Source organism: Magnolia sinica, chromosome 19, assembly GCF_029962835.1.
Source record: "Magnolia sinica isolate HGM2019 chromosome 19, MsV1, whole genome shotgun sequence".
Lineage (NCBI taxonomy): Eukaryota > Viridiplantae > Streptophyta > Magnoliopsida > Magnoliales > Magnoliaceae > Magnolia > Magnolia sinica.
The window spans coordinates 2,328,995-2,400,715 of NC_080591.1; the positions used below are offsets into that span (position 1 = coordinate 2,328,995).

The 71,721-nt window shown below is 39.0% G+C and overlaps 4 protein-coding genes across 7 annotated transcripts in view; 2 read left to right on the forward strand and 2 right to left on the reverse strand.

Moving 5' to 3' along the window:
- The first annotated feature begins 8,462 nt into the window (after positions 1-8,462).
- Positions 8,463-44,982, forward strand: LOC131235505 (alpha-glucan water dikinase, chloroplastic). Of its 2 annotated transcripts, none has more exons than XM_058232691.1 (34): positions 8,463-8,624; positions 10,241-10,555; positions 12,456-12,497; positions 12,585-12,694; positions 12,781-12,859; positions 12,972-13,063; positions 13,155-13,323; positions 15,692-15,907; positions 16,059-16,400; positions 16,489-16,596; positions 16,736-16,834; positions 17,010-17,150; positions 17,279-17,367; positions 26,917-27,051; positions 30,553-30,715; positions 30,935-31,024; positions 31,111-31,296; positions 32,888-32,950; positions 33,031-33,093; positions 33,196-33,255; positions 33,362-33,514; positions 33,789-33,872; positions 34,015-34,191; positions 34,288-34,394; positions 35,146-35,359; positions 35,518-35,621; positions 35,834-35,972; positions 36,150-36,275; positions 36,927-37,037; positions 40,584-40,682; positions 42,390-42,563; positions 42,938-43,030; positions 43,543-43,658; positions 44,611-44,982. In XM_058232691.1, the coding sequence occupies exons 2-34, from the start codon at positions 10,271-10,273 to the stop codon at positions 44,813-44,815; spliced, it is 4,434 nt and encodes a 1,477-aa protein (XP_058088674.1). In that variant the 5' UTR covers positions 8,463-8,624; positions 10,241-10,270; the 3' UTR covers positions 44,816-44,982. The 2 variants fall into 2 exon arrangements, with proteins under 2 accessions (XP_058088674.1, XP_058088675.1); XM_058232692.1 differs by lacking the exon at positions 8,463-8,624 and adding an exon at positions 8,851-9,120.
- Positions 44,983-46,401: 1,419 nt separating this feature from the next.
- LOC131235507 (sirohydrochlorin ferrochelatase, chloroplastic) lies at positions 46,402-53,884 on the reverse strand. 2 transcript variants are annotated; one of them, XM_058232695.1, is made up of 6 exons: positions 53,745-53,884; positions 53,264-53,484; positions 52,548-52,609; positions 50,534-50,644; positions 50,020-50,112; positions 46,402-46,665 (listed from the first exon to the last, which is right to left on the reverse strand). In XM_058232695.1, the coding sequence occupies exons 1-6, from the start codon at positions 53,813-53,815 to the stop codon at positions 46,564-46,566; spliced, it is 660 nt and encodes a 219-aa protein (XP_058088678.1). In that variant the 5' UTR covers positions 53,816-53,884; the 3' UTR covers positions 46,402-46,563. The 2 variants fall into 2 exon arrangements, with proteins under 2 accessions (XP_058088678.1, XP_058088679.1); XM_058232696.1 differs by lacking the exon at positions 53,264-53,484 and having other exon boundaries at positions 52,548-52,617; positions 53,745-53,872.
- A 230-nt stretch (positions 53,885-54,114) lies between these two features.
- LOC131235506 (pentatricopeptide repeat-containing protein At2g13600-like) lies at positions 54,115-57,467 on the forward strand. 2 transcript variants are annotated; one of them, XM_058232694.1, is made up of 2 exons: positions 54,115-57,066; positions 57,170-57,467. In XM_058232694.1, the coding sequence occupies exon 1, from the start codon at positions 54,320-54,322 to the stop codon at positions 56,504-56,506; it is 2,187 nt and encodes a 728-aa protein (XP_058088677.1). In that variant the 5' UTR covers positions 54,115-54,319; the 3' UTR covers positions 56,507-57,066; positions 57,170-57,467. The 2 variants fall into 2 exon arrangements, with proteins under 2 accessions (XP_058088677.1, XP_058088676.1); XM_058232693.1 differs by having other exon boundaries at positions 54,115-57,056.
- Positions 57,468-66,281: 8,814 nt separating this feature from the next.
- Positions 66,282-71,721, reverse strand: part of LOC131235192 (polygalacturonase At1g48100) — a 5,577-nt gene continuing 137 nt past the window's right edge. The window contains exons 1-8 of the mRNA XM_058232334.1: positions 71,511-71,721; positions 70,524-70,652; positions 70,162-70,329; positions 69,481-69,516; positions 69,161-69,368; positions 68,529-68,610; positions 67,953-68,061; positions 66,282-66,774 (exon numbers count right to left, since the gene is read on the reverse strand). The exon at positions 71,511-71,721 is cut by the window's right edge and continues 137 nt beyond it. Of these exons, the coding sequence (XP_058088317.1) occupies positions 66,379-66,774; positions 67,953-68,061; positions 68,529-68,610; positions 69,161-69,368; positions 69,481-69,516; positions 70,162-70,329; positions 70,524-70,652; positions 71,511-71,721 (1,339 nt within the window). The 3' untranslated portion in view covers positions 66,282-66,378. The remainder of the gene's footprint in view (positions 66,775-67,952; positions 68,062-68,528; positions 68,611-69,160; positions 69,369-69,480; positions 69,517-70,161; positions 70,330-70,523; positions 70,653-71,510) is intronic.

A 71,721-nucleotide genomic window follows, 5' to 3' on the forward strand; every position in this document is an offset into this window, starting at 1 on the left:
GGCCCACCTAATGAACAGATCAGATCTTGCACATAAGTGGTTGGCCCATCTTGGACCCGCCATGAATTATTATTTTCCGGGCTCGGACCTGTTTTTTTTGAAAATCGCGACCCAGGCTGGGATCGAGCCTGGTTTACATTTATCGGGCCTGGGCTTGGATAGGCCTCGGCCTGGTACGTTGATGGCCCAGACGGAAGTGGATTGGCTGGTGTACCACACACCAGCGATATAGCTGATGCAGGTACGTGTCGTGCGAAGACGAGCGCTGCCGCTCTCGAGCTCCGAGTTGTACGAACGGTTCCGTAAAGATCAAAGTTACTTGCCCCCCAAATGATGTATTTATTATATCCAATTGGACCCACCACAGAAAACCGTGGGATCAGTCACACCCACCGTCGAAACATTTATAGGCCCACCATAATGTATTTTTTAGATCTAACCTATTCATAAATTAATATAGAGATGGATGGAGTGAAAACAAAATATAATCTTGATTGGAAACTTATGCTGCCCTGGAAAGTTTTGAACGGTGGATGTCACTGTTCCCATTATTTTCTATGATGAGTCCACTTGAACGTTAGATCGATCTCATTATTTTTATCATGTCCTAAAACGATCTCTCCAATTGGAGGGACGGTATGGATATAACACATGCTGGGCCACAGAGCTTGGTGACGTCACTTCAGAGCGATTTGGATACTGTCGGTGTCTAAGCCGCGGCCCCCATTCTAGACACGGGATGACATCCGCCTATCAAATACAACGGCTCTGACACTTAGTCAGTTGCTTTAGTTGATTTTTTAACATCACGTCACGTGACGTGCACGCATGAAATGGTACAACAGGAGACCTTTTACTGGCGGTTGCCGCCACCTAATCAAACCTACAGGGATGCCGGACGCTGATTGCTGCGAACGCCTTGCCTAAGTACTAACCACAGGGAAGTGGGGTGGGCCATCATCCGTTCCGATAATAGGTTAAAAAAAACAAAAACGATACATATCTAACTTGAGTTGGCTGCATATAAAGAATCAGTGAAAATTGAACGTCCACCGTTGAAACAACTTCTGAAATGGTAATGAATTTATAAACGGTAGTATGGCAAATGAACGTCATGTGATCCCAGGAAAGTTTTAACAGTAAGTATTTTTCTACCCACTTTTTACCAACCGTACTGCCTGCTTAGTCTTGGATCTGCCTATTTTTAACCTATTCACTTACAAGATGTTTAGAAAAAAATGGACGGAATGGATTTCTCACGAACATCATGGTGGCCCACCAAGCTTTTCATCGCAGAAGTTCCTATGGAAGGTTTTCACAGGCAATCCGCTTCCAGGTATGCGAGGGTTGCTTCTGTGGGTAGAAAGTGTCCCCCTTATAATACAATGCTATGCGGGACATATTGTAAGGTATGTAAGTTTTGGGCTTTGTTTCTACAAGTGGAGCTCATCATTCAGTGATCTGAACCGTTGATATTTCAGCCCTCACTTTGTATGGTCCATGCATTAAAAATCTCCAGATCAAAGGTTCTGATGCATTTCAATCAGCAGCCAACAAAGAAATGATTAAGAAAGAAAATACATCAATGGTCTCAATTCAACTAATAAAGGTTCAATCTGGAGGATTTTTGGTACATATTCCTTCACTGTGGGGCCCACAACACCAACGTTTTAGATCACTAAACAGTGAGTCCCACTTGTATAAATATCCTGGCTCGAGCATGGTATAAGTATCTCATCTCTCTTTCCTAGTGGACAAGCAAGTCCATATCACCTTTTGGTTATTTTCTCTCGTGATGGATGGGCTCCTACTTTAAAAGATCTCTCTTTATCTGCTCACGTACATGGCGGTGCACCCAAAAGCAATGCTCCCATTTTAAAATAATAGAGAGTTCTCTGATACGCTAGTAGTATACAAGGATCCATAGTCATGCAGTTGGATGATTTACACATGGAATATATGTAGCTCAATCAAGACCGTTGAAACCATGGGCCCGTGTCACTCAATCACAAATTTAAACAGATAACGAAGAATAATGTACCGTATGGAGAGCAGCAATGAAATGGACGGTTGAAATAAAAAAGGTCCATCAATCAGAGAGTATGACCGTTCTTGTCAAAGTGGTTTTGGAGTAGTGTGGCCCATGATTCGGATTGATGTGCACGGTGGATATGTGCATGTGCATGGATGGTCATGCTCTATAATGCGTCCATGGTTTTTTATTTTTTTCTTGTCTTTGACTAAAAGGGTGAAAAAGAAAGAAATATATTCAAAGTTACAACTCTTCCTTCGAACTAAATAATGTGAGTTTTGCACCATTTAGAAAATGGTTGCGACTTCTACCCAAGGCAAAGTTGTACGGCAATCAAGACCGCCCAAATTTCTGAGCCTACTGGTAAGATAATATCGACCATCTAATATTTCCCTTCAAAGACCACTCACTACTTTAACTTAAACCATCTATTGATAACCATTAAATGGATGGTTAGAGAACTGGTTTATCAGTTTGACTTTAGAGATGTGCTCCATCCACAATGAGTGCCATAGTTTGAATGGTCTGGATAGCTTGCACATAAGCTCCACTGGTGAGGATGAGTCACCACCTTTTTTTAAAAATGGTGCAAGATTAACAAGATTAGCATTGGAGTCCACTCATGGGCGGACTCATTTGTCTTGGATCGATCACTAGCATGGGAGAAGGCTCGTACTGTTTCATTAAGTTACATAAATGCCCTTCTGCGACCTCATTTATGGGAAGAAAATTTTGGAGCCGATTACGTGCGGCCCTTACCATTCGGCCTATCTTGATTTATGTATTCTATATCCACACCGTCCATCTGTTTTTACAGATCATTTGATGGTATGAGCCAAAAAACAAAGCAGATCCGATCTCAGGTGGACCATACAAAGGAAACATTGGTGATTCAACGCTCCACCATTAAAAACATCCTAAGCCCACCGTAATGTTTATTTGTCGTCCAATCTAACCCGTTGATAAGGTCACACAAACCTGAACAAAGGGAAGAAACAAATATCAGCTTGATCCAAAACTTTTGTAACCCGTAAGAGATTTTTAATGGTTAAACATAATGGTTTCCCATGGCGTGGATCCAACTGAGATTTAGATCTGTTTTATTTTTGAGCTCATGTGATGGAGGGCATGGATATAGAATACATACATCAAGGTGGGCTCCATGGTAAGGGCCAAACCTAAAGAGCTCCCCAAAACGCAATATGGTCCTACCATATTTCTAGATATGGTTAGTCATTATCCTACTTTTACTTTTAGCCATTCACTATCTAACTTTTAAGATTACGGAATCAGTGTGATTTTCTATATACGTTCCTTCCATGACATGCCTAGAAATTCGGTCTATGTATCAGTTTATTAATATAACATTTGTTCAAGTTGAGTCACTACAATCTTCAAAGTTACTCTAAAAACAGTTATCTTATTTTTATCAATAAATCATTCAATTGTTGAAACATTTGATAACTTCATCATAAATTTTAAATTTACCAAAAAAATCTAGTGTAGACCCAAGTACCCTCATAAATGATTTATTTTTTCTTAAAAATAATATAATTAGAAATTTTTGGGGCCCACACATTATGTGTACAACATCCAACTTATCCAACATATGCCCGCACCATGATAATCACACATAAAAAATTATTGATTGAATGGTCACATGGGTTGCCCGTGAATTTTGATGTTTTAAAGTTGTGTATTTATATTTTTATGTTGATACATTGGTATATTATCAAAATATCACTGGTACACTGGTAATACAAGTGAATTTTGATGTTTTAAAGTTGTGTATTTATATTTTTATGTTGATACATTGGTATATTATCAAAATATCACTGGTACACTGGTAATACAAGTGACACACAGTCGAAAATATTGACGATATAAGTGACATATGGAATTTACATAATAAAAAATATTAACAATACATTGGTGATATTGACACATTAGTGATACTCAACAATATATCATTGATATCTAAAAAATTTTAGACTACTAATGTTATTGATATCTTTACAATTATTAGCAGTATTACTACCAATGTTATCAGCATCATCAAGCTAGAGATGTGGTATCGGGGATACTTCGAACAAGCAAGATGGGAAGGCTACATTGGTATATTGAGTTTTTCAGAGTTTTGGTTAATTCTACCATTTCCCAAGGTATCCTAAAAAATATTCCTTTGTACAAACCACTCGAGCATTGTTTCATGCCATGTTTTCTTATTTATACTGTACAATGTGATTTTTGAGGGGTGAAATTATCTAGCACTTTACATATAGAAATGACTAAAACTTCAGTTTTTCAAAGACATGAGAGCGATTTACGATAAAATGACTATTTTGGTAATTTTATAGTTATTAATATGTATGATTGTTTGAAGACTTTTCTTTTTTCCTTCTATAATGAAAACAACTTCGGTACATTGATAGAGTATGATAATTTTCATATGTTCGAGTTGGTTTGGTTTATCACAATATTTAAATGGGATCTAAACTGTATTCATGCTTACCATACATCCAATTAACTTTCATATTATTATTATTATTTTTTTTTATTTTTTATTTTTTTTTTTTTGCATTTTTCGAAAGCATACTTCACATATGCACATTATTGCAAGGAGTTTAAAGAATCTAATCTTTTTTAATTTTAGTATGGAGTTATCTAAGTTATGGTATACTTAGAGTCTATTTAGATACCAACAAATAATTTACTTTTTTCTACTTAGAGCAGTAGATAAATAACTTATTTTAGGTAAGTAAGTTTGATTTATGATTAATTATAAGTAAATTTTTAACTTAAAATTACTTAATCACTTCAATTAATTTTTTTAGCTTTTTTATTTTTCATAAGCCGTTGAAGAGCAGGAGAGACAAAAGTAGGGTTACACATGAATCGATGTAGCTTAGTTAGCTCGCTTGACTTGACTCGAAAAAGCTCAATTCAACTTGGTTCAAAATTGAGTTCGAGTCGAGTCGAGCTAACTTTTTGAACTTGAAAAAATTTCAAACCGAGTTTAAGCTTGCCCGAGCTCGACTCGACTTGGATCGAACCCAACTCGAATCGAACCAATTTGGTAACTCGGTTACTTTAATAATGATGTTGCTCATTGAGTGTTTGATAAAATGACTCAACGATCAGCTGGTAATAAGGAAAGAATATTTCATCAAGCAAATACTTTTTTTTTCCTTGATTTTGACATTGCCTACAAGTTGTTTGATGAAATACCTGTAAAACCATTGTTGGTGTTTTACATATAACAAAAATTTGAAAGTGCAGTTCACGTGTTTGTAAAAATGCTGCACAAAATGTTGCACAAGTGAACTCGGCTAGATCTTGGCTCGAACTCGACTTAAACTAGCTTGAGTTGCTAACCGAGCTGAGCTGAGCTGGCCAGTCAAACTTGAGGACCGAGTTGAGCCGAGTTTGAGCTGAGGTCAACTAAGGGCCGAGCTTAGATGAGCTGTGCCAAGCTTGAGGCGGTTCAACTTGTGTACACCTCTAGACAAAAGAGAGGATAAAATGATGAGTATGTTTTAACAAACATACTCATTTTCTTAATAAGTAGAACTAAGATAAGCTACCGGACATAAATAGTTCATTTTAAGTAATTTACCAACCAAACATATATTCAAGTGTGAAATAGGTCTAATTAGAGATTTAACTCACTGGTATTTAGGTTTTAACAATCAATTATTGTAGTTAAATTCAATTTAGCATTTAAATACATCAGAATTATTGGCTTTCATGTCCACGAAGCTTTTGTATGCATGCGTGGGATGAGCTTTGCTGGGCATTTGCAATTAAGCTCATGTATGTGCCACAAAATGTGCTAGCATGGCATGGTAGGTCTGAGATCCAATCCATCCATCAGAAGGCAATCATGATATTGATGACTTAATCCAAACAATCATGTTGATCCACTGGTCAGATGGGCCACAGTTTGAAAAACAAACGTACTGCTGCTTTCGACAACTTGGCTGAAGTTCTCTAATCAATCCATCTGTTTCCAATATTAGACCCTCACAGTAAGAGGACCAGATTTTTTTGGGTAAACAAAGCAGAAGGTGTGGCCAACCTGATGGATGGACTGAATCTCGTACCCATGTGCCATGATGGCACACGTGTGGCCCTGTACGTGAGCTTTTATTGCACGTGTATGCGCTTCTTAGCCGACCTTCTCATACTGGCGGTGGAAGGAAATTCTTATCATCACCGAATTATCACCGAATTCTCTACGCAGGGCACATGGATTTGGTGTCTTCAATGCATGATGGCATTTTGTGAGATCTAAACCGTTCATCTTGCTGGTCCTACTATCAAAGGGCTACAGCCTGAAAGTCGCATTGATTGCAAGATCCTGGCCATCCGAGTATGTGGGCTATTTCTTTAACGTACATGGATCGTTTTTCATTTCCACCGCACGAGTGAGGTCACTTGCATGTGCGATCGGGGTAGTGGCCGATGTGGCACGTGCTTGGTTGGGCCCACTATAAAAAAATCGTTTGGAATGACACGAAAGATATTCCCAACCTAATGATCAGCACTCAAGTTTTTCTATTAACCACGCATTTCGGGTAACTTGGGTCATGTGATCTGGTCACGACCCGAGCGATTTTTGGCATGTGGCACGTGCACAGTGGGCCCACTCGATGGACGGTTTGGAAGGACATAGAAGATATTCCCAAGCGTTGCATACCGGGACAAGACGTGGATTGGAAGTTCCTGCGGCGGGAAGCTAGGTGGGGACCACCATGATGTTTGTGATAAATCCACTCCGTCCATCCGTTTTACAAGCTCATTTTACTAAAAGCAAAAATGAGGCGGATCCAAAAATCAAGGAGCCCACACGAGAGGTAAAAGTGGGAATTGAACGGTCACTATTGAAATATTCATATGGCCATAGAAGTTTCATATCAGGCTAAGGATTTTTGTGTTTTCAGTACATCCCAGTGGGAATGATCTTATAAACGGTTTTGATAGCATATAAACATCAATGTGGAGCCAGGAAGGTTTCAACGGTAGGCATTTCTTTTCCCACTTCTACCTCCCGCGTGGTCTCCCTGAGTTTTGGATCTGCTTCATTTATTATATTGTATCCTAAAATGAGCTTTCAAAATGGATTGACGGGTGGATTTATAAAAAAAACATCAAGGTGGGCCCCACCAAGCTTACCAGCGCAGGAACTTCCTGCAAAGCCTTTCCTTTCGCCGGCAATCCGCGTCCTTGCGTACCCACGGTCAATGGAGTGTAAGGTGGCAAATCGGCCTCACGAATGCATGCCAATGCGTCACATATCTTGAGATCCGGACCATTCATCAGATGGGGACCACCATTAGAATGCTCGTACCCAAGAATCATCCCGGTTCATTCATCAGGCAACCAGAACTTGCATGGGAAACATGTAAAGTTAGATAAAAAACGATAATTCTCCATACTTAACATGCATATATGGCCCACATAATGATTGGAAAGAAATATTATTTGTATGATGGACGGATCCGATGTCTAACATGTTGGGTAATTTGCCACATGTGCGACGAGGCACTATCTCGATCTCACTCGCGCGTTTCTCGTTTGTATCCCCATGTTCATAAAAAATCAATGAGGGGCAGCTTCAATAATTTTGAGATGAAAAAAAGGGCATTTTCGGATAACGCGTGAAATATCGCTGATATTCACGGACACCACGGCGCTTCACCTCTCCATTTCTCGATATTTCGCACGTGAAAGGCCCTAGATTCCCGAAAGGTCTTCCACGTGGATTTAAAATTGCACGCCACGTGTCGAGATAACTGGTATAAGGAAGGAACAGGAAGCGGATTAGCTGGTGTACCTCACAGCAGCTATATAGCTGCTGTATTGACGTCAGCAAGTTATGTGAGTTTGATCATTAGGTATGTGTTATATCCAAACCGTCCATCCATTTGGCGAACTCGTCTTAAGGGTTTAAACGAAAAATAATACATAAATAACTTTCAAATGGACCACACTGCAAAAAGCAGCGGGATTGGTCATCTACCACTGAAACCATTTTTGGGATTATTGGTTTTGTATTGTTTTTATTATTAATTTAGGTTTTTGTGACCTTATGAATATATTAGATGGAAAATAAACGTTATAGTAGGCTTACGAAAATTTTAACGGTGAAAATTATTATTTCCATTGCTATTTCATGGTGTGGTATAGATGATCATTGGATATGATTATTTTTTGGATAATACTTTTAAAATGATCTCTTAAAATAGATGAATGGTGTAGATATTGTTAATACATCACTGCGGTGCCATGTAACTTTGATCTCCTTTGAACCGTTCGTACAACTCGGACCTCGAGGAGCGTCAGTGCTCGTCTTCGCACGACACGTACCTACAGCAGCTATATAGCTGGTGTGCGGTACACCAGCCAATCCGCTTCCTAAAGAACATTTCTTCCCTCTATTTCGAATTTCAGATTTATGAACAGTTACAACGCTTCTTCCTTCGAATAGAGGAAAAGAGAAAGGAAGGAAAGAGAGAGAGAGGGAGAGAGAGAGAATCTGAGAGGAGAATTTATACATATTTTCAATTATTGTTCGAGAATCTAAATCGAGGTAATTTCATAGCTTAAAATGGAATTTTCTTGGACGAAGTTTGATTTTTTTTATTTTTATTTTTTGTAGTTTTGCCGTATTTTAAAGTGTTTTCAGGAACTTTTTATTGCAATTTTGGAATGGATTTTTGGTAGAATTGATTTTTTTTTTCGACTGCAATTTGATGGAATTTTGGAAGAACTTGAAATGATTAGGTTTTTTTTTTTTTTTTTTCGTTTAGATTTTTTGAGAATTTTAGCAATTAAATGACTTTGGATGTTAAAAAATTAGTCAAGTAGACATTCATTGCTGTTTGAATTGAATTTCGAGCTGAAAATTTATTTCTTTATTTATTTACATTTAGGGGCTAAAAATTGAGGAGATAATCAAAGTGTTCAGAGTGCAAGCCGTTTTGAGGAACTGGACTTGTTAAACTATAGATCTGTTTTGAACTTTTCAGTGACGGAATGGTGCTGGAAATTGGGAATTTTGCGTTCTTCAAGAACTTTTGATCGAGGTTTTGAATGGTCTAAACATTTATATGTAATTTTGTTGAGATTTGAGGATGAGTTTGTCTGTTTGAATGCGATTTCGTGTTTGCATTTAGGCAAGTTGAGACTCTTGGGTGTGTAATTGACATTTTGACCACAAAAAGTTAGTTTTCAGTTTTTTATGTGTTCTAATTGTGATGCTGAATTTATATGACCCATTTGGATGCTTATTTTCTCAAATAGGTTGAGATTTCGAAGTTTGGAATCACCTTCGAAGACCAAAAGTTGCACTATTTTTGGGTGGTTTGAACTGGGTGGTTTTGATCTATTTGAATGCTTTAAAAAAGATTTAATGATGGTTTTTAGAATTTGATCTTTTTGAATAAGTCTTTTACTACTTTTTTAGTTTATAATTTCTGTGTCAATTTGTTTTCGAATCTTGAAAGTTGAGATATTCTGATTTCTTTAGTGGAGATTTTGGAATGAGTTTTGATCTAGTAAAAAGAATGTGGAGCTGGATCCATTTTGACTGCTTTATTTGTTGAATACAAAGTTTAGATTTTAATTGTTCAAATACCTTGCAAGCTTTACGTGAAAATCAATACTCTTTCAAGTTCTTTGATGGATTTTGGAGAGTGTTTTGTGATACACTTTTAGGTTATTTAATGATTTTTGAGAGTTTTTGTTAATCTATTTGTCTAGCTGAATGCTTGATTACTTAATCCTATGGAGATTCTTGTGGTGTTTGCTCAGTTCGACTTCTCATTTTCTTATAATAATTTCAACTATTAGCTTAAGGACGCCTTCCAACCTTGGAATGTAGCTTTCTCTAGCACAATATAGAGGATTTGAAACTGTTTTATATCCATATTTGAATGTTTTATTTCTTGATGTAATGGGCTTTTTTTTTTATGTTCTCATGTGGATGCTTGTGTTCCAATAGTAATTTAGGTCTTTAACGTGTGAATGGCATGTTAAGCTTGAAAGAAGATTCCCATCTGCCCGGAGTTGTAACTTTTTATCAAATCGATAACATATCTGTATACGGTCCTCAATTGTGCGGAAGAGATTCAGTGTGATTTTTATCTTATGACCATCGACCGATGTTCGATAAATTCTCTGATTTTGTACTTGTTCATCTTTCAGCTGTGGAGGGTGGGTCTCTGATTGAGCAACATGAGCAATACCCTAGGACACGGTTTAATCCACCGAACTCTATGCCAGCCTACTTTTCTCGAGCATCAAAGTAAGATCCATTCAGGGATACCTTGCAATTCTTCATTTCAAGTCCCAGCAGCATCCATGTCAAACCAATCAGCATGTCAAATGCGGATCTCACTAGTTTCTACCAAATTTCACGGGAACACTCTGAATAAAGCAAAAGCAAAAGTATCTCGGGGAAGGCACTCTGGAGTTTCTATCGTTCCTCGTGCTGTATTGGCTGCAGATCCTGCTTCTGAGGTGGTTTCTTTCTCATGCTATTCCTGTAGTTATTGGTTCTCTATTGACATGCATTAGCCTATTACCATTCCCGTGTTGGAATATGGTGTGATATGTTATGTTTGGATTGGATTGGCATTTGAACCATTTACTTGTCTCTAGATGCTGATTGTATTGCATTCTGAGGTCTTTCTCTGTGGCTATATTCTCCGTTTGTTCTCACTAGCATACTGAGGTGTTATTTGTACTAGTATATATGGCGAGAGCAATGCACATGGATGGTGGAAGTGGTTTGCGAGACATGGGCAAGTGGTTGGAGAAATGGTTGATAAGGGTACTCTTGAAGAGTGTAATTGTTGATACACACGCACTTTGAAATCATACACATTAACGCATTTAAACCATCCAAGCAGTAGGACATACTTTAGATAGGTGATTATCCCCAATTCAAATCAATGTAATGATCCTAACCTCTGATTGATTCTTTGTTGAATTTCGACCATTGATTATCTATGTTTTGACTGTCTGGTTAAATATCCACCAATCAGCCATTTAGGAAGCAAATCTGTAAATTTTGGTTTAATAGCCATTTAAATCAGGGCCCATGATTTGCACTGTTTAGTTTCAGTTCATTATATACAGTTTAAGAGCCATTTAAATCAGGGCCCATTGATTATCTACGTTTTGACTGTCCGTGAAATGCTTGATGAAATGACTAGACCGAATGAAGGTGAGTGAAAGTCTTGCTATTTGCAAATTTTTAGCCGCTCATCAAGTACCCGAAGACCACTGGCTACGTGTTTTGCGTGAAGAGAAGCTATATGTCAACCTCAAAAAATACTTATTCATGGTTGACAATGTAGCCTTTTTGGGATATGTTGTCTTATCTCAAGGCATCGAAGTAGATAAAGAGAAACTCAAAGCAAGTGTTGAGTGGCCAACTCCAAAATTGGTTATCAAAGTACGATGTTTCCATAGCCTAATAACATTCTACCAACAGTCCGTAAGTATAAGGTAAGATGCCTATACTAAATATCTCGTCCGATGGAAAAACAAGCCTTGATATGAAGATACTTGGATCAATGATGAGAAATTACGGGATCTCGACAAAAGAATGTGGTAAAGATTTACCAAGCTGAACTCAAGGACGAGTTCTTTTTATGGAGAGAAGATTGATGCAACCCTTTGTATACCAAGAAGTACTATATCATACCAAGAAGTACTATATCATACCAAGAAGTACTATTATATATGTAGTAGTCTTTTCATGAGAGAGGGTGATTTCCTATTCCCTTGGGTGAATGAGTCCACAAGCTATCCATTGTTTGGTGAGTGATTCCCCAACCCTTGGGTGAGTGAGTCCCCAAGCTATCCCTTGTTGGGTGAGTGATTCCCCAACTCCTTGGGTGAGTGAGTTCCTAAGCTCTCTCTTTTCTTATTCTCATTTGGCCTATGTACTCTTTGATCCAAATTATAGCAACAAAGTTTTTCTTTCTTTCTCTTTATTACATTTCTTTGGGTTCTACATCAAGTGGTATCGGAGCGGGAGACCACTGTTCGAGTCTCCTTACCGGTGTGGGTAGATGATGTAGGTGCATCTGCACACTAGGGTGGGGTGGCCCACGAGGTAGGGTCTATGAGATGTAGAATGACCATGGGATGGGTCCCACTGTGGGACCTGTGAGATGCGGGGTAGCCCACAGGGAGATCTTGGTCGGTTTGTCTGGGAGGGCCTAGATGAAGGGATATTCCGGTGCTTCCCCAACAGCTCTGGAGCTTTTGGTGTGTTGGCTGGCATAAAAAAGATGTGAAGTCCAGTTGACTTCCTAAGCATTTAATGGAAATGAAGCCTTGTTGGAGTAAGAATTGAAAAAAGTGTGATTTAAATTTTTGTTTTTGACTATTTCCATTCTTGGTGCAGGTTGTAGGAAAATTCAATCTTGATGGAGATTCTGAACTACAGGTAAACTCTCTTAGCTCAGGTTAATTTGACTCAAAAGTGACTGCTACCTTCCTATTAACATCAAGATTCATCTTGGCAATTGAACAGATTGGAGTCAGTACCCCAACTTCGGGTTCTTTGTCACAGGTGGATATTCAAGTTACGAATAGCAATAACTCTCTAATTCTTCACTGGGGTGCAATTCGTGATAAAAACAAGTGAGTCTGATGGTATTTCTGGGAGTTTCTTTTATTTCATTTTTCACATTCTTTGATTGTGACTCTCTTTCTTTCCTTTCCATCAGGAATTGGGCACGTCCTTCCCGTCGTCCGGATGGAACAAAAGTATACAAGAACAAGGCTCTTAGAACACCTTTCAGAAAAGTAAGTTCTAAGTATTATTGTGTCTTAGTCAGGAATGCCTCTCATTCAGTTTGATTATTCATGATACTTATTTGGATTGTTTTATGTAATGAGTTTGTTATTTTGTTTGTAGTCTGGTCCAAACTCCTCCTTGACAATAGAAATTGATGATCCTGAAATACAAGCTATAGAGTTTCTTATTCTTGATGAGTCACGGAATAAATGGTGAGTTTTTTTTTTTTTTTTTTGTCTCATATTCCATGAATCGATTCTTATGTCACCTTGATTATGATTCATTTCCACCTTTATTGTATAGGTTCAAAAATAATGGTGAGAACTTCCTTGTTCAGTTAACAAAGGACAAGGTGATTCCAAATGTTTTGGTTCCTCCAGATGTTTCGGTTCCTGAAGACCTTGTGCAGATTCAGGCATATCTTAGGTGGGAAAGAAAGGGTAAACAGGCATATACACCAGAGCAAGAGAAGGCAAGTGTTTATTTATTTATTTATTTTTATATCATCTTCTATGTCTTTCCAATGAATGGAGGAATGGAAGATATGGTTGCTATGAAATGAAATTGTTGCGGTGACACTATTTTAATTTCTTTTGCATTCAGGAATTTCCTTGATACATCTTGTTTCATTGCCTATATGTCATACATGTGCTGTAAACTTATATGGTTGTGTTTCCATTGACTTCCCAAATCTTCAATCTCAATCCCCTTCAAAATGGATTTTGTAAGTCTTCATTCAGCCTTTGATGTAGCTCCTAGAAGATCAACCAATTAATCAGTTGGCCATCATGGTTACGGCAGCATTTTATCTGAATGTAAGAACATCTAAAAAGAACATTATTCAGACATTAAGTGACTAAGGCCATTTTCAAAATTTCACTTCATGCAAACATTTACCGCCTGACTCTAGATAAGAAAATTCCTGTTGCTAGTTGCTATGTTGCTTCCGTTGACAGCATTGTTTGGGACGTGAAGTGCGTAAGAAACCTTCACGATTGGAAGGTAACTGAATTTGTGGGGCTGCTTGAGTGCATTTCTACGGTGGTTCCCGACCAATCCACATCAGACAAACTGCTCTGGACCCGGGACAAAACTAGTGTTTTCTTGGTGAAATCTTTATACTCATACCTTGCTTCCTCCCCCAATTCAGCGGGCCCTGTTTCCCCTTGTCACACCCCCCCCCCCCCCCCCCAAATATATTTGCTTTGCCTGGTTGGTCAGAAAGAATCGGATCCTTACAGTTGATAACCTGAGAAAGAGGGGCATGCAACTTGTCAATATCTGCCTTTGTTGTATTCAAGAAGAAGAATCGGTTGATCATCTATTGGTCCATTGCCCGTTTATTGCCTAGATTTGGTTGGATTTTTCCAAGAGATTCAACATCAGTGGGTGCATCCTGAAGTTCTCCTTCAACATGCTGGCATCTTGGCATGGATTCAAGCTGGGCAAAGATAGAACTCAGATTTGGAGAATGGTGATCCTTGCCATTTGGTGGTCAGTCTGGGAGGAAAGGAACAACAGATGCTTCAATAACAATCAGTCCTCGGTTCAAGTAGTGTGTGCTAGGGCTAAAAATCCGATTGTAGAATGGGTGACTAATGTTAATGGTCTTAAGGATCATGACCTCTTATTTCTAGGATTTTAGTCTTCTCTGCTATCTCAGCAGTTTTTTCTTGTACTTTCTTTTTTCCTTAATATAATCCCGTTATCTTTGAAAAAAAAAATAATAATTGGAAGAACATTATTTGAATTTTGATCAAAGAATGAACTGAAAAAGCAAAAGGCGAGCTCAATTTTTTGCAACATGGTAGATAGCAGCCTGACTCGGTATCTGAAAACCAAAGCAAGCTGATGATTTGACTCATTGTTATCTTCTTCCTAGCAAATGAAATATTAATTTCACTGAGACAAAATTTGAGCATTTTTGGACTTGGAAATTCATTTTAGGTAGTAGTTTCCTGGGTTTATTAGATGAAACTCTATATGTAATGTGAATGCGCCCACCTCCCATATGACAATGTCATCAGCGCGTATAATTGCAATTTTCTGTATGATTATTTTGGGATCCTTTCAGATGCTGCTGGTTAAACTAACAAACTCAAAGGGTCAATCAAACGTGTGCCCTATGATCAATTGCCAATGTCAGGCTTTTTTAGCAACCATGACTTTGCTGACAATGTCATCAGCTCGTATAATTGCAATTTTCTGTATGATTATTTTGGGATCCTTTCAGATGCTGCTGGTTAAACTAACAAACTCAAAGGGTCAATCAAACGTGTGCCCTATGATCAATTGCCAATGTCAGGCTTTTTTAGCAACCATGACTTTGCATGAGAAACCACACACCCCCCCCCCCCAACCCCCAAAGAAAAGAAAAAAAGAAAAAAAAGGAAGAAGAAGAAAGAAAGAGCTGTTACTTGAGGAGGATGAAAAGGGTTGCAGTACTATATGAGCATCCTTGGAGATGCATAAGGGATCAAGTCATCAAGTAGGAGGGAGGGAGGGAGGGAGGGAGGCTAATGTGGAGTCCCATCATATACTTGGTCCTAATGCTTTTATGGTGATGGCGTGGATTTATCTGTAAGAAGTTGAGCATTTAGGTTGTCACTTGTGAGGTACAGATGGCATGATGGCAACTCCTGTAAACATGGAGCGTCAAATTGCCCCTTGAGGAAAGAAATGAAAATGCCAATCCCATTTCTGAGTATATGTAGCATCTGATTTCTTGTTAGACAGATTATCCTGATAATTTTTTAGTAGAATATCTCAATGTTGGCCTCTATAAGGAACTTCTTTCTATTTTCATATTCTTGTTTCTTGTTGTTATTCATGTGTACCAGGAGGAGTATGAAGCAGCTCGCTCTGAGTTATTTCAGGAAGTAGCAAGGGGAACTTCCATAGAGCAACTTCGAGCAAAAGTAATGAGAAAAGATGATAATTCAAAGAAGCCTATTGTTCCTGAAAGCAACAAGATACCTGATGATCTTGTACAAGTACAATCATATATACGATGGGAGAAAGCAGGAAAACCCAACTATTCCCCAGATCAACAACTTGTAGCACTCAATCCTCTCTAGCTTTCTCTTTATCATTAATGTCAGAACAAATTTGTCGATGAATCTACCGATTCTTGTACAATTTGTAAAATGGGTAATGAGTTTTCTCTTATGATTATTCTAAATGGTTTCGGTAACATTCTTGGAACAGATGGAGTTTGAGGAAGCTAGAAAAGAGCTGCAACTTGAATTAAATCAGGGCACCTCCCTTGATGAGATACGGAAGAAAATTGTCAAAGGAAGCATCCAAACTAAAGTTTCTAAGCAACTAGAGAAGAAAAAATATTTTACAGCAGAAAGAATTCAGCGCAAGAAAAGGGACATCATGCAGTTTCTTAATAAATATGCCACTGAAGCAGTAGTGAAAGAAAAAACTCCTCCCACACCACAAGTGCCAACAGTGCTAGAACTTTGGTCGCAGGCTAAAGAAGGGCAGGATGGTGGTCGCATTATGAATAAGAAAATCTTTAAGCTCGGCGATAAAGAACTTCTGGTTAGATAGTTCTATGATTTACTTTTAGAAACTATTGCATGCATGCATCCCTTTTAGAGATCTTAGTCTGCCTTCTCCCATTTTGAAGGTGCTTGTAACCCGTACTTCTGGCAAGACAAAAGTTTATGTCGCTACAGATCTGCAAGAACCGCTTGTCCTTCATTGGGCATTGTCGCAGAAAACAGGAGAGTGGAAGGTAGGTTTAGTTTCAAATCCATCAACTAAGAAAAAATTGTTAAGGTGAAGTTCATATTTATCCGAGTGCTATTCTCATAGCATTCTTTGAGGCAAAAAAGTATTTTTCCATGAAGTCACGTAAGAGGCATATTTGGCAGGCACCACCTCCTAGCATACTGCCCCCTGGTTCAGTTTTGCTGGATAAGGCTAGTGAAACACAATTTGTAGAGGAGTCTTATGGAGATACTTCTTACCAGGTACTATCATACAAATTCTGATCTCTGTTGTCATATTCCTTATAGTAAACATTTTTTTGTCATATTTAACTGGAAAATTTATGTTTTTTTTTTTTTTTTTTTTCCCGTCATATTTAATTGGAAAATTTATGCTATGTGGTTACAGTATTTCCTCATATCCTTGTTTAGTTTGCAGGTGAAATTTGTAGAGATAGAGCTTGATGAAGGTGATTTTAAGGGGATGCCTTTTGTTCTTCTTTCTAGTGGAAACTGGATAAAGAATAATGGCTCTGACTTCTATGTCGAATTTAGCAGTCGAATAGAGAAGGCTAAAAAGGTTGCTTACTGTTTAAGTTTCCAACATTTCTATAAATACAGTGGAATTTTAATAAGCATGGATCTTGTACTGCATTGCACATCAGACACTTCTCAGGTTTTAATGTCTCTTTCTTCTCTTGGTAAAAGGATGCCGGTGATGGAAAAGGTACGGCAAAGGCATTGCTGGATAAAATAGCGCAAATGGAGAGTGAAGCTCAGAAGTCCTTTATGCATAGGTCAGTATTTGCTTGTCACTTGACGTTGTGCAGTAGGTGTGTTTTACACTTGATCACCCTTTATCTTCTTTTTATGTTTTCTTTGCTATATTGTAGTTCCTCATGTAGATTATTAGAGCTTTTCAAGGTTCTCATCTCAAATGATAATTTTATGAGATGAGTTTAATGTCTTAGAAAATGCCCATTGTAGATCAAACAAAACATGAGGGAGAGGATCATTGAAGTCTTTTTATGGTTTTGGTTGTTGTGGTGAGTGAGGTGGCTCCAAGGGAAAGACTTTGGTCTATGCTGGTATTCTTCGAGTATCACTTTATGCTTGATTGCTGCTTTGAATAAAATGTTGATTGCAGATCTTCTTCTGGATTGGAAGCAGTGGATTCCAATGTGTGCATTATGTGCAAGAGAACTTTGAGTCAGTCTCCCTAAAAGCATGGAAGCGTGAGATGGAGTCATCTACAAGGCTATGTAGAGAGGTTAAGGAGAGATCCTCATATATTCACATTTGCAATGAGTTCTCTTATGCTTGGATGTGCATGTGAAGGAGAGGTTAGAGGAGTTCTCTTTAACATAGGATTTTCAATCAGTTTGGAAAGGCCATTGGGGTTTGTCCAAAGTTCCAAACATCTTTAGGTGGCGTGTTGGTGAATATTAATTTCATTAAGCTCTCCAATCTTTAAGTTGTCAATCTCATCCTTTGCTTTACATTGTGCAGAAGCATCTTTTCATCTTTTCTACTCAAATTTCCCTTCCCATCCAGAAGAACCAAAAGGAATTGCACTACTCATTCAAGGCTGTATGAAGTAGGGATGAGTAGTGACATTTGGTCTCCTTCTAACTCTGACTTAGTTCATTTGCTCCACTGAGCTCTTTGCGCTTACTAGTTTTATGGAAGTGTACTCATGGTTCCTTATCTATATAAAATTTTTCTGGGAATGAGAACTTACCCCTCTGTTAAGCCAGTGACAAGTAGTGCATGCCCTTTTAAAGCAATCATGGGAGTGATATTCTCCAATATAAGTGAAAGGACTAAATACAATGCACGCAGATAGGATATGTTATTTAGTCTCGTTCCCCATGGTGGATTGTTCACTCCCCAAGTATAGGGTTGTGATGTAGTAATAAACTCGGTAAGACCGAGGTCGAATCCACAGGGACTGATACCTGTACGTTATCTGAAACCAAGTAGAAATAGAACTAGATTTAAGATGTGATCTAAACCAAATAGAATTTAAGGAATAATTGTGGAATAATTATCTAAAACTTTAAGGAATTTAAAGGAAAGAAACTAGGGATTCAGAGGATCCACTTGTAGGGATCAGGGAGATCTTTTGCCTGCATCAAGAATCATGGAAATCAAACTGAACCTACTTGATCTAGTCTTCACAAGATGAAAGGTATATGAATTAGAATGGATTCCATCATCTAACCATGCCAAGGAGACAAAGCAAACAACAGGATTAAACTAATTACCAACCAATCAATAATGTATGAAGATTAGGAAGGGTATCGCCATCCGACCATGCCCATGAGACGATGGTGAACAACAGGGCTTCCTGACGTCATAAACATTAAAAGGGAAAAGAAATATTCAAAGCCATTACAGACCTATTGTAATTTCAGTCACAACAGACCATTAAAGACTAAGAAAAATATTCCTTTAATAATCAACTAAAATCAACATCAGTTCAGTCTAAACAAAAGGCACAAGCAAAAAGGCCTCCCATCACGCTGCAAGCTTCACCTCTTAGCCCTATCTAAGAGGTTCCAACATGAATGGGCTGGATCCAAAACAAATACAATAGAAAGAAAAGAATAGAAAAAAGAAAAAAAACAAAAATTACTTTCCTAGCTCCCTGTCGAACATCCCACGTTGAAGCCTTCCAAAACGAGCCCTCCTGTTACCTCTCTCTCTCTATCTGACGTCCCCTATTCAAGCATGACCTCTTCTCCACGTTTGAAACTCTTTTTATAGCTTTTGGAGTGGTGGAAATCGGAATTGGGAAGCTATCGCACGCGCAATGAAAGCCTTTTCGCAGCCCAAGTTCGGGCTTCATAACTCTCGCGTTCCTTGCATTATTTATGTAAAATCGGCGTCTCTTGGAAGTGTTTTGGCTGGCCTACACGATGGGACGGTTCAGATCTACCATATGATCAAAGATGGTGGGCCACAACCGCCTGGAAAGTTCGATTTCGCGGACGTGCGTAGCCTTTCGCACGTCCGCGCCGACGTGATCGGTGGGCCCCACAGAGGTATTTTCTGGAAAATCCACCCGTCCATTGGATTCGTGACGAAATTTTGGCCAAGAATGGATAGTTTTGAGCGTCCCATTGACGCGCCCGAGAAGAAATCACCTCAAAAATCGTTTTGAACGTCGCAGGACCGTCGCTATTTGTGGCCTCTGTATCGCGTACGTGTGCTTGCATGGGTCCAAAAGTTCAGCAAGGTTTTGTAGTAGTCGAGGCCCTCTACACGATGAACGGTTTGGATTGTCCACTTGGACAATGTGTGGGGCCCACTAGCGTCCGTAAAAACGGACAGTTCCGTCCGTTACACGGCGTGAAACGGCAATTGACGTATTTGGGAAGAAGACGCTGCTGACCTGTTTTGGTGCGGCTCGCGTGCGTTGTGTACCTTATGTACACGCTGTATAAACAGAGCCCATTGTGATGTTCTATCAAAATCTAAACCATCCATTTGTTTCCTCATATTATTTAAACCGCCGAGACCAAAGTTGAGACAGTTCCAGATATCAGGCGGGCCCAGAATCAATGGTTTATGGGCTGATCTGTCAGTTGGAGTACTTCCATAGTGATCCGAGGACTGAAATTTGATATGTACGGCTAATTTATGGCCCTCAGGCCATGTATAAAGTTTTGAGCCAATCAGATGGCGGGAACTATGTGATCTTGCATTCTTCACCAATTTCGGGCCTCTTTAATGTGAATGGCCTGATTTTTTCGGATCCTTGATGCATAATTCCATCGATCTTCGTCCCCTGGAGTCCGTCCCTTGCCTTGGGTATCATCAGAGCGTTAAATCCATGGTTTAAGCACCCTTTTTCAGTTCATGCTTGTAAATACACTCTGCATCACAAATACAATTAAATCAGGCTATTAAACGGTATCATGATTGTAAATCCATGCAATAAATGGGTCTGATATGCAATATTTGACCCTCAACACAACCCCCAACCAGCATTTTGCTAGTCCCGAGCAAAGTATGCGAAAAGTAAGTTGAGAATTACAGAACAATTTCTACAAACTCGAGAGATTTATGAAAAACAATTCAGATATTCGAATTCTAAGATTTATGAATGTTGGCATTACTTTCTCCTAGAATCAAACTCACGGTACTACATAATCAAGCTCAAATATTAATCCATTAATTAGAACAATGCTAAATATTGAATTCCATGGATGTATAGTCTAATCTCGACTTGTCAACATTAAGTTTTACCTCGATATTTAAGGATATCATTGGTAACAACTAAGAGAATTCACGATAACCCAACTTGGCTTACACATTATCTTTTTATTCTTTTATTTTTGATTTTTTTTTTTTTTTCATTAGAAGTAACGCCAAGAAGAGGGATCAGATCCTCACCTATAGGGAGCAAACCTAAGGTAAAGACTGTACACCCAACTTTTTCACATATCATTCATGGGGAATTGAATCCTCACTTATAGGGAGCAAACCTATGGTAAAGACTGTTCGCCCAATCTATTCAATTTCTCAAGTTGGTTCCTTTCATGTTTAGTGATTACCAAGTTAATCCTTTAATATCAAACTGAAACCTTAATATGCAAGTGAGATGTATCCTGCGAATTCATGACTCAATCAATGTTTACAAATTCTAATAATGGATTAACAATTCAAACTTAGCTGTGAAATTTAATAGATAACTGAATCCAAGAGTCATGAAGTACCAACATCACGCATCTTGAAATTCTAAATGCCCTAGATGGCCGTCAAAATCACTTCGAATTCATCAGAAAGCCTGAAAAATTAAAAATTTTCACAACTTTTGCTCAAGACCAATAAATACTGATTAGGAAACCTAATCTCCCACCCCAACCAAAAATCTACATTGTCCTCAATGTAAAAGAAATAAACATGCAATGCACATGGGACAAAATAAGTAAATGAGAAGTGATAGGAAGATAATACCTGAAAAAATCAAGAGGCTTTCCATAGCTATTTACGTAAAAGAGGGTCAGTACAAGAGAGAAACCAACAACAGTAAAGACAAGATCCTACCTATACCACTTTCGCAGGTGCTCTCGATTGCATTTAGCATATGCAACAAGCCTTTAAACCCCTAGGTTGCCTCTAGTGGACGAGTTATAGTCTCGTGAGGGTTTGCAGTAATGTTACCCACAAACATTGAACTAACTAATGATAAAAACGAAATGAAATGAAGAGCTGGGTTGCCTCCCAGGAGCGCTAAGTTTACCGTCTTCAGCCAGACAAATAAAACAACTATCCTAGTCCTAAGAAAGCAAGGAAAAACTACTGAGTCAAGCCGCAAGGTTCCTCTTTCGGCCAGTATCTTGATAAGTTTCTCAGTAAGTTCCTCAATAGGATCATCCAAAAGCCCTTTTTGCAATAGGCTTGGACGCCTTGGAGCATGACCTTCCATAGAAACTTATGTACCTCGTTAAAGTTTTGCTGTTGATTCGCTTGAGGTATCCAAAATATATATGATTCACCTGTGTCAGAAAAAGTTGCAAAGTTAGTATCCCATGGTGAATCAGACTACAGGTAGATCAAATTGAGAAAAATTTTCGGAAGTGGTGTAGTCTCAACACATTCCAAAGTAGCAAACTTCGTTCAATTTTCAGCTCCTCCTCCCTAATGGTAAACATTGAAGCTGTGGAAGAAGGGGCTTCAAAGTCAGGGTTCTCTCGGTCAGTGATGACTACCGAGATGTTGTCTTGCAAGGCATTCACTATGTCTCTTATCATGGGATCATTTGAATCTGCAAAGTGTGCCAAACAATCATCAAAAGAGTTGGGACATTCAGCTGAGGGTGATTCATTTTTCACCTTAAAGCTTGTGATGATCTGCCCAATGAATCCATTGTCTTTAAAGGTAAACGGAGGTATGCTCTCTTGCTCCAGCCCTGCACAGATAGATTGAAAATCAATAGGGGAAGCATCGATGTGATCACTTTGTTCATTGAAACTACTCAATCGAGGTGTTGAATTGTCAAACGTGTACAGCTCAAATGGTGGCCTCAACTTAGTGGTTTCAATTTCCAAGGTCGTAGCGAGCAACTCGTCCTTCTCCCGAATCACATCATCATTTAATTCAGAGGAGCGGTCCAAACATGTTTCACAAGAGTTAGAAGGGTCTATTGTAAGGGGCTCATCCTCCACCTTAAAATCAGACATGTCAGGTGAGGGGAGTGGCTCATTATGACCGACCACTTCATGTACGTCTTGATCATTGACCTGGACCAAACTTGAGATTGATTCTAGGGGACTTTGGGCTGTATATTCATGATCATCATCCCAATAAGCATCATTGTCTAATTCCGTGCAGTACACACTTGGGATAGGGTTGCTCTCCTCACATTCTACACCTAAGTTCGGTTGAGGTTTGAAAAAACTAACCTCTACGTCATCATTGAGATCCTGTGTGTCATGTGATGAAAGTGTGTCATCATCACTGTATTTGAAAGATACCCAAGCATCTTGACCATTCCTTTGAACAGTCATCGAGATCAACTCATTGGGAAATTGAACCATATGCTCATTGATAGAATCCAACTCCTCATTTGTAATTCCAGAGTTCTTCCAAAGCGAGTTAGGATAACTTTTCTCGCATTGTATTTCTGGAATGAATTGTGGTTGAGATAACCGAGCCTTCTCTATCTTATCAAGGCGCGAATTAAGCACTTCCAACGATTTTCTCATTTCCGTGAGATAGGCAAGGCTACGCTGAGCTAAATCCTCTTGAATTGCTTCTGGTTGGATATCAATGGTAGGGTATCCAAGAGGATAATCATTATAACATATAGTTGGTTCATCTTCCAAATTTTGATGTTTCCCCTGGTAATAGTCATACTGATCATACATGGGAGAATATGATGGTTGATAATAATCCTCGTTTCCATAATTACGATCATATACGACCCTATTAACAGATGGAACATAACGTTTTAGTCGGTTCTCAATGTCTGTTCTTGATGGAGAAAAATCTTGAGGTATACGTTGAATTCCACAACCCTCAGGCATTCCCCAATATCTCTTATCCATCTCGGCATATGCATGTACCCACGCTTCCATGGTAGAACCCTAACTCTGAGTCTAATCCTAGAAGAAAGAAAAATCCTACAGAAGTATGGAAAGTAAGATGAAGGAGAAGTTAGAAAGAAGGTACCAAATGAGAAGTTCCTATGTTAAGATCCTGTAAAAGAAAACAATAGAAAATTAGTTTCTAAAAAGGAGACCTAGAATTAGAAAGTTTCTAAACTGGAAAATCGAAGCCTAAAAATAAAATAAATGAAAGATGAGCTAGTTTCTAAAATTAGAAAGAATTTCTAAAAATGGCAATAATTAACCTAGTTTCTAAAAACAAAAGATGAAAGTTTAAAAATAACTAGTTCCTAAAAATAGAAAAATACTAGAAAATAGAAAATTTTCAAAACTCAAATCCTAATTCTAAAAATAGAAAAAGTAGAGGAATTAGAAAGGGATTACCAGTTTAGAAGTTATTTCAGGATCCTACAAAACAGAAAAACAGGTTAGTTTCTAAAAATAAAATAATAGTTTCTAAAAAAATAAAATAAAATAAAAACCTTTAACCTAAAGTTAGTAAAATCCTAATCCTAACCTAATTCTAAAACTAATTAATTTCAGAAGAACGTAACCGTCAGTCCCCAGCAACGGTGCCAAAAACTTGTTCACTCCCCAAGTATAGGGTTGCGATGTAGTAATAAACTCGGTAAGACCGAGGTTGAATCCACAGGGACTGATACCTGTACGTTATCTGAAACCAAGTAGAAATAGAACTAGATTTAAGATGTGATCTAAACCAAATAGAATTTAAGGAATAATTGTGGAATAATTATCTAAAACTTTAAGGAATTTAAAGGAAAGAAACTAGGGATTCAGAGGATCCACTTGTAGGGATCAGGGAGATCTTTTGCCTGCATCAAGAATCATGGAAATCAAACTGAACCTACTTGATCTAGTCTTCACAAGATGAAAGGTATATGAATTAGAATGGATTCCATCATCTAACCATGCCAAGGAGACAAAGCAAACAACAGGATTAAACTAATTACCAACCAATCAATAATGTATGAAGATTAGGAAGGGTATCGCCATCCGACCATGCCCATGAGACGATGGTGAACAACAGGGCTTCCTGACGTCATAAACATTAAAAGGGAAAAGAAATATTCAAAGCCATTACAGACCTATTGTAATTTCAGTCACAGCAGACCATTAAAGACTAAGAAAAATATTCCTTTAATAATCAACTAAAATCAACATCAGTTCAGTCTAAACAAAAGGCACAAGCAAAAAGGTCCCCCATCACGCTGCAAGCTTCACCTCTTAGCCCTAGCTAAGAGGTTCAGCCCAACATGAATGGGCTGGATCCAAAACAAATACAATAGAAAGAAAAGAATAGAAAAAAGAAAAAAAAAACAAAAATTACTTTCCTAGCTCCCTGTCGAACATCCCACGTTGAAGCCTTCCAAAACGAGCCCTCCTGTTACCTCTCTCTCTCTATCTGACGTCCCCTATTCAAGCATGACCTCTTCTCCACGTTTGAAACTCTTTTTATAGCTTTTGGAGTGGTGGAAATCGGAATTGGGAAGCTATCGCACGCGCAGCGAAAGCCTTTTCGCAGCCAAGTTCGGGGCTTCATAACTCTCGCGTTCCTTGCATTATTTCTGTAAAATCAGCGTCTCTTGGAAGTGTTTTGGCTGGCCTACACGATGGACGGTTCAGATCTACCATATGATCAAAGATGGTGGGCCACAACTGCCTGGAAAGTTCGATTTCGCGGACGTGCGTAGCCTTTCGCACGTCCGGCGCTGACGTGATCGGTGGGCCCCACAGAGGTATTTTCTGAAAAATCCACCCCGTCCATTGAATTCAGGACGAAATTTCGGTCAAGAATGGATAGTTTTGAACGTCCATTGACGCGGCCCAGAGAAGAAATCACCTCAAAAATCGTTTTGAACGTCGCAGGACCGCCAGTTTGTGGCCTCTGTATCGCGCACGTGTGCTTGCATGGGTCCAAAAGTTCAGCAAGGTTTTGTAGTAGTCGAGGCCCTCTACACGATGAACGGTTTGGATTGTCCACTTGGACAATGTGTGGGGCCCACTAGCGTCCGTAAAAACGGACAGTTCCGTCCGTTACACGGCGTGAAATGGCAATTGACGTATTTGGGAAGAAGACGCTGCTGACCTGTTTTGGTGCGGCTCGCGTGCGTTGTGTACCTTATGTACACGCTGTATAAACAGAGCCCATTGTGATGTTCTATCAAAATCTAAACCATCCATTTGTTTCCTCATATTATTTAAACCGCCGAGACCAAAGTTGAGACAGTTCCAGATATCAGGCGGGCCCAGAATCAATGGTTTATGGGCTGATCTGTCAGTTGGAGTACTTCCATAGTGATCCGAGGACTGAAATTTGATATGTACGGCTAATTTATGGCCCTCAGGCCATGTATAAAGTTTTGAGCCAATCAGATGGCGGGAACTATGTGATCTTGCATTCTTCACCAATTTCGGGCCTTTTTAATGTGAATGGCCTGATTTTCTCGGATCCTTGATGCATAATTCCATCGATCTTCGTCCCCTGGAGTCCGTCCCTTGCCTTGGGTATCATCAGAGCGTTAAATCCATGGTTTAAGCACCCTTTTTCAGTTCATGCTTGTAAATACACTCTGCATCACAAATACAATTAAATCAGGCTATTAAACGGTATCATGATTGTAAATCCATGCAATAAATGGGTCTGATATGCAATATTTGACCCTCAACATGGATATGTCCAACATTGATTGACATGGGCAGTGTACCAAGGTGAAACAATGAACTATCAAAATAAATTCTTCCCTATGCCATATTATGGGGTGTTTTTGGTTGTTTGGTTATTCCCATTCCAATAAGATTGTATTTCCTCATCCACGCTACTCAATATATGTAGATTAGATTCACAGTCATCATGGAACAACCAATATGGTGTTTATTTTCTTAGGTGTTATCCTTGGGACGAGGCTTTCCAACCTGTTGCATTATTTGGTCACAAGAAACACTTCCATGCTTTATAACTATTATTAGCTTTTGCAGTACATGACTATATCTGTTACTTAATGCAACAAAACAAAGAGTTTTTGTAACAGATCATTTCCATGTTGGAGTGTCTTTGAGATGATTGATGAAAACTAAAATTTTGATTCTGTTATCTGCTTAGTTCTGACTTTTCTGCATTATGAAATGGTAGCTTCTGTTTCGGCATGCATCTTGTTTGGTTCCATGTGTGGCTCCTGAGATAATTAGCAATAATTTCCCGTGCCTCAGATTTAACATTGCAGCAGACTTGATGGAGTGGGCTAAAGATGCTGGGGAGTTGGGTCTTGCAGGGATGCTAGTGTGGATGAGGTTTATGGCTACAAGGCAGCTAATTTGGAATAAGAACTACAATGTGAAGCCACGGTATAATATACATTGCATTAATTTACTTTTCTGTCATTGTCCTATTATTTCTCTATTACATAAAATGAAATCTTGACAGGAAGTTAAAAGCTCTCAGTAATAGAAAGATCAGAAGTTCGTACTCTTTCTACAAAAAAACAACTGTACAACATACTTGCAGTATATATGTGGAAACTTTCTAATATCAATATATATCTCTTGTAAGCATTATTTAGGTGTTCTATATTCTTCTTGAACTGGATAATGCCCAGGTCAATTGATATCCTTTTTTAAGCTTGGAACTAGGTGATCCAAGGCAAAAGGGAGACTATGGCAATTGTCCTTGCCGTGGTGTGGCCATTTTGGAAAGAGCATAACAGTAGGAACTTACAAATTAGTTTGATACCATGGAAATTTTGCTATGAAGAGCAAGGTAGGGTGGCTTTTTGTGCTTTAGGGCTATCCCACTTTAAGGGATGTAAATAGGAAAATCTTTTGGATTTTTGGAGTCTATTCTCTTAGATTTTTTGTAGCGGAGGTGAGTGGATGATCTTTCACCATTCTTTGCCCTTTCTTCTCTATGTTTTCTTTTTGTTTGGTGCTTGTATGATGAAAAGATAGTTTTGTTTGGTGCTTGTAAGATTGAGTATTTTTCTACCAAAAAATTGCAGGAATAATGCCAACATGACTTACATACCTATGCGCGAAGGACCCATATTGCATCTTATCACAACAAATTTATTTTTTTTTTTGAAAAGTGAGAATATTATTAAAAGAAACCAGAAAGAAAACAACACAAAGGAAATGGAAAAGAAGAAAGAAAAAAAAACAAGAAAAAGGAAAAACCCTAAAAAACTAGTACTAGAATACAGTCATCAGCCCCACGGCTGAAAGATACAACCATTAGCCCCACGGCTGAAAGGAATAGCCCCAAGAACCAAATCAGCCAGAAGCCACAAGGGGACCTAAAAGCTAGAGAGCCCAATATCCCTGAACAACACAAGGACTTTAGAGAGCACCCCAATCAAAGAGGAACTCTGATTCATGAAACAACGATTGTTCCTTTCAGCCCACGTGGCCCAACACACAGCCAGCGAAAGGATCCTCCACTTTCTTTTTCCTAAGGCTCCTATGTGCTCGTTGTGCCACAAGCAGAAAAGGTCTTTGATTGCTTTAGGCATAGTTTGCGAGATTCCCGCCATCCAGAGAATGCTTCACCAAATATCCGTAGAATAGGGACAGTGGATAAAGAGATGATCGACTGTTCTCTCTGCCCTCTAGCAAAGCAAATAGACATTTGATAGAGGCATTCCTCTCTTCTTTAGGTTGTCGATTGTCAACACTCGCTTTTTACCCAGAAGACAACAAAAAGCTGCAACCTTAGGGGCACACCATAATGCCAAACTGGACCCATATGAGAGGAAGTCAAAGGAATCTGAGCTGCTAAAGATTTGTACAGCGATCGGACCAAGAAGTGACTAAATTGCACCAGCGACCAACATATGGACTCGGCTCGAGTCAGCTCGGATTGACTCGGCTTGAATGGCCGATTTGAGCCAAGCCAAGCTAATTATTTGAAGCTCGAGTTGAGTTCAAGCCAAGTTCGACCAGGGGCATTTCAACTCGACTGAACTCAACCAAGCTCAAACTCGAGCTCGATTAATAAATATATTAAATATTATATATTATAAATATTATATATATATATATATTATATATATATTATATTAATATAAGTTTTAAGTTTAAACAAACCCTAGAGTCTCTATCTAACCGCACGCACCCCCTTCCCTTTCCCTTTCTTCTCTTTCTCTGCCCACTGTCAGGCGCACGCCCGCTCGAACCACCACCACCAGTTTTCATTTCAGCTCCACAATAGTATGATTTCAATCTCTTGAGATCTACTTCATAGGAGAGAAACCCAAGAAATTCAAGATGGGTTCTTCTCAGATTTGTTAGATCTTTGAGGAAATCCAATGATCTGATTGGCTAGAGCTCTTTACTTGGATTTCTGACCTATGTTCTGCTTTATTTCTCTTCTAGTACTTGGATTTCTGCTAGTGGAAGAAGATCAAGAACAGATCGGTTCTTACAGGTTTCCTCATCCGATTTGAAGCTTTGTTTGGTTTTTTCATCGAGTTTTGCTTTGATTCTCTTAAGATTTTTGAATTTTTCATCAATGGAGGAGGATCAAGAATAGAATCCATTACTCTCTCACCCAACAAGCTCGAGCTCGACTCGAGGTAAACTCGACTCGACTCGAACCACTAGCTCGACTCGATAGCTTTGGCAAACAAGCCAAGCTTCAATGTTGAGCTCGAGACCAAGCTCGAGATCGAGCTCGAACTCGAGTACATCATGGACAAGCCATGCCAAGCTTGGCCCACCTCGACTCGAATTTGTACAGCGATCGGACCAAGAAGTGACTAAATTGCACCAGCGACCAACATATGGAGTCTGCCGCATTTGAGATTGGCATAAAGTTCTGCAAACGAAGCAATAACTGAGAGAATTCATTGATTTCAACATCAGAAAGGCAGGGGAATTTGCAACAGTTGATGACAAGAGCATTAGTACCAGATGAGCCTCTTGTGGATGCAATGGTTTGTCTTTCATAAATCTATGAATATCACCTTTGACTATGAAATATGAATACACACGACTGTCCTTTAATCATTACTCTGATCCTAAAGGTTGACAAAATCCTATGATGTTATCCTATGCTCCATATCTGAAAGCACACACAGGTCCAATAGCCCAATTGATAGCATCCTCCATATCCAGAAGCACACAGGATATAATGTAAAAATAAATACGAAACAAAAATAAATTTAAACTTTCACTGACCTTATATTCTCATAGCAGCCATTATAGTTTCAGATTAAATTATTTTTCGCAAGTCAGGTATATTCAAAGAACAAACTAAGATTGCTATGGCAGACTAAGATGTTGATGTTGAAGATACACACAGCTAGCACAAGAAATTGTCTTTAGACTCCTGGTGCAGCACTCACCAACACTCAAGTTACGGTTCTGTTAGCAATTCAAAAATTATGGTTGTAAAACAACCACTTACTCTAAAAGCTTAAGCTGTCAGAGTGTGGTGTATCAATGTATATCAAAGGACTTTATCACTCCAACACCCCCCTGTACGTGCGGGGTGGGAACACCGCACAGGAACATACTGACGAGGGTGGAGGGACACTCACACCATAAATAGGCTGGGCTTGATTTCCCAATCCCTGGGCCGGACCTGATTTTCCTGACCCCCCATGGGTGAATACTATATTAGCAAGGCATATTTGCTACTCTCGAGATTCGAACACAGGACCTTCGGCTTTGATACCATGTCAAACAACCACTTAATCTAAAAGCTTAAGCTGTTAGAGTGTGGTGTATCAATGTATATCAAGGGACTTTATCACTCCAACAATGGTGGTCTCTATCTCTTTACTGAGCAAGCGGTGCTTTCCTGCAAATCTTTTTCTATCGCATTTTAAAATTGTTTGCATTTAATTGCAGTGAAATCAGTAAAGCCCAGGATAGACTTACAGATTTGCTCCAGGACGTATATAAGACCTGCCCCCAGTACAGGGAGATGGTGCGGATGATCATGTCTACTGTAGGTCGTGGAGGTGAAGGGGATGTGGGGCAGCGCATTCGGGATGAAATCTTGGTGATCCAGGTATATATGGATGTCTTTTAGGGCATATTTTACTTTTATTTGAGTAGGGGACTGAAGAGTCAAATTATATGATTTTGACTCTTGTTTGAGGTGAAGAGGAATTGGGAGCAGCTCTTTGACCTTTATTTGAGTAGGGGACTGAAGAAGCGAACTATATGAATTTTCTTTTATCTTTCTTTTTTTTTTTTTTTTTTTTTTTTTTTTTTTTTTTGTGGGCAGAGAAATAATGATTGCAAGGGTGGAATGATGGAAGAATGGCATCAAAAGCTACATAACAACACCAGTCCAGATGATGTTGTAATCTGTCAGGTACTTTATATTATGATTTGCTGTAAAACTCATGGTTACTTGCCATTATGAGTAGCATAAGTGCATAAAAAATTGTTCTTTTGCAGGCACTTATTGATTATATTAAAAGTGACTTCAACATCGATGTTTACTGGAACACCTTGAATTCTAATGGCATAACAAAAGAACGCCTTTTAAGTTATGACCGTGCAATTCATAATGAACCACATTTCCGGCGTGACCAGAAGGAGGGTCTTTTGCGTGATCTGGGACATTACATGAGAACTTTAAAGGTTGGTTAAACAACTTTTTTAGTTGGAACTTCGTTCTATCTGATACTCTAGCCATTCCCCTCCTCCCTCTTAAAAAAAAGTGGGAAAACAAAACTGTATAATGAGTGTAAACTCATTAATACTATTTTTTTAAAAAGGTTACAACGATCTTTACTAAAAAGAGAAACAGAGCAAGGATCAGAGATCTATGCCCCAAAATTACAGCAACCAAGACCTAAAGGAATCAAAATATACAACAAAAGAAGCAAGGCCCAAGCAATGACATCACATTTTGGCCTCCTAAACAACTCGTCAGGCGCCAATTACGATTATGGAAGCTTCTCACATTGCACTCTTCCCAAATCAACCATAAACCAGCGAGAAGAGTCTCCACAATGCTCTCCCTTATTACCAACCCCACCTCATGACATGCTAACAAAAAAGAGACGCAAACTGTCCTGGAATCACCAGACAACAATGGAAGAGGTCAAAGAAATGTTTCCAAATGGCTCTTGCAAAAATGCAATGCATGAATACATGGTCCATGCACTCTGCACCTTGAAGGCACATAATGCACAAGTTGGGGATAATCATGTCTATTGTGGAAGTCGTCCATCAGGCAAGCAAATGCAATAATCTTGGGTGGCACCTTGTGCAACGAAATAGATTCCATCAGCTCATTGCACTCCCTCAAGTATGGGGTCAAATTGCCACATAACAGGACTGAACAAAAAATCTTCTGGACATCTTCCATCTCGATCAAAAGGAGGCCGAAACCTGACTTTGAAGAAGATACTGTAAGCATATCAGCATGCCAAACATCCTCCCAGAATCTGATACGAGAGCTATCCCCACCGAGTACACAAGCCTTTATTGAACCACTGACAATTCTAATGATGACCTTTCTCACTGAAGCTTTATAAAATGAGGATCCCTTAGTGAACCAACCTCCTTCAGCCAAAGGATTTTACTCATTGTGTTCGATTGCAAGTTTCACAATGTTCACTCCATGATAAGACACCTTCAGAAACACATCAAGATACGAATTCTATTTGAGAGTACAATAGTAAGGTGGAGTTACTATCATGAAGCCGAAGGCACTATTGCTACCCCAACTACAATATCAACTCATGCACAATTAGATGGTCAACCCTTGCTCAATTTCTCATTCATGGAATTGTCAGAATGGCTGTTTTTCAAGCAAGATAAAAAGGTTATCATTACTCTTGAGAATTGAAGATATGTTTAAAGTGAGGCTGTCACCCAATGAAATGTGTTAAATACTAATGATAATCAATGTGTTTCCAGTTGAACTGCAATGATTATCTTCAAGACCTTGAAAACTGTTAAAAGTGAAAAATGTGTATTGAAATCATTCATTTTTGCACTATAAAAAGTCCATGTTATTGATTAAAATGGAAAAAGTACAAAGCCCATGTCTAATGACTCTAACATGCTACCATGGAGAAAACTTGGTAATTCATATGGCCTTTCAATTTTTTATTTTTGTTGATGCAATGTTGACTTTAACTGCCACTGTGAGTACCATCTGCATCCTTCATAGACAATGTCACAGTTCATAACTATGGCTTTTTGGTGATTTACCCTGTAGGCAGTTCACTCCGGTGCAGATCTCGAGTCTGCTATAGCAAATTGCATGGGTTACAGAGCCGAGGTACTATTACTTATTTGTATGGGGCCGCAATGAAAAGGATCCTGTTCTTGTTATTTGATAGATCTTTTACTTTCCTTCAGGGACAAGGCTTCATGGTTGGGGTTCAGATAAATCCAATCTCAGGCATACCTTCTGGATATCCGGTAGACATTTTCAACTTCTCTATATGTCCATCATAGTAATCACCAATCTGCTCCAATTTAGGAGTCCAGCTACATGCATGCTCTGATGAATTATTTGGACAGGAATTGCTGCAATTTGTTCTAGATCATGTTGAAGATAAGAGGGTAGAATATTTGCTTGAGGTTAGTGAAATAGTGATGCAGGCTTTTGCTTTTAGTGCTCATGCTGTGTTCTCTTCAAATTTCTTTTAACCAGTTGTATTTAATTTCTGAAAATGTCATACTGCAGGGATTGCTGGAGGCTCGTGCAGAACTTCGACCCTTGCTTCTTAAATCTCATGATCGCTTAAGAGATCTATTATTTTTGGATATTGCTCTTGATTCTACAGTTAGGACGGCCCTCGAGAGGGGATATGAGGAGCTGAATAATGCTGAACCAGAGGTGGATTATTGTTGGCATGTCCACAGTTGGTTTGGTTTCCATTGCACTATCTTCTCATTTGCTGTCAATGAGTTTAGTTTTTTTTTTTTTTTTTTTTCCGGATTGGCGTCTCTGTTATGTATTTGCTTCTCGGTGTTCTTTTTTTTTTTTTTTGACAAATAACAATAAACTTCTACTAGAAAGAGAAGACCTACATCACCTGTTTCTATTTTTATCCTAAAATATTTATATCGTACTTAAATATTTCTCACCAGCGCAATTGTTTTTGTTGCAGAAAATTATGTATTTCATCAGTCTTGTTCTTGAAAATCTTGCACTTTCTTCAGACAATAACGAGGATCTCATTTACTGCTTAAAGGTATTTCTAAGTTTAGTGAAGTAACACTAATCATATCTCATTCTTCAAAGTTTATAATGGTCCGTGCTGTTTTAACGATGACCACTGATAAGGTTTCCACCAAATTTATGCTTCTAATTTAATATTCTTTTTGTTTTCGAAGGGATGGAATAATGCTCTAGACTTGTCCAGAAAAAGAGATGATCAGTGGGCATTATATGCGAAGGCAGTTCTTGATCGGACCCGGCTTGCTCTTGCAAGCAAGGGAGAGTACTACCATCAAGTTCTGCAACCATCAGCAGAATACCTTGGATCACTTCTTGGAGTTGACCAATGGGCTGTATGTATTTACTGTAGCAAGATTACGCCTTTCCCTTTTGGTTTATAGAGCTCACTTTTACACTTGGTTTTGTATTTATAAGCACCTGTCGTGCAGGTAAACCTATTTACTGAAGAAGTCATTCGTGCTGGATCGGCTGCTTCATTGTCATCACTTCTTAATAGACTTGACCCTGTTCTTCGGAAGACGGCTCATCTAGGCAGGTGGGTAAACTACAGCATGGTTTATCAATTGCCTTCACTTGCAACACTTAAAAATTAGAAAAATCAGCATTAAAAGTTCAGTTTTCTTACTGTAGTTGGTGCTGAAAGAACATTGGTCATCTAAATTCAAGTTCATTGGCTAGTGCCTGATCTTTAAACTTGAAGATTGGATGGTAGTATACATTCTTCAGCTATGTGCATATTATTACTGTAATCAAGCGCATGGTGTAGAAGAAAGTAGAAGAAGAGAAGAAGAGAAGGAGAAGAAAATAGAAACTTTGGAGCAAGGTTGCAGAGAATTATCTCCTCTCACACCCTAATGCTATTTTATTGACCTAATGAACATTCGGAATTGTGGCCTGAGGGAACACCAAAGTATACACAGACACACTTATAATGAGACTTCATATACATACAAAATCTCAAACACGTAGATGGACATAAATATACACACACTTTTCCCTCCTGCAATGGTATTTTATTAACCTAATGAACTGTAGGAATTGTGTCTTGAGGGAGCACCAAAGCATACACACGCACACACTTATAAATGAGACTTCACATACGTATAAAATTTCAAACACTTGGACACACACAGACACACACACACACACACACACACACTCTCTCTCTCTCTCTCTCTCTCTCTCACACACACACACACACACACACACACACACACACACACACACTCTACGCTCTCCTACAGTTACATTCTAATTACTAACACAAGCTTGGCTGACTGGAACAGTTGGCAGGTTATAAGCCCGGTAGAAGCTGTTGGATATGTGGTTGTTGTAGATGAGTTGCTTGCTGTTCAGAATGAATCTTATGAAAGGCCAACAGTTTTAGTGGCAAAAAGTGTCACGGGAGAGGAGGAAATTCCAGATGGCACAGTTGCAGTGCTGACACCTGACATGCCGGATGTTCTATCTCATGTCTCTGTCCGAGCAAGAAATAGCAAGGTAATAAATAGGCTATTTGCTTCTGATAGAAAAAAGGCTATTTGCTTCAGCTGTTCAGGGACTCCTTTGCTGTTTGCACATCCATCTTGTTGGACTGCCATCATTTACGAGACTGACTATTGAGTGGTGACTTTAAGCTCCCTATTTCTCCTTGGCAGGTTTGCTTTGCAACATGCTTTGATCCCAACATTCTGGCTGACCTCCAATCAAAACAAGGGAAGTTGTTAAGCCTGAAAGCTACCTCTGCAGAAATACTTTACAGGTAAATGTATTGCTTTAATTTGTGGATGATGTGATTATGACAATACATGTCATGATTTACAAGATAAGCCTATATTTTCCGCATAAAAGGAGCTTATGGTCCAATTTGACAAATCGTCTTTTACTATTTTCTCCGTGTAGTTTTGTGTTCATGCTACTTCTATCAGCTACATGAATACAGAACTGATCCTTATGCATTTGTCTTAACAATAGTGAGATTGAGGAAAGTGAACTCTCTGATGCAAGCTCAACAAATTTGAAAGAAGATGGATCTTCACCATCCCTAACTTTGGTCAGAAAGCAGTTTGCTGGTAGATATGCTATACCAGCTCATGAATTCACCAGTGAAATGGTTAGTCTTGTAAAATATATGTAATTTTGAAGATCTGTTTTCCCTTCCACTTCTGTTTTTCTTTCATTGGTATGGCATTTTGGAGTTAATCTATGTGCATATGGAAAATCAAGGATGCTATTCAGATAAACTGTTGGTTATGTTGGTCTAACTTATAGAAGGTTCCATTTTCCATAGGTTGGAGCTAAGTCACGTAACATTTCATATCTAAAAGGAAAAGTGCCTTCCTGGGTAGGAATTCCAACATCAGTTGCCCTGCCCTTTGGAGTTTTCGAGAAGGTTTTGTCAAATGATTCAAACCAGGTTTGTCTCATCTCATCTCATGTCACTTAATGGTAATTCCCTTATAGAAGTGTATCCAACATCAACAGAATGCCAATTCTAACATATTGACCTTTGGAACCCTTCCAAAATTATCGGAAATGACATAGGGGATTATCAAGCAAATGCTAGATGTGTTTGCCTAGATGAGGGCTTCACTCAGTGAGGCATGCATTTCATGGAAAAGAGGGAGGAAACACCCTGATTTATTGGATTTTTATTGAAAAAGAAGACGATCAATTTATTCCTTGCAATGGTGAAACATACATCCTTGTTCTTCAAAAAATACAGGACCTTCCCTGTTTTGGACTTATTTTCATAATTTACAGTGCATTGTTCTCACCTTCTAAGTTCAATATGACTTTTATCAGTAGCCAATATCTCAGTGTCGTGGTGTGAGAGCTCTTATCTATATTTAACACAGTATGAGATCTCTGTCTCATGTGGGTAAAAGCCACTTGTTCAGAAGTGGTTTCAATTTACTGCACTTAACATAGAGTTGAAATTGGCTATTTCTAATAGAGATATGTTCTTCATCAGTTGATTGGAGTGGACTTGACCAGTTCTGTAATATTGGTCCAGTCACACAACTCACATTAATAGAATATATTGTTTTCCCCCCATTGTTCGCAGGAAGTAGCGGACAAGTTAGACGCCCTGAAGAAAAGGCTAGGAGAGGGAGATTTTGCTGTACTTGGTGAGATCCGTCAAACAGTTTTGCGGCTTTCAGCACCACCTCAATTGGTATGCCTTGCTGCTGTTCAAATAGAAATATCAGTTTAATTTCAAGCTTCAAAAGTTCTGGGCTACTAGGGGACCCCTCTTCTGAAGGGGAGATCCCCAGATCAAGTAATGCTGATTTACTGAGTCTAAGTTTTGCCTAAAACATTATGTAATCCACTGGAGAAAAATTGCTTGGCTGGTGAGCATATTAACCACCTTAACTTGGTAGTTAGCTGATGAATCTTCCATGGGGCAATGCCAACAGATTGCCTAAAAGATGTTTTTTTTTCTTTCAACAGTAACTAAGAATTCATCCAACCAAGCCAGAGCTAGATACAGAAAGGCGCAAAGGGGAAGAAAGATGATGGGAAATCATCCATTCTTAGGACATGGGAAATTACACGATAATGCCCCAATTACCCAATGAAATATCTCAAATCTAAGAAATTGCACCAAATTGATGATGAAAAGTCTCAATGGATGAAAAGATCATTTATTGATTCTGCATTCTTGAGGCACATGCTACATCTGTTTATGATCATTATATTCTGCCACCGAAGTTGTTCAGTGGTTAACGCTTCATCTTTGGTGGTTTGGCCAAAACCTACCCAAACACTATGGTTCTCTGAGGGCCAGGGTACCTCCACATTTCTTTCAAGAAAGATGTAGGCTCTCCTACACCATCGTTCCTCTAAAGAATATGGTAGAAAGATTTTACTAAGAAAATTGCCGACCTATCGAACTTCCATTGCCGACAATCCTCACTGAAAATATCTGGGACCGCAAGCCACTTACAGTCCTGGAGGTGGATGAACTCTTCAATTTCTTCATCAGTAATATTCCTATGAAAAGTAGGGGTGTGGACTGCTACATGCCCACAACATTGAAGCATTGAGCCACATATGCTCGTGGACAGTTTGAAATGCTATACAGAGAAGGAAAGTGAGGCGAAGAGGATGATCCCCGCACCAAGTACCTTCCCAAAATTTTACCTGCATTCCACATCCAATCTGACCCCTTCTTGAATCCATATAGCCATCCCATCATTACCCTTCCAAATCCCTGAAGCTCTGTGCAATGTTGATTGAAGAGTGAACCATCCACCTTCTTGCTTGCCATAGTGACATGCAATAGCTGATTCCAAAGGCTATTGTTTGCCGTTCCTAACTGGCAAACTTATCTTCGAAGGAAGGTATAATTAGTAGTTGTACCATCTTTTATCCTTCCAAGATGCATCTTTTACCTTTATCTTTCTTATTCTCTCTGAAAATGCATGTCATGTACTGTTGTTTTGGAAGTCAGTAGGATTATTAATGCAGGGGCATTTTCACACCGGGCTTGAGTGGGGTGGCCTGTGGGATGCAGGGGCATACTTGGGGTGGGTGGCTTGTTTGAGGAGGGCCCCATCCATGTGAGGCAGGTTGCTCGTGTGAAGCGGAACCCATGTGAAGTGGGGCCTACGAGGGGGGTTTGGCCGTGGTCCTAACCCATGGGATGTGGGGCCTTGACTATGAGATAAATGGATTGATTCGCCATGCTTTATTAGTTTGAGGTTTTAGAGCCAGTTGTTAATCGTCCTGCATCAATTATATTTATACACAGGTCAGTAGTTAAGGGACCGTAATACCCATGGACTAGGTCCAAGGTTGCCTCTGTTCTATTAATTATGGCTGACATAGGAGAAGTAAAACACCTTGGATATAGTAGAAATATTAACATTAATCGTTTACACACAGTAGTGAACTTATGCCTGGTAATATACATGTTTAAAATGAATAACACTCAGCAAACACTGAAACAGCCATGAATATGTAACAGTTTGCATCAATGTTTGGCACTAGATCTTAGTAAGTAAATGAGCAATGGCAGGTGCAATTGGATGAAGTGTCAAACCATGGGAACTCATTGTAACTGCATGGATCTTCTGATAATTATAACCGAATGTTAAGCGCCAGCCAACATTAAAGTATCAGCAATACATGGATCCTTACTCTTGCTCGGGTGGCAGACTCTCAAGAGTTTCAACACCCGGTCAAGGGTTCGAGTATCCATAGGTGGTGAAATTCCACTAGCGTGAGTGCATGGGGTGTGTGTGCGTGTGGAATTTTTTTTTTTTTTTTTTTTTTTTTAATCAGCAATACATAAGGTCTCGACGTGAATTCCACAAACTTAGTCTTTTGATGGTAATTTACTTTATTTTATTTTATTTTATCATGGATGGTGGTTTCTCGAAGTTAACATGGTACCATTAAGAAGTGTTAATGAATGAGATAGTGATATGGGCCTACATAGGGCCACTTAGATGGGTTATTTTGGTCTAGGACACAGAGGGTTTTTTTTTTCTTTTCTTTTCTTTTGTTATTAATGACATTTCTGTAATTATGAGACTTCCATAATTTTTTATTTATTTATTTTTGGGGGCGGGGGGGGGAGCTCCCCCAACTTGAGCCCTTTGTTTTCTTACCATGTGTGAAGTAGCCTCATTGTCACTTCATATGTGAGAAAGTTTCTAGTGGCAAAATCTCTACTTCGTATGTTTGATTTGAGGACCTACTTGCTGATATATTCACCAGGTCTCTTCGTTCCACTCAGGCTATGCATAATATATTCCAAGCTTGGCATGGATAATATCTGCTCCAGCATGAGGGGCAGTACTAATGAATGTGATATGGGCCTACTTAGGGCCACTTAGATTGGTTATTTTAGTCTAGAACATGGAGGGAATTTTTTGCTTTTGTTATTGATGGCATTTCTTTACGAAACTTTCATTGTGGGGTGGGGGGAACCGTAACTTGAACCCTTTCTCCTCTCTCTCCGTTCTCTTCTCTTTTCTCTTTTACTTCTTCTCCATTCCATCTCTCTTTACTCTAATTTAGAAGAAGAAACCTGCCAAATCTGTGGAAGGCTCTCCTCAAATGCTATCATTCACCATATTGATCTTTAGGGAACCACTATTTACACTCACTTAGAATGATTACGATTATAAGCTGGGCAACCTAATGTTGAAACACAAGCCTTCTACCACTGTGCTATGGGCTCGAATCTATGCTCCTATTTTATAGCCAAACGTGGGAAGAATGGCCATATTTTATCTATTTACTTTTTTGTTGATAAGGACAGTCGAAATAATAGGTTATTTACCAGTCAGGGTGGGTGCTCATAACAGTTTCCTTTGTTGCTGATTTTTTTAAATATTTTTTCTAAATACATGTAGTTATTGTAAAAGGTATGCATGCAGCAGGCCTCTCCAGTTCTATATCTCTTTTGACTGTTTAAGATGGAACAAAACACTGTTGCACGCAAGCAATTTCTTCAGAAAGGAAAACGATATTCATGTTATAGGATTTGTTCTTGGAACATGTTGATCAAAACTCAGCTTCGGAGTGTGACTCATCCAGGGAACAAATCCAGTATGATTCATTCCACATTGAAATGAAACTAATACATGTTCTGGGGGATTGACTCAAATTTTTTTGCTTTTGTTTTTTAGTTTTTTTTGGATTGATGCTTGGGAAGAAAGGTAAATTTGTTATATGATTATGTATTAACAGAAAGTGCTGTTCTCAGGTGCAAGAGCTTAAGGACACGATGAAAAGCTCAGGAATGCCTTGGCCTGGGGATGAAGGCGAGCAGCGTTGGGAGCAGGCATGGATGGCAATAAAAAAAGTGAGAGTTATCTTTATGCTTTCTGAACATCATAGGCATGGATGGGAATAAAGTACCCATGTAATCGATGCTTTGCTACATATTTCCTATGTTTCCTGTTTTGATTTAGAGAAAGAAGTTTCTAATAAATAGATGGCGCTGCTGACGAAATATTCTATATTGTTGTAAGCTTAACCTAGTGATGCAGGGACATGCGATAACTTAACCCTAGATGCATGTATAATCAGGTTAAAGAATATTCAAATAAATACACCAATTAACTAATTGTTTCCAATCAAAGGGATTAGGTAAATCTCAACACAAAGATGAGGTTATTTTGTCAGGATTATGCTCCTTAGCATAAGATCACGTAAACAGTAAAAAAGGGAGGACCTCGGGATATGAGGATATCCCAGATCTAGCATAAGTCAGTTCATGAGTAAGCTTAGATCTGATTCTACTGACAAACCATCCATTTTTTCCGTTCGAACTAGAAAGGGGTATCCAGAGAGAAACGAAATGAGTGAAGGATGAGGGGTTCGAGATGAAGAAGGTATAGGTCCTTTGTCGTCAAAAGAAAAGGAGGAGGAGGATTCTTACCTTTTCCCTGCACCTCGAAGATCTTAGAAAGAGGGAAACTTGAAATCGGGGTGGAATCCTCAACACCCAAGGGCCAATCCTGAAACCCTAATCTCTTGAATAAAGAGGAAGAAAATAGACGAATTCTTATTCATTTAATAATAACGAAAATAGGGTTCCTCACAACGTATATATAAGTTATGGAAAAAGTAAAAGTGCACTAAAGCCCCTGGAAACAAGAAAAATAACAAAAAGACGAAAAATAAAGAAAGTTGCAATAAAACCCATGAAACAAGAAAAATAACAAAAAAGTCTAAAACTAAAACACCCCTGTGGTAGGATGTGAAATCCGACCCATGAATCTATCGTCGGGGTGAACACCCGTGTGATAGGGTGTGAAATCCGACTCATGGATCTATGGTCGGGGTGTGGTCATGCTGCTCCTACACTCATAGCGTGCCAGAAAGTGGGTCCGATGGAACCGTCGTCCATCCACATTAACTCTTCCGCTCTGGTACTCTGTTGGCGACGCCTCCTCCTTTGGTACACTCTAAAGGGTGCACCACTGATGTCCGCATCACCTAGTTGGGACAAGGCTATGACGATGGTGGTGTTGTAGTGCTGTTGTATTAGATTGAATGTGAGAAATGCGCATGAGTTGCTGTTTTGGATTGGCATACAAGCAATGCATTGATGAAACATAGTTGAGATATTCAAATTAATATAATAGCAATTTACTGAAATTGAGTTAAAGATTTGGAATTGTTATGGAAACTGAGAGAACGATTTGGTTTCTGTTTGTTTTTGTATTTTTGTTAGAATTTTGCTGGCCAGGCTCACAGTGGGATTCTACCCACTACTCTCCTCCATGTCCCCATTTATATATGACAAAAATGGTCCTTAAGGGGGAGGATGGATGTATGGGGGGTGCAACCCTGTTTGCAACTGAACCTTGGCAGGAACCTCTTTCAGCCATTCATTTGTCTATGCTCTTTGTTCATTTAATTATATGTTTGGCTTGCGGCTAAATGAATGACTATGATTGTTGTGACTGCATGCATCACCTCATTTTGTTTTTTTATATGTCATGCAACTGCTTGGAGTTCAAAGTCCTATTTTACAAGGTGCTTATCAATCTGTTTCATCTAGGTCTGGGGGTCAAAGTGGAATGAGAGAGCATATTTCAGCACCCGGAAAGTGAAATTGGATCACGATTATCTCTGCATGGCTGTCCTAGTTCAAGAAATCATAAATGCTGACTATGCATTCGTCATCCATACAACTAACCCATCTTCCGGAGACTCATCAGAGATATATGCTGAGGTATTTCTCTCTAAAAACTCATGAATTCAATTGAGACTAAAGCCAAACCAACTGGGTTTGGCCGCGCTTTTGGTACCTTACGGGTAACAAGTCCAAACTTTGATTTTGAGATTTGTTGATATTAGATGGTATTTCTTATCATTGTTAAAAAACATGCTGATGGATGCAAAAGTCCCCTGATTCAACTCCAGGTTGCCCAGGCTCCAGGGTATAGATTCTTTTTGAGTCAGCAGAGTTGCACTCCAAATGGAGGACTGATTTCCATTGAACATTGTTTCTTTCATTTTGAGTTTCTAAATTTTCATGTGCATCAAGTAGATGGCCTGTCCTTGTCTGGCTCTAAATGCTTACCTATTTCAGCCTGCCTTATGTAGGTGGTGAAGGGACTGGGAGAAACTCTTGTTGGAGCTTATCCAGGCCGTGCTTTGAGCTTCGTCTCTAAGAAGGACAATCTTGATTCTCCAAAGGCAAGTATATTGCAAGTCATAGGATACGTGTATACATGGTATTAGTTGTGTGTTACAAGTGTCATGTGTTTTTTTCCTTCTTCTTTCAATTATTAATCTCTTGTGAAAGATCATGCACTGATCCCTAGCTTCAAAAACATGACACGTGCAAGTTATGTTTTGATCATGTAAATGGCAACTTTTTAAGACCATGGTTATGACTTGGCGATTCTGACCAACTCGTCTTGTCCTGAGTCAAGTTGGGACTCGGGCGAGTCGGGGGGTGACTTGTCAGAGTCAACTTTGATGAGTTGGCAATTGATGCTTAAGACACCCCGAATGCTAACATATTAGTACAAATATATTAAAATTATAACAAAAGGTTGTAAATATAGTATGGAAAATAGAAAAAGAAAACAAGAAATAGGAGAAGAATATAAACGATGATACATGACATAGGAGAAAAAGCATTAGTGTGTCTTGTCCTTTTTACTTGCTGGGGATCGTGCCTCATGTGTTTTGTTCGCTTTCAGGTGTTGGGTTACCCAAGCAAACCTATTGGTCTCTTCATAAGACGATCAATCATCTTCCGATCTGATTCCAATGGTGAAGATCTAGAAGGTTATGCAGGTGCAGGCCTCTATGACAGGTTTGTTCTGAGCAAACTCCCTGCTAAATACTGCCAACAACTAATGTAAGCTGTTTTTAAGCCAGATTGGGGCAGTGCACATGATGTACTTTGTCCATCAAATTGGCTTGAAATCTTGATGGAACTAAGTTCTTATATGACAAGAACTGAAATCAATGCAAGCAGATCCCTTTGGATGCACTATTGAATTCTCTTGCAATTATTAGTTTAATAAAAGACGAAATAACTGACACATAATTTCGTTTTTGGTATTCAAATTTGAGTGTGCACTACAGTGGTACTGAGCAGAAGTGGGGTCCATGCAATGTATGCGTGACATCCAACCCATCCATCAGATGCTTACACCCAATGCCCAAAATTAAGACCAAATGAAAACTCAGATGCCACAGAACAGGGGACAAGCTATGGGAGGGAACACCCACCCTTGATTTGCATGAGGGGCCCACCATGTTGTATGTATGGAATCCAGGTTGTCCATACCCTTAATCTTCCTTGGATAAAGGTTTAGAACAAAATATCAGGCTGTTCTACAGCTTAGGTGGGCCCCAGTCTCCCACCTTGTTCTTCTGTGGCCCACCAGAGCTGTGGGTAGCTCTGATTTTCAGGTCCTAGATTCAACCTGAGGAGACGCATTGGATGCATGGGTTAGATGTTATACATATACCACGTAGGCCCCACATCTGGCTGGGACAACTGTAAGCTTACTGCAGTACCAGTACCACTGGTGTGCACATTGAAAGAAACCTCAATTGAAATTATACCAATCCTTCCAATTTTACTGGCAATGCAATTCATTTAAGCCCCCAAAAAAGGGTCCCATGGAATGTGGGGACAGCATCTTATAGCAGAGCCGGTGAGAGCATCTCTACTCCAGTATGACTTTCAATGTGAAGAGATGTTGCACTTGCCATGTGTTTGAATTTTGATGCCCATGCATTCTCATGAATTGCAGTGTACCGATGGATGAGGAAAAAAAGGTTGTGCTTGACTACTTGTCTGACCAATTGATCATCGACGGCAACTTCCGCAAGTCAATCCTCTCGAGCATCGCGCGTGCTGGGAGCGCAATCGAGGAGCTGTATGGATCTCCACAAGACATTGAAGGTGTGGTGAAGGATGAGAAAATTTTCGTTGTCCAGACGAGACCACAGATGTGATTTTCATTCTTAGTTCTACTCTTACTACAAAAGATACATATAAATTAGAGAAGAAATAACAGATTCATGATACATGGACATGTACACGTACATCTCAGGTTGATGCAAACTACATCTCTGTGATTTTTCGAATAAATAAAATAGAAACAATTATAGCAATTATAATACATGGTGAGGAGTAGACTATATGATTTTCATTTTAAACAACTTGCATGATCATCATCAATCTAATTACTGGGATTTTGCATATGGAATGTGTCCATATGTGACCTGCTAGCCATTTTCATTTCAGCTGCCCCTTTTCATGTCTGCAGTTGGTGTAATCTTTGGATGTGGTCAGTGCTCCATTTTTTAGTAATGCCATGAAATCACAACATGGTCCTCGGTTCATTGGCTGGAATGGGCGGTTGGGTTGGGCTGGCTGGACCACGTCTGTACCCGACCCAATAGCTCAGTGAGGACTGGAATCCAAGCAAACCAGGCTCAGGCAAGGTTGTTTGTGGTCCAACCAGTCATTGGATCTCAAGCCCGGATCAAACCTGCTGGTTGAAGAATCATAGGAGTTCTGAGTTGACGTGCACTCCATCAGACCTGATCTGGTTTGACACCATGAGTCACCTAGACGATCCATCAAGTCAGGCTGATTCACCTTCGACTTCGGTTAATCCCAACTCAACTTGTGAATGAGTTTGTCTATGTTTATGAATCTTCTAACCATGCCAAGATGCAACCCAAGGTAGGCACAAGGCAACTTGCACTTAGGGCGGCCCAGCGGAACGGCAACCCTGGTTAGAAAGAGGTGCTCATTGCTCATTATTGGTAGGCCATTTGGGGGGTAATTTCTTTGGAGATTTGACCTAGATGGGGTATTTAATTATTCTGAAACGAGGAGACTTGCTAAATACTTAAATCAGTGTGATTGGCCGTGGCCATTCACAGTGGGCCGTGCATCTATACAGGCAAATGAGCTGAATTTGAACCATCCATTTGCTGAGGCTTATAGCTGGTCACAAACTGTTAAAATATTGTGCCCGAAAACCGTCTCATTGTCAGCCTTCAAATGGCTGGTAAAAACAACAAACTGCGAACATCCACAATCAATAGGAAAAAGGTGGCTAGGATTTTCCAGCCAGTATGAATTGTAGTCCCGTCGATGTTAAGTTCCACCAAGTCCACGTGTGTAGATCACCCTGACAATAGAGCCATGTGAGCCCCATCATGAAAAATGGACCCTCAAATGCATGGATGGGATGTCCTGCACACATGGTCACCTGCAGAGGAGCTTATGGGATGGGCAAAATTGTGTATTTGTGCATAAAAATATGAGTACATATGTAGGAAAAATCAATCCATTGATACCTCAATCGGAAACCAACTTCAAGAAAGATGTATCAAAGAGTTCTATCAGATGGAATTAATCAAAACCCAAGTTGAAGAACCGATTGATGAAATCCTATCGGTTCGAGTATCCATAGGTAGTGAAATTCCACTAGTGTGAGTGTGTGGGGTGTGTGCGCATGTAAAAAAAAAGAAAAAGTTTGATGAAATCCTATCGGATGTAACGATGAGATCAGGGTTGGGAACTCTGAATAGAATATCCAAGAATAGAAGAGGGCAAAATTGCATATGCTGTCACTTTCCATTATTCCCAGCTTCCTATTCTCACAGAGATGGATATCATTGGCGTCCATTTTCTTCTCCCGTGTGGCCCACTTACAAAACACCACCAAAAATCTCACTTCATTTAGTCAATGCAGGCGGCATCTACCTGTCCCGGCGCAAACAGCACATTCATCTGCATCTCCAGCTACATGGCTCAAGCAGTGCTTGATTCTACCATTCATGACATCCTGCAAAACCCAGATTTTATCTTTTACTCGAAAATGCCTACGTGCATGATTTTGTTCTTTTTGTTCCTTTTTTCCCCAACTGAAACTGAACTTGTATAGCAAACCGCCCCCATGAATGGGAAATGTGGCATTTCCAATGCCCTCACCCCATACCATCAAACAGAGGCAGTTGGATCATGTCATCCCTTTGGTTTCTGGCACCAGTGTCCCATAATCAATGGCCCAGACTGTTAACTTGGAACAACTGGAAAGTAGGAATTTTTTTATTTTTATTTTTGGTTACGTCAATCAGAGATCAGGGAATGCATGAGACCGGGGATGAATGGGTTTGGAAAAGGACAGTGGAGCAACAGCGGTTGTGCGGAGGTTGTTTGAGGAGGATGGGCGATGCACAGTTATGAGATGGACTGTGATGGGGAGAAAGGGTCTTGGTGAGAGGGGGATGGCAGAGGGTGTGTTCTGGCTAGAAAGAATGGTGGATGCTACGAAGATGATGGCAGAAGAGGGTGATGAGGACCATTGGGATGGCTGGCAAGGCGGCGATTTCGGTCGTCTATTGAAGTCAATGGCGGAAGAAGATTTGGCATTAGATGGTTACCAGAACCAATGTGTTCAATGTCAGATTGGAGTGATGAGCGAAGGGTTCAGGTAGGGGGGTTATGGGCTGTTATGGTGATGGAGCTATGATGGGAGGAAGCAGTAGTTAAAGGGGGTATGGTGACCATGGTGTCCTGTAAAGGCTGTTACATAAAGGTAATGGTGGCAACCGTTACATGTTACGGGGTCATAACGGTCGTAACAGCCGTTATGGAAAAAATGACCCGTAATTGCCGTTAACGGCACGTTATGTCCCCTATAAAGGCCATAATAGCCCCATAATGGTCTATTACTGGACATATACAAGTTTTTCATACTTTTTAATCAACATTACAGAGCATATACAGGTTTTTTGGGAGTTTTTTCGATAAATAAATAAATAAAAAGAGAGACCGTAATGGCCATTATGGGGTCGTAACAGCTGTTATGCTCCGTATCGTAAAGGTAACGGTGATGGCCATTACGGTTACCGTTACCGTTACGGAACACCTTGGTGGTGACAATTGGGAGTGATGGCGAGAGACTTTCTGGTGTGACAAGCTATGGAATGTTGGCAACAGGTGACGGTGGTGACAACCGCGCTATGGTGAACAGTGATTGAGATTGGATGGGCTGATTTCAGGTCCAACAATGGCGGACAATAAGGATAGTGATGCAATGTTGTAATGGTGGGCTATGATTGATATGGACGGTGAGGAGACAATATAGCACACTCCACCAATGGCTAAGGGGATATTGGTAGGGATGAGTGAAGACACCCAGATCCAATGCTCGGATTCATCTAAAGAGGAAGATGGACGGTCAAGCTCAGTGCCAAATGATGGCTACCATGTTAAGAATCAAAGACTACATTGTGGAAACCGTGTTATATTTATTTCATTGAGAATGATAGGAATATATAGAAGAGGTAGGCTGCCTATCCATCCATGAATCCATCCATATAGCTCTCTATACTATGTACAACTATACAAATGTATCCTGTATTCTAACAATGAGAAAAATATCACAGCTTCCCTTCGGAGAGAAGTATACATAGATACATCTAGCCTAGGCTGCCTATCTCAGTCCCCAAAGGTTATAAGGAAAGAGTTAGTACAACCAAAACACATTTCAGGAGTGGTTGGGGGTACTTTCCAGCCTAGAAAGTAAAATAGGAAACTAAATAAGCATTGGATATATAGTGGTTGGTAGAGCTTTAGAGAAACAAGGTGTGATGTGCATTTGGGGTGGTACAGAACTTGCATCAAATGGGGTGAATAAAAAATGAGACATGCATGGGAAAGACCGACTTTCAATTTTGGTGCAAGTTACAAATCCTAGGAATAGTGAATTCTGGTTTGTAAGTATTGGAACTGATGGATTTGTTGTTTTGGTCGGCATCCTAGACTGGGAGACATGAATCATGGTATTTGCAAATCTATAGTTTGGTTTACAAATGAGAAGTCGGACATGGAATAAATCCCTTCTTTCAGGAATGTGAGGACTTGCCAATCCTTCTTTTTGAGGATTTGGTGGGGGTACGTGGACTCCTCAATTATGGGATTTGCAAATTGTGGTCTTGGACAAAAGATTTAATGCAAAAATCCATGAATGAAGAATCCATGGATCCGAACATGTTTAGAGAAGAAAGATCAAACCGAAAATGGCTTGAAGAGAGATTTAGAAAAGAAAAGTGGAAAACAAAGGAGAGAGGTAGAACAACAAGCTATGATATCATAACCACATGGATACACCGCAGGTAATGCATGGCATATCTCTTAATCCTAACATTCCAGTATTTGGCATGCCTATGGAGGATAGTTTAAAGTAAAAAGAAAAAAAGAAAAAGAACTATATAGTGTGTGTGGACCATAGTAAAACGCCATTTTACACTCCAAATTATTGAAAAAAAAATCATATGATTGATTAAACATTTAAACTCTGTATATTTCAGAAGATAGGCAAAAAGATTTGGGCAAACCAAATTAAAGATGTCCTTGCAATAAAACACGTTTTATTCAAAAAAAAAAAAAAAACAAAAAAACTTTCAGGGTAATTTGAAAAACAAAGATTGGTGGTTGCCACCCATTAATAAAATTGAGTAGAAAACGAAATTTTTTAATAGAGACGGACTCATTTATATGCAGATTACTTGAAAAGGAAGGATTTGAGAGAGGCAAAGAACACCATTTGACTATCTATATTCATTATTATTCATACATGCAGAAATTATAATAATAATTTTTTTTTTTTCTATTTTAACCTTGCATATAGTATATACACACATATATGCACAAATATATACTTTTTTCACTCCGTTTTTCTGAGTCCAAACCGTATTATACATGAACTTCTCATTCTCCAAGTATTTGGTGTTTCCCTTTTCTTACTGAACTTTTTTTTTTTTTTTGATCAAAGACCAAATTAACCACAAACATTTCCCATACCTTTTTTTTTTTTCCTTTCCGTTTGCTGTTTTGCTAACTATGGCATGGACAAAAACAAGCCTGCAGGCCTAGATGTAATAAAGTGTATGTATACATGTATATAGGTTTACTCTTGGGTCCTATATTTTTTTTTGGGTCCTTACTCTTGCTAGGGTGGTAGACTCTCAGGAGTTTCAACTCCCGGTCAAGGGTTCGAGTACCCATAGGCGGTGAAATTCCCCTAGCATGAGTCTGTGGGGTGTGTGTGTGTGTGTAAAAAAAAAAAAAAAAAAGGTTTATATATACAGTTAGTGGTTGATATCATGCATATGCATGAGTAGAAATCTCATACCACCATCAACTCATGCAGGCCAAGAGGTGCCGTTATCATGTACGAGACACCCGGATGCTCCTTTGCAGCTTCAGCTGCTAAAGATGGAATATCCTAGAATGCAAGAAAATAATGTCAGATAGTAGCAAATTTCCCTTTTCTTTTAGAGACCATTTGGGTAGGGGATCCTGCATTATCGGGATTAAGTCTGACCCTGATTTTGGTGGGCCCCATGCCCTCCATGTAGGATTGGGCACACTAAACCAGCGCCTTCCTCTGCATAGATGCAATTACAGGCATTTTTGGTTTTTCCTAAAACTTCCTTTGTTGTGTTTTTGCAGAAGAAAACACTGCTTTATTGTGACGAACCCTATGTGGAGGGCATCGGGCTTGCCAAAATCAGGATTAGACTTAATCCCGATGACGTGGGATCCCCTAACCAAACAGACCCTTAATATACCATAGTTGTCGATAAAGAAAAATGGAAAGTATTAATTTCATTGTCATTTGTTTTCTTGGGTCCCCTCATGCACACCTGGTGCCAATGCCTACCGGGGAAGAGAAAGAATGGACTGATGATAACCCGATTTGCCCCTTGTCGCACACATGAATCGAATGCGCCTTTGATTGATGGTTCCGCCAACTCCTGCTTACATTGAAGGAAACAAAATTAATGTTACAAAAATGTCCAAGCATATTTAAATTGCAAAAGCCAACATCCAGGATCTAAGTTGACATAATGCCAATATTCCCACGTCTGCAAATGATGCATGAAGCATAAATATTGAATCAAACAGTAAAGAAAATAAGTAAATTTGAGTATACCTCTATACTCTCATAAATTTAAAAAGATTAATAAGAAAAAGCACATACATGAACATAGACGTGGGGGAAATTTTCGATAGGATCTATTGGAGATTTTGATTTTTCAAAATTTCAAATTTGAGTTTCTTACTCATTTAGGCAAAAGACATGCAGCAACTCATCATTGAAGTTCCGTCGAAGTCGTCAACCAAAATGCATAACAAGAAATGGAGCCTTAAAAAGCCTATAACTGAAAAGGAATGCTTAAACTTCGGAATAACCAATTATCTGACAACAAGATTCATAGCAGCCTTTTGAACTTGTATTTAAAAAAGAAAAAAGAAAAAAAAAAGTTAGGGAATGCTTAAACTTTGGAATACAATTATCTGACAACAAGATTCATAGCAGCCTTTTGAACTTGTATTCAAATAAATAAATAAAAAGTCTGTTCGAAGAAATCAATACATAACAATTTACGTGCTTTGTTGGTAGTGTAACCATTGACCATGTAGACTACATTCAAATTGATCAACTTCCCTACTATTGGGAAACATCTTGGTAGATGAATCACTTTCATGTGAACATCCTACTTTCTAAAACCCTGCCACCGAAACTTGGCAATCTAGTGACCTATGAGGCTTTGCTTAACATGGCTGTCAAATTGAACTTGATCAAGCTAAAGCTAGTCTGCACGATTTTATTTTTTTAAAGCCAAACACGTGTAGCTCTGCCTCCCATAGAGATCATTAATTGATTTACTATAAATGAAAATTTCACTATAGTTGTTTAGATTGGTGAAATTATCTTTTCTACTGTGGAAATGAAATTGTTTTCCTCAAATGTGATGTTTTCCACCATTTGCAAATTCAAAGTCAATTGTGGGAACCGATTTCCACTTCCATGGTTTTCCTCAAAAAAGGGCGATTTCCATTGCCATAGAAAAATGAAACAGAGATCTCCAAGATTTTTTAGAGATAGGTCTCAATTTTTTACAGTTGACTTTTCCACATTTCCATGGAAATTAAGTGTGCTAAAACAAAAAGGTTTTGTTGGATTGGATTCTTTTTCACAGATGTTTGTTTCCACAAATTTCCTCAGTGTGACGTTTTCAGTCCAAATCTACTTTTTGAAATCCACCAATCCAAACAGGAAAGAAAAAGATGAAAGAAAAGGTATCTTGCAACAATGGGAGGCATCCTTAGAATGCAGGGTAAGTAGATGACCCCCTTCCTAGCAAGAGAACATGCACAAAAAAGCTAACCATCAAATACAACCGAGGGCTCCCTCCCACCATAGAATTAGATTTCCTAAAGAAAATTGAAAAACCAATAGGAATCTCATACCACTCTTGGATCCATCATGAAATCTGCCAATCCCAAGGATAAGCAAAAAATGGAAGTCACCCGTCTTAATCTATTGGAAGAGTGACGTTTAATCACGATCAACACTTAAAAATTGTGATGACCCCAGTCCAAATAGATCCCATCTCAGCTTCATTAGATTTGCAAATAGCCACCCTGAGAACAGTCCTCATACTCCAAACAATCCCTCTATGATTTATACAGAAAAGCACAGCGGTTAACAAAATAAAACCTTATTGGGTATTTCGATACTTCAAGCAAATCAGGCAATGATGTCTCATTTGCAGCAACAAGGACTATCTTTTTACTTATTAAATCCAATACCTCGCTACCATAATTTTCCTAAAGAGTTAAAAAGAGATGATATGAAGGAAAGAACCTCACCATGTGAGCAGGTTCCACAATCGGGTACCCAGTTTTATCTCTAAACATCTCTACGAACACATCTGCAATTCTTGAAAACTATAATTTTCAGCTCGATACTCAATGAAGTATTATAGAATACTCAGCAAAAATTAATGGCATTTTCTATTGGGTCAGCATTCCATACAGTGGGCCCACCCTCCAGGTGCCCCAGACTGTGCATACAGTAGACCTTACCATGAATGCAGACGATTCCAGCCATCCAATTCATCCAATTTGATGACCTTTTCCGGTTGCATATGGACCATCTACTCTATTTTATTTCTAACCATCCATTTACAGATGACCATTAGATGGCCAAGATTGTCCAACATGGTAATTTTTGAAACATCACGGTGGAGCCAACCGGATGAATGGTCTGGATCACAGAAAGGTGGGCTGGACATTCGCATTATGCTGGAACTAAACCACCACAATTCCAGCAGGCAATTGAATCTCTCCTCATATTCATAATAAGTACCCGAGACCAAGTACTTTAAAAATCATTAAAATTATAAAAAGAAAGATTAATGTTATTTCCACCCCTAAAATTGACATTTCCACCCCCACATGGATAATTTGGTCATATCAGTATATCTATGAGTACTTAGAAGTCCTAACAAGCCAACCCTTCCAGGGTCGAAATGTCAATTCCTCTGCAGAAAAGTAACACTATGAATATCTAAAATCACACTTACTGAGCATGAGATTGGATTCAGTGCGCCGGGATCCGTGATCGACGATAATCACACCGTCCCTATCGCTCACACCACTTCTCTCTCCTTCAACAAACCCTTCATTTCTGACATTTAAACCCCATTTCGTACAAAAAGGTCCAATCTTTTTATAATTTCTCTGGAAATAAACGGATTTGGGAGAAACCCAACTTGGGTTTTTGATATTTGATGCAATTGAAGTTCTTGAAATTGGAATAAAAAAAAAACACATATATTAAAATCAAAACTCCAGAATGAAAATAATAATAATAATAATAATAAAAGAAGACGAAGAAGAAGAAGAAAAGAAAAGAAAACATTTGGGTATTGTCTGTTTTCACTAATTACAGTGTTTTTGTTAGTCAGAAATCAACAGCAATCGAAAATTGACGACAAGAACAAGAAATCAAAGGAGAGAAATTTAAAAAAGAAAAATGTCCTTTTTTTTTTTTTTTTGTAATACCTGTTAACGTTAACTTGAGGAGGGAAGGATGGAGAATACATCAGTCGCGTCGGAGCAGAGATGACCTCCATGGCGCACGTTAGACGTTGAGGTTAGCACAGGATGCTGAGTCAATAGTGCACCCGTTGCGCTGATCGTTTGCAGGATTCAGTCGCTTCACTGAAGGTTGGGGTTTTTTCAATGCCAGCCGAGTGAGCTGCGGCTAGAATACAGATGAACTGTCCAGCCGTACACGTGGCATCTTCCTCGTATCCAAACCGCCGAAATAGTGGACCCATAAGAGATGGATGATAACCCAAAAGTTACATTCTAATATACTGTTACATCAAAGGTATGCAATTTCTAAGTGCCCTGCGTATCATCCATCACAGAACCAGAGTATAAAAGTTTTTCTCAAGAGAAAAAACTAATACTCTGCGGGAGTATGTTGGTATAAGTAACACAAACTCAAGTAGACCATCCAGATCGTGGGCCCCACTTTGGATGCGTCATAACCTAAAAACCACACTTTGGGTGGGTCCCACTTGGATACTCCCGCCAATTTCTCCTCCACGGCCTCCTCAAGATCCATTCAAATGAAACTAGCCATTGGGAGCATTTCTTCCGTAAACCCCACAAAATCTTTCAAATCCTATGTTGAAGCATGTGGTTCCCTTCTCAAGGCATGTTCCAATCCCAACTCAGTTAAGCAAGGCAAATCCCTTCATGGGCATGCCATTAAAATGGGCATTTCATCCCACAGATTCATAGAAATCAAGCTCCTGATCATGTACTTGAATTTCAAGAGGTCTGCTGACGTTGATAAGATCTTCAAGCAGATTGATGGGTTTGATCTCGTTGCATGGAATTGCATGATCTCCAGCTATGTCCAAATGGGCCGCCTCGATGATGCCCGTCGCCTGTTTGACGAAATGCCTCACAGAAACACTGTCTCTTGGACCACGTTGATTGCAGGTTTCATGAAATTTGGGCGCGTGGACGACGCAGTCCGTTGTTTTGACACGAACCTGTTTCAGAACGTCGTGTCTTGGACTGCTATGATAAGTGGGTTTGTTCAGAATGGTTTGAATATCAATGCACTGGAACTTTTCCACCGAATGCGGGAGCTTGGGGTGGCGCCGAATGAGATTACATTTACTTGTGTTGTTAGAGCTTGTGTTAATGTGGGTGATTTTGGATTAGGGAAGAGCATTTTGGGATTGATTGTTAAGACAGGGTTTGATTGCAATTTGTCGGTTTGCAATTCTTTGATTACATTGCATCTTCGGATGGGTGAGGTTGATTTGGCGAGGAGAGTTTTCAACGGAATGGAAGAGAGGGACGTTGTTTCTTGGACTGCAATTCTTGATGTGTATGTTGAGATGGGGGAATTGATAGAAGCTCGCCGTATCTTCAATGAGATGCCAGAGAGAAACGATGTTTCTTGGAGTACGATGATCGCAAGGTATAGTCAGAGTGGCGATGCTGAAGAATCGTTGAAATTGTTTGATATGATGCTTCGTCATGGTTTTAAGCCAAATGTTTCATGTTTCTCTAGTGTCCTTAGTGCCTCGGCCAGCCTGGAAGATTTGAAACTTGGGATGAATGTCCATGCCCATGTCATCAAGGTTGGGATTGAAGACAATGTTTTCATTGGTAGCCCGCTGATTGACATGTATGGTAAGTGTGGAAAGACCGATGATGGGTGTCGGATTTTCAACTTAATTCCAGAGAAGAATGTGGTTTGCTGGAATTCTATGGTCGCGGGGTATTGTTACAATGCGCAATTTGAGGAAGCTAAGGAATTGTTTGAGCGAATACCAACAAGAAATACCATCTCTTGGAATGCCCTAATCACGGGTTACGTACAAAACGAACTATGTGAGGAGGTGTTCGAGGTCTTTGACAATATGCTAGCATCAGGGGCAATGCCAAATGGTTCAACCTTTTCTAGCGTTCTACGTGCTTGTGCAAGTTTGGCATCACTTGAGAAAGGTAAGAATCTTCACGGGAAGATCGTTAAACTGGGAATTCAATTTGAGGTCTTCATGGGAACTGCGCTTACCGACATGTACGCCAAAGCTGGAGACGTCGAGAGCTCCAAGAGAGTTTTTGATCAAATGCCCGAAAAGAATGAAATCTCTTGGACTGCAATGATCCAAGGGCTTGCAGATAATGGGCTCGCAGAGGATTCTCTTGTTCGGTTTGAAGAAATGCTAGAAACGGGGGTGAATCCTTCCGAACTTATGTTTTTGGCTGTTCTTTTTGCTTGTTCTCATTGCGGTTTTGTCAATAAAGGACTACAATACTTCGAATCGATGGAAACAATTTATGGTATAAAGCCAAGAGGGAGGCATTATACTTGTGTAGTCGATTTGCTGGCTCGAGCAGGCCATTTGAGTGAGGCTGAAGAGTTCATTAGAGCGATGCCTTTTCAGTCGGAAGCTAACGCATGGGCAGCTCTACTGAGTGCTTGTAGTATTTATGGAAATGATGTGATAGGTGAAAGAACTGCAGGCAAGCTCTGGGAAATGGAGAAGGATAATTCGGCCATTTATATCCTGCTGTCGAATATATATGCTTCGGCGGGACGGTGGAGTGATGTTTCAAGGGTGAGGAGGTTAATGAGGGATAAAGGATTGAAGAAATGTGGAGGATGTAGTTGGGTTGAAGTAAGAAACCAAGTTCATACTTTCTATGCTGGGGAGGAATCCCATCCAGAGTCTGCTGAAATTTATTGGATTTTGGATCTGTTGATGTCTGAGATGATTATTTCCAAGTAGTTTCACAGGCCAAGTGTTTTTATTGAATTTACATCTTTTCGTGCAAAACCCAAAAGAACCAAGGATTGTAATTTCATGGAAATCAGACATTCAAGCTATCAGAGGCACTAGAATTTTTTGTCTGGTTACATGAGGAGAATTTGGCTGATGCAGTTGAAAATTTCAGGCATGATTGTACTGGAATCCTGCTTTGATGGGCTCATCTTCGAACTTCATGATGCTCATTTTCAATGTTGGCCTCTACAAGAATCTTGTTTCTGTTTTCATATTCTTGTTTCTTGTTGTTATGCATGTGTACCGGAGTATGAAGCAGCTCATGCTGAGTTGTTGCAGGAAGTAGCAAGGGGAACTTCCATAGAGCAACCTTGAGCAAAACTGACAAGAAAAGATAATGATCCTAAGACGCTTGTTGTTCCTGAAAGCAAGATACCTGATGACCTTGTACAAATACAAGCATATATACGATGGTAGAAAGCTGGAAAACCCAACTATTCCCCAGATAAACAACTTGTGGCAATCGATCCTCTCTAGCTTTCCATTTATCACTAATGTAAGACCAAGTATGTGAATGAATCATTGATTCTTGTACAATTTGTAAAATGGGTAATGGGTTTTCTATTTTGTTTATTCTAAATCCTGGTTTCGGTCACATTCTTTGAACAGATGGGAGCTCGAAGAATGTAGGAAAGAGCTGCAACTATAATTAGAGAAAAGAGCTGCAACTATAACTAGAGAAAATATATTTTACAGTGGAAAGAATTCTGCGCAAGAAAAAGGGAAATCATGCAGTTTCTTATTAAATATGCCACTGAAGCATAGTGAAAGACTCCTCCCACACCAATAGTGCCAACAACATTAGGCTATGTGAAGCTTGATCAGCTAGAACTTTCGTGTTTTATGTAAAGTGAGAGAGATGTTATTGTATTGAGAGCTGCTTCTTCATTTGTTGCCTTTGAGTATAGTGGATCAGTGTGAATCCATGGATGTACCGAAAGGGAACCACATAAATCTTTATGTTGTGGTTTGCATCTTTTCTCTATTTTCTTTTTATTTTGATATTGTTGAGTATGGTCGAGAAGGGATCTCTTCTCCCAACAAACAATGCTACAACTTCGGTCACACGCTAAATAGGAGCCGGATGGTGGTCGCATTATCAGCTTGAAAATCTTTAAGCTTCGTGATAAAGAACTTCTGGTTGGATAATTATGTGATTGTGATGCCTTTTTCTTTCAAAAACTATTGCATGCTTACATCCCTTTGGGTCTTAGCCTGCCCTCTTCTATTTTGAAGGCGATGATTGTAACAAATAATTTCGGCAAGACAAAAAGTTCATTTCACTATATATTTGCAAGAACTACTTTTCCTTTGTTGCACATATGTTTGAAGTAAGACTCTCCAACACTTTTTTCTATAAATACATGTCTTGGTCCATTTATTAATATAAATTGGCTGAATTAAAGGTTCATCTTGGAAGACGAAAATCTTCACATCTTTGATGCAAAAAGTTTACGTTGGTGATGGTGTGATCCATGGGCCAAGCTTGGATGGTTTAATTGATTTTTGGGCTGGGCTTGGGCTAAAGTTATTTTAGCTGAACTTCATTTTTTGTAAATAGTCATGCAATACAAATACATGTATCATGTTGTGTAGCTTACCATTTCATTATCCTACATGTCAATTTCTTTGTGTGCGTGCGGCCCAATTGATCAATGGATGGATTTGGAGCATTCACGTGGGAAATAGAGATTTGATCAATTTTCAAACCAGGTTGGGCCCAACCATTTTTGGGCTCAGGATTGGGCCTTGGTGTGCCAATGTCGGCCTAAGTCTTGGGTCTTTTAGTGTTGGGCCAGACCAGGTCGATCCGAACCTGGTCCAAACGCAGCTCATTGCCACACCTAGGCCTGACAAGTAGGCCCATCAAGGAGCAGACCAAGGTCTAAAGATATTTTGTTTTGACGCCCAGTTCCAACATTGCTTCTGGCTGTCATGATTTGGGCCTGTCCTGTTTCTCAAGTCCGTGGTCTGTGCTGAAGCCTGCTTATGGGTCTGGTCCATCCAGATCTGGGCCATGCACACCACTAGAAAGTGATATGATTCACAACCTTGAAATGACAAACTCTCATGCAATCCATGATAATATGTGGCCCACGTGTACGACATCCGGTCCACTCATCCAATGGGTGGCATCATTTATGGCCCATCAACAAAAAAGCTTATACTTGCTGGATGATCCTAGCCACTCAAATATGGAACTTGTGGCTAACTGCGAAACTTCTCCAATTGGATGGGTAGAATCATCCAACCGTGTGATTTTTAGGCAATGGTCCACGATGATGCAGCTAGCCCCGAGTTAGAGAACAGGGATTGTAAATTACTAACTTAACTAATATAGATATTTGTAAGGGTCATTTTCTTTAACACGGGAAAATGATTAAACATGTGTGAAATCTAGTCAGTTCATCAGGTGAGCACCCCTTGTTTGGCATTGATCTCAAAAATCAATTTGATTCAACACTCGGGTGGCCCACTTCATAAAACTCTACCAGAATACCTCTAATCCACATGGTATGGTTCATCTGAGTTTTTAAATTCTGTGACCTTTTGGTATTTCTTTCATCCTAATGAGGAACATCAGTGGCATATAAAACACCACGGTGGCCCCTGCAAAAAACTAATGTTGGAATCTCATCCCAACTTTTTCCTAGGGTGTGGTTTATCTGAGTTACGGATGGTTATGATTTTTGGATATCAAGTTGAACACGAGGCATTGTACCTGATGGACGGTGTGGATCTATGAAAATTTCCCCACTAGGTTCTCTGTGCGCCAGCACTGCTCTCATCTGAACGTGGCATTGAGTTCTCCGCGTGTCAATTTCAAGACCCCTGCGATTGAATTTTAGTGGGATGGGAATCCCCTGCAACGCCTGTTTTCCACAGCTCGTAAACACCCAAACCCTTTGGGGTCCACTATCTTTTATATATGAAACCTGATCCGTCAATCAAGTTATAATCCTCAAGTTCACCACAAACATAAAAAATATCAGTCCAACAAAACACTCACATGAGCCACATCAATGAAAACAATATAAAATTGCAGGCAAACCTCTCACTTTATGGCCCACCTGAGTTTTAGATCAGGTTGATTTTTTTACATTCCATTCATCCTTTTGAGTCACACCTGATGTACAGGTTTGATGAAAAATACACATCGCGGTGGTCCCAATCACAAACATATGGTTGTTATCCCATCCCCATTGTTAACTATGATGGGGCCCACATGAGTTATGGGTCTGGCTGATTTTTGTCTATAAAGCCTACAACCGAGAAGCAGACCTGATAGACGGAGTGGATTTTAGATATACAAGACGGTGGTCCGTAAGAGCATGGGTGGGTATGGTAGAGGATTCCGGTCTATCTTAGTGCCCGACAAATCAGCTTTATGAGTAGAAGAGCTTTTGTTGCCTCATGCCTGAGAAGCTGATAAAAATGAAAGCTGACGGAAACATCTCCCTCTCTCTCTAAGTGGAGTGGGAAGCTTTAGCTTTTCTTATGCTCATGCGCGTGCGGTGAAATACTCAAAAGGCCATTGGACGGTGCACGACTTCCACTTAAAAAAAGCACTAATTATCCTTTTCCTCTCTTTCTATTAAAAAAAAAAACACTTGTACGTAGCCAGGCTTATTTTCATTAACATAGGTTAAACCACTTAACTATCATAAAATCCGCCATGTCCATTAGATAAATAGCACCTTGTTTGGCCTTGTTTCCAAAAATCAGTTTGATTGAACACTTAGGTAAGCCACCTCATAAATTAAACCAAAAACCTCTAAATTTACTTGATATGTAAGTTTTGGAATACTTTGAATTTTGGCTAGTTCTTTCATCATGGTTAGGCACATCAGATGAATGGATTGGATGACATATAAATATCATCGTAGGTCCTATACAAAACTAATGGCATATGTTTCAACCTTATTATTTTATTGTGGTAGTTTTTCTTAGCCCCTTTTAGAAAAGCATTTATACAAAATAAAAAAATATTGTGACATAATAATACATGTAACTATCATCTAAATCTAAATTAACTCCAATGTCATGATAGGCACAATATGTATCGATCATTAATGTATATACACACTCAAACTAACCGTACTGATAGAATCTTAGATGTCAGAGGGTCAAACCCTTGACTAGACTTTTGGCTCACTTTGTAATTATAGCATGACTTAGATGAGTCAAAATCAAGTGCCAACAAATTTTAAGCTCTTCAAGTACTTCCTCATAAGTATATACATGTGTAAAGTATAAATCATGTTTAATAAAGCGCCAAAAAGTGTCCAAATTATCCTATAGACCATACCACGCTAGCATGTGCATCTGCAAATGGTGTTGTTGTGGATATTTGTACCTAAGTTTCTTGTGGTAAAAATCACTGCTTTTATATAACAAATCTATATGAATGTTTTTGAAAATTAAAAGGTACATATAATATATTTATTTACTTTTTAAAAATAAATTATTTTATTTAAAAAATTATTTTTCTTATAAAAGAATAACGGTTTGTCTATCCAATAATTTACTACTATTGGTTGTTTGGTTTCTAAGAATCTAACCCTTGAGAAATGATTCCGTCGATTAGGGATGAGCTGAAATGTATGTTTAGGTTCTGATAAAGAGTGAAAAATGAACTACTATAGGAATCCAATGTAAGTCATTTTTAGAACTGATGCTAAAACCAGTTGATGATCCTCTATAATGAACCACTCTTCAACAATAATCGATTGCTACAAATATGAGATGGGAAGCAATGGCTATGAAGGATGAAAGAAGAGATAGAACCCATATAATTTAAATTTCTATATATCCATACTCCTACTTTTGATATACAATTATGTATGTATATATACAAAATCCATGTAACCCTTAAAAAAAAAATTTTAATAACAATAAATAAAAAAATAAAAAACATTAATATTGTTTTTATCTCACATCACCCAATAGATAGAAGGTATGTGTCCTAGGTAAATAAATAATTTAAACATACATTATACTTACCCTTCTAGACTTCTAATGCATTGGAACTTATCATCTCTCATATGTCAATCCAAGTATTGATCAAAACAAAAACATATCTGGTGTATGTTACTTGCATGCATAAATTAGACCTTGGGAATGTTAATTCACAAGAATGGAAGCCCAAAGAAGGCTATCTATGTCACGAGACTCGATATCACTATTTTTCCAGAGAGCCATGTATATTTTTGAATGATTTTGATGGTTTTCCAATGACCCATTATTGTATTACAAACAATCCATAAGGAGTCTTGACATATAAATATATATATTCCTTAATGACAATCAAAGAAAAATTAATAGCCTCCCTATTAACTCACAGCAATTACCATAGCAACTTTTTAACTTATGACCATTATCATTTATAGGCTTTCATGGCCATTATACCAGCAGAAAATTTCTATTTAGCTGAGAATTCTAACATTTAATTCTTAAAATTAGTCCTTCTTATGATTTTCATTTTGAATGGATTGTATACTTTTGAAAAATAACTCTTACCCAACTATCATATTTTTGAAAAGGATAAAGAGAATTCACCTCTCCTAATAACTCTTTCCCAACGTGGAAATTCATAAATGAGTTTCTTACAGACTTTCCAAGCACCCAAACACCAAAAACATAGTTTTTTTTTAAATTATTTTTTTGGGAACACAGATTCAGGAATTTGGTAATTGTAAGATCAGAAATGATATTGGTTTTTTTAAAAAAATAGGGCAGTTTGGTTATTTTAGTATTGGAAAAGGTGTCCAGTGGGGGTAATTTGGTAATTCTGTAAAGTTACAAAAGGCAGAGTACTTGGGAGCTCTGATTTAAGAAGTGTCCCATGTTGCCGCTTCTAGATTTCAGTGTTTACTCTGTGGTTTTCAGTTAATCCGTACATTGATAAACTCCATATCTTCTTTCTTCAAAGAATCTTTGTATCTTTGATGTCTGTGCCACCGCACTTCTCTTTCTCAACAGAGCTGAAGAGTGACCAACTCGGAAAGTCACTACTTGTAGCTGGCTATTGTTGTTGCTCTCACTGTAGGAGTAGCTGTCGTCGTTGCAGCAGCAGCTGTAGTTCTTAATGGGGGTTTGATGCAATAGGCTCTATGGGTGATCTAATTCCCTGCAACTTAGGTAGCCTGTGCAACCAAAAGCTACGCAAGACCCACCAAAAAGTATGCATGACATCCCCTCCACCCTTGGTCTTGGTCCACTTATGTTAAAACATGAATTCGAAAATGAGATACATCCAAACTCAAGTGGGCTACATCACAAGAAATGATGGGAATGAAAATGCCCACTATTGAAATCTTATTGAGGATCTACTATGATGTTTATATACCATCCAACACACTCATAAGGTTATTTCAATCCAAAACTTATGTGGCCCAAAAAGGTTTAAATGGTAGGTGTTCAATCTCAACTGTTTCTTATGGTATGGCCCACTTGAATTTTGAATTTCCCTATTTTTGGGTATGAATCTTAACATAATCTCACTCAATGATTAGACTCATGCATTACGGTGGGCTCTATAAACTTTTTGGTCACAAGGGCTCCTTTTATCAAGGGGTTGTAGGAAATTCGTGTCCATTCCATAGGTTGGGGTTCAGGGTTGGAGCCATTAGATCTGTATCATGTTACAATGATCCAAACCATTTTTATGATAGGCATGGATGCGAGATACACTAGAAGATTCTTCACCGTTGAAAGATCCTGTTAGCATCCAAGAATCAATGATTGAGGGCATGTTTCTTTTTCCAATTACCCCATAAAATGAAAGTAAATGGGCAATGATTGCAAATTTTTTTACTTATCTAGTAATTTTAATTATATTTGATTAAAATAATGACATATTTTCATTATTTATTTTAGTTTTGAAATATTGTACCTATTGAAATTTTATAATATAAAATTGTAATGATTATAAATACATTTATCTCTCTTATTATATATACATTTGACCATTAATTTATGTGACTTAATACTTATTTAAACATATATTGAAAAATAATAATAATGACCCACTTATATTATTTAACTTTGTAATTAGAAAAAACAAACATATGTTAAAGGAGATGATTCATATTCAAAGAAAAATTGTTAAAAAAGATTTTGATTTGAGGATATCTTTTTGGAAATCTCCCATCAACAATAAGGCCCATCATACAGGTGGTCTGGATCATTCAAACATGACCCCTTATCGAACAACTATAGTCTAGAAAAGCAATAGGTCAGGATTAAGTGGAAACCTTTATTATTAGGAGTTTGCTGCCTCACACTCATTCTTCCACCCTGCACATCTAGGTGTGGATGTAGCAGGACCCGCAATTATGCTGAAGTCTTTTCTAGACCATGACCAACTAGTCTGCCTGACAATCGAATGCCCTGAGGTTTTTTTCTTCAAATGATATAAACCACGGGCCCACCAGGTGAGTAGATTGGATATTCCATGTTCATGCATCACAAATAGAGGTGCATGTGGACGGATGCTTGTGGGCCAAGGCAGGTATTGTTCTTGCTGTCATCTCTACAGGAGAAATGACCATCTCAAGTCCCTCAATACACAACAGTGCGGATGACAAAGGATTGCAACCGTCCATGAAGTGATCCCTACTAAAGGTGGCCCATCGTTTGAAAAAGGTGATCAGACAATCCTAGCCATCAGTTTTCCCAATTGAATATCAACCAATAACCATTATTTTCCTTTTTATTGCTCATTTGAAGGCCACTAATCAGGTGGTCACTGTTTTCATTTTATGTGCTTCCAACATCAGCCATAAGAACAACGAGAATTGACCGCTTCTGATCCACCATTCACCTACCAAGTGAACAGTTGAAGGTTACATTGCATGGAGGGTGGGGTTTGATAGAAATGGAGCCTAGCATCACATGACTAACATGCATGGCTTTACCCCCACCTTCAAATGGCACCATTGTGATCAATCTGGACCATTCGTTTAGCATGTCATGTGCCAAAAAATGGCATAGCGGCATGTACTTTGAATTTGGACTTTTGGATTTATCTTTTAACTATTTATTTATCTCATGCAACTCTGACTTGCCTGATAGATCTTTGTCCATTTGATCAATCCACATTTTGAAATGGGCAAGGATCTTAAACCGCCACCTTGTCGAGATGGATCTCTAAAACCCCATACAAAAAGATTAGATAGAGCTGGGTTTAATTAACTAAAATGTAATAACATGTGATGAAGTTAGAAGAGGTGAGTTTTTTTTTTTTTGGAATCAATAAAGCAAGTGCAAACATAATTGATACATATATCACCAATGTTAGCTATCACACCAGTTATAACACTCTACAGACTACAATCTAGAGTCACATTGATGCTCTCTACAGAGCACAATCTAAAGTCAATTCAATGCGGCAACGCCGCATCAAAGGCCTACTGCTGATGTCCCATGAATAATGGGAGCAATCAACAACCATCTTAAAAAACTACAGTCATCCAAGGGAACCCACAAAGACAACAGAGATAGCAGAATGGCAGGGTTATGCTTGCAGTAGCTAATAACCTGATTGCTTTGCTAATCTCAACTAAGACAACATAAAGGTGAGTTTAATAATGATTAGTGGCATCTTAATCCAAGGGTTCTTGATTTATTTTTTTAATATATCCAACCTTTCCATAGATGCAACTTTTTAAGAAGAGACATTTCCTTTTGAATCCTTTTACAGTCTTTATTTATTTCATAGGAACCTCAGGAACCAAACACCTCACAAATCCACTAAATCTCGTATTTCAAGAACTAGTTAAATCCCACTTGCACTATTATAAGCATCCCTAAGCCCACGTGCTGCTACCTATGCCAACCTGGCATTTCTACAGGACATCTAAGCCGCGCATCCAGTGGACCCCACCAAGCAGACGACTTGGGACGAAAATCAGCCTGCCAGAAGTGTGAACCAGCCTGTTTTTGGACCAGATCATATGCATCATCAGAGCCATGCACCTGATGGACAGCTTGGATCCTGCTCTTGCATGCCATGCCTACCACACACGAACCCACTTGTTAGAATATAGAATGAGGAGAAATGATCTAATATATAGGCTCGGTCAGTGGAATCCCAGGGCATCTGCATCATTTTATCTGTACCATCCATATGTTCCATTCCATTCTTCTTCTATAACTGTCAAACATGAAAGCCATTGGATGATCCTAAGATTATTGATTGGACATATCATCTTTGAAAGATCTTGTCCATTGATCTTTGGCATACCACTGAGTGGATGGTCTGGAAGATCTAATCAGTATGATTTTTCAAGGTATCCCATGAAGAGTGGAATACATGTAGAAGAGGTCGTAGACAACTTCAAAGTCAGCCAGGATTGAAAGAAATTCAACAAGTGACAAAAAAACTTAACATGATTATCGCTTTTAATAATTATAACTTTACAACCAGCTATTGAATTCGTGCATATAATGTATGGTTGGAAAGCTATACACATAATCAAAACCACCCAATAAAGGGCTCGGATATTTCTCTCCTATGCCACACCTCCCACACACAAACTCACACAACCCCACTTGCTAAAATATAAAAAGAAGCCTCTTTATTAACAAACTGATATAACTTAGATGACTAAAAACATAAGGTTTGTCTTTTTACATGGAAACAGCCAGCCAAAAAACACAGCGCTTTTCCAACCCCACAGTAACTCTGAAAGCTAAAAACAACACTAAAGATCAAACCATCACCTTCATGCATTGGAAATTTGCAAAAGGGAAGCACATCATAATTACAAGTTTACCACTGTGGTTGGAACCATCGGACCCATATATCACAGACCCTAGCATGTGTACTCATCTGACCTTGTTAGGCTCTTAAACAAACCACCCCTTTGCAAGCAATTTATGCTTGAGGGCACAAGTGGGGCATGTGACTCCCCATAAGAGTTCCAACACAAGGCTTGCTGGAACCCACGGGACTCCAGTGACGGCACCAGTTGGATGTCGATCAGGTCGACGTCGGTGCATGGGACGGCGTTGCTGCATGCGAGATGGATGGGCTGAACCGAATATGTCCCGGTGATCTGAGTGTACTTGATGCCTGATATCGCAACTGCTCGAGTCTGGTTCTTGCATAATCTCTTGTCGCAGTAGTACTGGTCGATCATGATTGGGATCTTGACGTCGGAGACTTGCACGTTAGAGAACGACACATTGCGGACGGACCCACAACCCCCCTGAAGTGAATTTTTGAGAATTTTAATGAATATGGCTCTACATAAATAAATAAGAGGTCTCGAGTCCAACAATTCATGGTCCACCCGTATGCGGTTCTAAATCTAACCCTTCCAATAGGTTGGCCCCACTATGAGGATTATCTTGTGCAAAAATTACTCCATTCACTGATCAGGTGGGCCATTGATGTAGAGGGGGTCACAGACACTTTCATGACAAAGATGGACAAGAGAAGCCCGATTGGGGTAAAAATGATCCGGACTGTAAGAACCTTAAAACCGTCTATCTCGCAAATTTGGATGAGTTTTTCGACGTAGCATATTTATTTTTGGGTAGGAGAAGCTACTTTAGCCAACCAACCCCGCTACGCTGAGTTGCCCACACCAGATTTGCGAAATTCCATCGGATCGACAGCCAAAAGTCCATTTAATTTTCGTTTTTACTAAGCTTTAATTCGAGTATAACTTTTGATCCTTTGAGTTGTAGGAGTCGTGCCACCATGAAAAGGACTTAGAAAAATTAGGAGAAGAACGTGGTTTGGTCAAATTGGACATTTGCTATTTTTTGACCAAAAATCATGAAGCCCCAGGGAATGGAGACCAAACATAAATAGTAACTTTCTATTTATAAAAAGTCACGTTTTTAGGGAGTTTGAGTCTAAAACTTCTTACTAAGTTTGAGCTCATTATTTAAAGGATTGTAACTTCATTTTTTTTTAATAATCAATCTCTCTCTCTTTTTTTTTTGAATTTATTAAAAATTATTCCTATTTTTATCACTCGCGAATTCAAAGAAGCTCTGTGGGTAGTCTAGAGAGCTCCGTCGATTCAGAGTAGTTATTCCTTAAGGAAGACGGTGATCGATATCATCACGTTCTTCCCTGCTCAACCACACACCATAGGAAACATTATGGCTAAGTGCTTTTAACCCTAAAAATGAGGAAAGACACCGAATTTCCCTTGCATGAACGTCTATATGCATGCAATTGATGGCACGTTAAAACAATAAAGGTACGTATCATTTTGTGGGCGTGCACACGTTGGTGGGTGTTAATAAAACAATGAAACATGATATTGCGATGATCAAACGGTGTGGTCCACCATGGGTGGGGAGGTTGGAGGGCCATCTTACTTCAATGGGTGGTGGGCCACGATGTTTAGTGGTCATGATATGATCATACCTGCCATGTTTTGATCCGAACTCCCGAGAGAGCATTTTGCACACTGATGTTCTCCACCGTGACATTGGACACACACGCCAAGCTGTTGTCTTTCCCCAAGCCTCCTAAACTGAAAATTAAAAATAATATAAAATATAAAAAAAGAAAAAAGAAAAATGGGTCGCATTAAAAAATTACTAATTAATATTTTTAGTATGGAAATAAAATTAGAGGATAATATAGAGGTTTTTTAAATGTAACACCCTCTCTTTCGGCTCAAAGACAAATAACACCCAACCTTGTGTATTTTCTCAAATAAATCCGTCAGCCAAACGTAATGGAGCCATCTCAGAGCCTCCATAGGCAATGAAAAGGACCTTTTTAACAGTCTTTGGTAGAGGGCTGATTTAGGGTTTGGATTTGCGGGAAGAAATGAGTTATGGGTTTAGGATTTGTGGTTTTTTTAATACCATATTTAGAAAACCAAAGGTGTTATTTAAAAAAATGAATAAGAAGGGTGTTATTTGTTTTTGGGCCAAAAGGGAAGTTGCTATGTGTTAAACCTCTTTATTTTTAATTTCTTATTTTCTGAAGTACCTGATACCATGGCCTGGGCTACAATTAATGTGATGCACATGAACATTAGAACATCCTGTTTGTATTGATACACAGTCATCACCTGTAGGTATAAATGAAATAAAATATCAATAAATATTACTGAAAATAAAGCATTAAAAGGAGACGATCGCGTGCACCGAGAGTTGGAGCGCACCTATCTTCCATTCATTGCCGACGTATTAACCCGATTTCGAAACAGGCATTCAGATATTTCACATTTTGAAATGCTTGTTGGATTCCTACTGACGGAGGAAGGCAATGTGCGCACCGATTCTTTGTGCTCACCGTGCCCATGGTTTTGAGCAATTTTGGGTTTGTGACGGTTCAAAATGGTCCTAATGGCTCATGTTAGCTTCTCATATCTAAGAAATTCTAACGTGAGCTAGTGGGGTGGTTAACTGGCCCAATGGCTCATGCTAGGCCATTGGGGGCCAGCTGCATCACTGGCTCTAAATTGATAAACGGCCGTCACAAACCGGTTCGTCTCGGTTCACATTAGATTTCACTATTGGAAAAATCTAACATGAACCAAGGGGCACTGGTTACCTATCATGAAGGCCCATTATCATGTGAACACATTCATGGGCATCAACCAAAGAGAAGAATCTCACCACATCCAATGTTGGAATGCTGGATTTCCACATCCTGCGTGTTTTGGAGGTGGATTCCGTCCGTATTCGGGCTTCTTTCGGGTGAAGAGATAGTGATGTTGTTGATCTTAACCTGGGCAGAACCATCGAATTTCAAGTGGCATTGTGGACTGTTAAAGATTTTAATGTCACGGACCGTTATATTGTAGCTTCCATAGAACCTCAATGCCTGAAAAAATAAAGTAGAAATTCAAATGACCCAAAAGCTAAAATTCACTGATTTTGATTTTGGAGTATGGAAAAGCATGAATTTCCAAAGCATGGAATGGAAGATATCTTACAGTTGGTTTTATATCCGGTACATGTTTGTATTTTTTCTGCAATACATAGGAAATTCTGATTTGAATTACTGTAATCACACAAAAAGAAGGATAAAAAAAAAAATCCTCAAAAACCTGAATTTATGAAAAAAGTCCTTGACTTTCTTGAATTATCAAAAGGATAATAATGGAGGGCAAATTGACCAAAATGACCTTCATTTATTTTCTTTTAGGAAAAGTGGCAAAGCAAAGAATTATGGGGCCCAGGTGATTTGTTTATGACATTCAACCCATCAAACAGTCACAACCCACCATCACCATCATCATAGAACCAAAAATCATTTTGATCCAATAATCAGGTGGACCAAATCAAAGAAAACAACATACACCTCCCAAAATATCCAATTCTACTTGTGGCCCACCTGATAATTGGATCATCGTAATTTTTGGGGCATTTGATCATCACGGTGGGGTGCACGTTTTGGACAGGCTAGTTGGATGTGATATACAAACCACGTCTGTCCCCACAATGCTCTTCCACACCATTTTTTTAAAATCACCATGGGCATTTTGTTCATTGTGCCATCCATCTGTAGGGTCAGAGGATTCTCTTGAAAATTCAAATAGTCAAGGCCTTTTTTCATAAATAAGGATTTTTTATTTAAAAAGGGAAAACTCGTGTGTGGAAGTTCCTGAGCTTACCCTAGTGCATTGGGTTGGAGAGATAGTCCACCAAGAAGAACCCTGGCCATTAACAGTACCACTACCTTGGATGGTGAAGTCATGAAGCCACTTGAAGTTAATCCATTGGAAAAGATTTGATCTGGACCATGCACATGGATTTGGAGGTGCTAAGATGATCCCATCTATCTGATTGAAATTCCACCACATCAGTTTTTTTTTTTTTAATTATTTATTTATTATTCTTTTTGTTGTTTAGCTTCAACCAACCCAAGAATATCATGTATAAGCCAAACGAACATTTAGGAAAAAGACCCTTTTCGAGAGAGAGAGAGAGAGAGAGAGAGAGAGAGAGAGAGAGAGAGAGAGAGAGAAATTCAGACCTGGAGAACAAGGTGGGGCATGCAAGGGCCTTGGAGTGTGATTGGCCTGATGAGGAATTTGAATTCTGATGGGATTTCTACCGTAGCCCAAGTCACCTTGCAGGCAGCTTTCCATGCTGCTAGAAATGCCTGATGGTATTTCAATAGAGACAACATTACTAAGTGCTCTCTTTCTCTTCACAAAACCAAATTCCAAAAGACAAGGAAAGGATAGCCTTGGGGGCAGTTTGGATGTACCCCAGAATTCCGACAGCAGCATTTGTGCACTCTTCCATCTACATTTTACGAGAGCAGCGACATTGAGGTCTCAGAATCAGCTAAACGCGTCCCGTCAAAGAAAAAAAATCCCAAAATTTGAAAATCAGATTATAACAGCAACGGATAGTTAAAATTTCATTCTTATTCAGGGCAGCAACTAGCTGTCCTTTCTGCATTCTGGGGTATATCCAAACTCGACAAAGATTCAAATCAATGCTCGATCATTCTGCATTTCCACAAAAACAACAACAAAAATCATATTTGAACGGTTAGTTCTGCCAAACAAGTAAAGATTGGAATTCCATTCCTGATTGGATTTTCAAGCTATGCATTTCTTTCTTAATAAAAACATGCTCTCCGAAATCTGAAGAGGAAGACGACATTGAAAATCCATGAAATCTAATAAATCTATTGAACAAATACACTGAATTTAAGCAGAACTTTCAACAAATAAGATAAAACTCACTTTTGCATTCCTAATCCTACATAAATTCAAGAACTTGAAGATTGACTGAAAAGAGGAATTGAAAAGAAAAAAGGGAAAGTAAAAGAAAATAAGACTACATTGATAAAACCATGACTTGGGTATTTCTTCACACATCCATTCCTGGCGGAAAACAAACATATAAATAAAAAACAGAAAGAAATAGTAGAATTAAGCAGGATTTTGATGAACGTGATAGAAAATGCAGTTCTTTGAGTGTTTCTTTCTACTCTTTTTTTTTTCACCTTAGAATCATCAGAAACTCCATCACCCTTAGCTCCGAACAATAAGACATCGAAAATGTTTGAATGGGGCTCGTAGGAACCGTCATAAGGAGCTGGGGCAGGGGCAGAACTGTTAAAATGATCTGGGTCAGGGCCTTTTTTGTTGTTCTTGCCCCTCCCTCTCTGCTTATGATGTCTGTGAACTCTGCTCCTCTTTTCGTAGCTCTTTCTG

Coding starts and splice junctions, on each gene's coding strand:
- LOC131235506 (XM_058232694.1), top strand. CDS start 54,320: ATGAAACTAGCCATTGGGAGCATTTCTTCCGTAAACCCCACAAAATCT.
- LOC131235505 (XM_058232691.1), top strand. CDS start 10,271: ATGAGCAATACCCTAGGACACGGTTTAATCCACCGAACTCTATGCCAG. Junction 33,094..33,195: donor GCATACCTTCTGGATATCCG/GTAGACATTTTC, acceptor TTATTTGGACAG/GAATTGCTGCAATTTGTTCT. Junction 40,683..42,389: donor CATGGATGGCAATAAAAAAA/GTGAGAGTTATC, acceptor TGTTTCATCTAG/GTCTGGGGGTCAAAGTGGAA.
- LOC131235507 (XM_058232695.1), bottom strand. CDS start 53,815: ATGGAGGTCATCTCTGCTCCGACGCGACTGATGTATTCTCCATCCTTC. Junction 52,610..53,263: donor TGAATCCAATCTCATGCTCA/GTAAGTGTGATT, acceptor CAAGAATTGCAG/ATGTGTTCGTAGAGATGTTT. Junction 46,666..50,019: donor GCCTGCATGAGTTGATGGTG/GTATGAGATTTC, acceptor TGGGTTTTGCAG/GATGTCATGAATGGTAGAAT.